The sequence below is a fragment of the Lepus europaeus genome, chromosome 8 (assembly GCF_033115175.1).
Source record: "Lepus europaeus isolate LE1 chromosome 8, mLepTim1.pri, whole genome shotgun sequence".
NCBI classification, from domain to species: Eukaryota; Metazoa; Chordata; class Mammalia; order Lagomorpha; family Leporidae; genus Lepus; species Lepus europaeus.
In genome coordinates this window covers 108,208,022-108,280,110 of record NC_084834.1, presented here as the reverse complement: position 1 = coordinate 108,280,110, position 72,089 = coordinate 108,208,022, and the positions used below count along the sequence as shown (strand labels likewise).

The 72,089-nt window shown below is 37.5% G+C and overlaps 2 protein-coding genes and 1 non-coding gene across 6 annotated transcripts; 1 reads left to right on the top strand and 2 right to left on the bottom strand.

Moving 5' to 3' along the window:
- The first annotated feature begins 7,667 nt into the window (after positions 1-7,667).
- LOC133766123 (small nucleolar RNA SNORA21) lies at positions 7,668-7,811 on the top strand. The gene has a single exon (XR_009866675.1). It is a non-coding gene; the product is annotated as a small nucleolar RNA SNORA21 (small nucleolar RNA).
- Positions 7,812-18,054: 10,243 nt separating this feature from the next.
- LOC133765698 (UDP-glucuronosyltransferase 2B16-like) lies at positions 18,055-32,654 on the bottom strand. 3 transcript variants are annotated; one of them, XM_062199242.1, is made up of 7 exons: positions 32,647-32,654; positions 29,523-30,238; positions 27,750-27,898; positions 24,131-24,262; positions 22,271-22,358; positions 20,888-21,107; positions 18,055-18,334 (listed from the first exon to the last, which is right to left on the bottom strand). In XM_062199242.1, the coding sequence occupies exons 1-7, from the start codon at positions 32,652-32,654 to the stop codon at positions 18,055-18,057; spliced, it is 1,593 nt and encodes a 530-aa protein (XP_062055226.1). The 3 variants fall into 3 exon arrangements, with proteins under 3 accessions (XP_062055226.1, XP_062055225.1, XP_062055224.1); XM_062199241.1 differs by lacking the exon at positions 32,647-32,654 and having other exon boundaries at positions 27,750-27,894; positions 29,519-30,262; XM_062199240.1 differs by lacking the exon at positions 32,647-32,654 and having other exon boundaries at positions 29,523-30,262.
- A 14,081-nt stretch (positions 32,655-46,735) lies between these two features.
- Positions 46,736-58,678, bottom strand: LOC133765697 (UDP-glucuronosyltransferase 2B16-like). 2 transcript variants are annotated; one of them, XM_062199239.1, is made up of 6 exons: positions 57,938-58,678; positions 56,181-56,325; positions 52,131-52,262; positions 50,038-50,125; positions 48,689-48,908; positions 46,736-47,015 (listed from the first exon to the last, which is right to left on the bottom strand). In XM_062199239.1, exons 1-6 carry the CDS (start codon positions 58,663-58,665, stop codon positions 46,736-46,738), a joined length of 1,593 nt encoding a protein of 530 aa, XP_062055223.1. In that variant the 5' UTR covers positions 58,666-58,678. The 2 variants fall into 2 exon arrangements, with proteins under 2 accessions (XP_062055223.1, XP_062055222.1); XM_062199238.1 differs by having other exon boundaries at positions 56,181-56,329; positions 57,942-58,678.
- Positions 58,679-72,089: the final 13,411 nt, after the last annotated feature.

Below are 72,089 nucleotides of genomic sequence, written 5' to 3'. Positions count from 1 at the left end.
TATAAAAATATGGTTGTCCTAGTGTGATGTAGTCAATCATGATTATTATCTTCATTAAGAAGGATGCAAATATCTTTAAGACTGCGAAATATCTTGGAGACTGCCACTCGTATCACAGGATCAGTGGTTGAAGTGGGATAAGAGTTTGGTAAAACCTCACAAGGCCTATGTAGAATGCTGCATGTTGTGAATATAATTGACTTTACTTATTAATTGCTGAAATGTTATCTCTTTATTCATGGTCATTTTAAGTCTTTTGCAACCACAGTTCAATTCTTCTCTAAAACATTTGCAATACTTTTACGAAGAAAACTCCAGCAAATATAATTGAATACAGTTTTCTGAAAGGTTTAAGATCAGCAGGCAGCACTTCTAGAATGCTGATTTTGAAAAGACACAGTGACAGAGAAGGAGAGAGGAGGAGTTGGAGAGAGAAAGAGTCAAAGAGAGAGAGTCAGAGAGAGAGAGGGTGAGAAATCTAATATCTGCTGGCTCATTCCAAAAATAGCTGCAACAGCATGGGGTGAGCTACTTAAATGCCATCAAGACCTCCCATATGGGTGGCAGAAACACATGTACTTGGGTCAGCATTCACTGCCTTCCCAAGCATATTAACAGGAAGCTGGATTGGAAACAGAGTAATCAATACCCAAACTCGCACTCACTTAAAAGACGCTGGCATCTGGACGGCACCATGGCTTAACAGGCTAATCCTCCGCCTTGCGGCGCTGGCACACCGGGTTCTAGTCCCGGTTAGGGCGCCGGATTCTATCCTGGTTGCACCTCTTCCAGGCCAGCTCTCTGCTATGGCCAGGGAGTGCAGTGGAGGATGGCCCAAGTGCTTGGGCCCTGCACCCGCATGGGAGACCAGGAGAAGCACCTGGCTCCTGCCTTCGGATCAGCGAGATGCGCCGGCTGCAGCGGCCATTGGAGGGTGAACCAACGGCAAAAAGGAAGACCTTTCTCTCTGTCTCTCTCTCACTACTCTGCCTGTCAAAAAAAAAAAAAAAAAAGATGCTGGCATCACAAATGGTGCCGTCATCCATTAAATATAATGCTGGTCCCTCAGTTGTGCTATTTTTATTTGTTATTATTATTTGAAATACACACACATGCACGCACGCGCACAGAGAAAGGGAAGGGAGGATGGAGGGGGGGGAGAGAGAGAAGAGAGAGAGAGAGAGATATGGAGAGAGAGAGAGAGAAATGACTAACAGTGATTTAGATTATCAATTTGCAGTTTCACTCCCCAAATGTCAATCAGGGTTGAGGGGCCAGAACCAGATGACAGAAGTCCACTATAGATCTCTCAAGTGTGCGATGAACCCAGTTCTTTGTCCATCACTGCTGTCTCCCTCACTCTGAATTAACAGGAAGATGGAATCAGGAGCTGAACACTATTATCAAACCCAGCTACCCTGATGTGGACATAGCATCTTAATCATGAGAACAATGATGTGTCCCTAGTTTTATACTTATTAGCATCATTATTATGTGCATAATTTCCATTAGTTTTATAATGATCGTAAATAAAAATGTAACTTGTGTTTTAGAATAAAGACAACATTTGGGACTTTAAGATTTTTTAAAATGTTTCTTTAACACAATTATTATTTAAGTCACAGTTTATCTTGAAAGAAACATTTTCTTTTCCACTTTTTTCAATTTGGAAAATAATTATGATTCATTTGTGGAATTAATGCCAAGCATATTGCTCTTGTAATACTGTCCTTTTACATTTATTACTTTTAAAACACATGTGACAGAGATATTTGACACAAAAGGCCACATCTTAAAGACACACTCTTCCCAAATGTAAATACAAATTTGAATTCTGGGATGAACCAAGCAGATGGAGGTCTCTTCTTTCTTCCTCTCTCTATGGTTCTGCCTTCCAAGTAGATAATAATAACTATTTTTTTAAAAAAATAAAACTAGTGTGAAACATTATAATTTTCTTTATTAGCTTACTATATTGAATACTTATAAATACATTGTTCTTGTTTTAAATCCATTATGTGGCTTTATTATACTCTTTCTCTATTATATCATGAAAACATATCAGGATTAGTGCCCCACTGTCAAAAATCCAGTGCTTGGGGATGGCACAATGGCTCACTTGATTAATCCTCCACCTGTGGCGCCAGCATCCAATATGGGCGCCAGGTTCTAGTCCCCGTTGGTCCTCTTCCAGTCCAGCTCTCTGCTGTGGCCTGGGAGGGCAGAGGAGGATGGCCAAGTACTTGGGCCCCTGCACCTGCATGGGAGACCAGGAAGAAGCACCTGGCTCCTGGCTTTGGATCGGCGCAATGCTGGCTGTCGCGGCCATTTGGGGAATGAATCAATGGAAGAAAGACCTTTCTCTCTGTCTCTCTCTCACTGTCTATAACTCTACCTGTCAAATAAATTTTAAAAATCCAGTGCTTGGTTATTTAAATAACAAGGAGAGAGGTAGGTTTCATTGCTAATGCTACAGTGCCATGCTGCAGCATTTTGTGCAGTACAGTATGTAGGTCATGTCCCTCTCTTCACTCTTCTTCCATGTTGTGAGTACATGGTCCTCATAACAGAAGAAACAAAATGTTGCTTCGGTGTCTCAAAGTAAAGTGTTGAACACTCTTAGCAATACCAAGAAGAAAAATCATAAGGAAAGCTTTCTGAGAATCTACCATATGACACAAGTCTATTATATGACTAAAAACTATTCTAATACAAGTCAACACATAATGAATCACAATAATCAAATAAGATTCTAGCCCAGTGAATTTCCACTTAACATTCAATACTGATGAACAGAAAGAACCAAGGACAGACATTCAATGTCAGAGCCAGGATTCAAACCACAGCAATTCACTTTCATTATTTTAATCATTAATTAAAATTATAATGTCAGTATCCATGCCTGGCCAATCCCATTGCTTATTGGCTTTTCGTTTATGACTGAATCTTTTCTTCAACTTACTTCCTTTATCTGTATTTGATTCTAGTTTGCACTTTCCACTTGTGCTCCATTCATTCATGAAAACTTACTTGGCAGATAATTCAAACTCTATAACTTAATATGCTATTTCCCAACTCTTCCTTTGGCATTTAATTTATTCCACTCTCTAGTTAGAAATTTTTCATCTTATTCAACTTATCTTCATGTTGAAATTTTATGCATCTAAAAATGCTGGTCAATAAATTAAGATTTCCACTTAAGAAAACATTTAAATGTTATCTAATGGTTGAAACTGTTTGCTAAGTATTCATGTGATATTGCTAATGTCAGCAAGCGATCTAGGACTTGCTCCCTCATTTCTCTATTCTAAGCCCAACTTGTTCTTTCATTTCTCTATTCTCTTCAAGGTGGGAAACTAAATCTATTATGAAGGAATCTGTAGGACACACAATTTAATCTTTAGATCTTATAAAAGAGATGGCTAACATTTTTCTGTAATAGCATAGCCAAAATAAGAACTTAAATAATAATCTCATAGCTAGATTCACTTTCGCCATCAGCGAAGTATACAGTAAATAGAAAAAACCTCCCTTTCAGACCAAAGGGAAAGAAAGTTTTAAAGTGAGAATATAATTTTCCTCATGGTCATTGTCTACCTTAGAAAAACTACTACAGAACCTGCCTGTGACTATAGACTTGTAGTTCAGGCCACCGAAGATTAGAGATGGGACTTGGGCACTCCCTTGTCTTGCATCCTCTGGTCTGCTTTAACACAAACCAGGAGGAAAAGAAAGCTAGGCATCAGATGCAATGGGTGGAAGGCCTATTAATGGCTGATCTGTACAGTGATCTGCCCTCAAGCAGACCCAACAGGCCAGTCCACTGCAGTGGCTTTCAAAGTGGTAATCCTGGGCTTCAGCAGAAATCAGCTCGTGAAGAGCCCTGGCAGCTCTGCCAAGAGTAGGATCACTGGAAATGGACCTGCCCTGGAGTCGAAGGATGCCCAGGTCAGAGCCACAGATCTTATTGGCTCTAAGCTGAAAAGCCCTTCACTCAGCCCAACTTCCAAAGTGACCACTGCAGCTGAGGGGACAGCCAAGTAGGGTCAGCAACATTGTAGGAAGAACTGTAAATTTCTTGTTAGAGATTCCACCTGCCTTTACCTGGCCAGCTCTCCTCCTAGGCCAGCCAAGTAATGAAAGTCAACAGAGTGCCTTCCCCTAGGAGGTTCACACCTCCCTTAGGATGTACCCCACGTGAAGAGATAGATAGGTCTGGGCCTCTTAACTTACAAGGCCTAAAGCCCAGCAGATTATTATCAAGCCCCTTCCGTCAGGTTCTATTTGCCTCTAAATCAGAAAAGTTAATTGTAGCTTAGACAGCACCTTTCTTAGCTCCTCTAATAATGACTCTGTCCTTTGTTCTAGACCCTGTCTAGCGTACTTGGGCCTCATTCCTTTGTAATCATAACCTCTACTCTACCACCAATGGCTCTACTCCCAACCTGTGTGTACTGATGGTCCTCTTCCCCACTTAATGCTGTATAATTGTTCACACCTGGTAAATGCCACTCTTAGAATCATTGGTTACTATCCTTACTCTGTCTTTTATGACCTTGTCTAAATATGATCAGAGTCGGCAAACTTGGAAGGCTTCCATAGCCTTGGCAACTCATGACGACAGCCTAGGGTGGTTACTGGCACCATAAACTAGAGTGTCAATTTGTTGGGTCAACAATAGGAGTCACTGTGCACTTGCTCCTCATGTGGGATCTCTGTCCTTAATGTGCTGTACATTTTGATTTAATGCTATAACTAGTACTCAAACAGTATGTTTCACTTTGTGTTTCTATGTGGGTGCAAACTGTTGAAATCTTTATACTAAATTGATCTTCTGTATATAAAGAGAATTGAAAATGAATCTTGATGCAAATGGAAGGGGAGAGGGAGTGGGAGAGGGGAGGGTTGTGGGTGGGAAGGAAGTTATGGGAGGGGGAAGCCATTGTAATCCATAAGCTGTACACTGGAAATTTATATTCATTAAATAAAAGTTAAAAATTAATTAATTAATTAATTAAGATTTCCATAATAATTATTGAAGAAAAATGTATTTTTCCACTTCTGTGTAGCATTTGTTTTGATATCTGCATGAACACTTCACCTAAGTAGAACCTGATTCACTATATAAAAGTACGTCCATGATTTTCTTTCAGCTTTTGTGAGAATACCATGTAGCTGTCAACGAATCACTGTGATCAGTCCAGGAATGTCTTGAATCAGGAATTTTGCTGAATCAACAAAGGAGGCAACCTACTAAAGACAAAATCCTATAGCCTCACCTTATAAGAATCTTTGGATGTCATGTGTTGATTTTGGCCTGTGTAACACTCATACTATTATTCTCACAAGATGGTATTGTTTTATGATCAAACATTTCAGATAGGAACAAAGAAAACGATTAAGAGTTCTTTTAGATCAAAGTCCAGGAGGCATGACAGATAAGATCATTCCATTTAATTCAACATTTTGGGGTGGAGTTGAGGCAAATTTATCCCATACAGTTTAAAAGATCCACCCCTTTTGGACTGACCAAGTATTTTATAGGAGGTTAAATATTAAACAAAGTATTATGGAATTCTAAATATACCCCAGTAAATTTACTCCGATGACAGTTTATGATATTTTATAACAGAAAAAAAATGAAAATCATTGAACTGCAGTTTCTTGGTGTAGAAGTATCAGAAGTCTAAGTTTACAAATATTCAAAGTTGAAATGCTTTCAATTAAAATATACATCTTCAAACTACATATTATGGTAGAAATATAGGGAAATGTGTATTGCAGTAGAAATACCCATACATTTCAAAAATGTTGGGTGTGTAGCAAAAAAAAGAGAGACAGGACAAGGGAGCTCTTCATCTAGAGAACACCACCAGAATGCCTAGTGCTGCCCCAGCATGCTTCTTTTATTGACAAAGATTACATCAGACATTTATACAGTGTGTGCACTTGCTCATACTTGGTTTACTAGATAAGCAAGTCTGGGAAAGTAGCTGTGTGTCCTCATGGGAGCTAATGCTCCCTGAGAACTCGAAGCTCTTCTTGATAATAAGTCATTTTCTATCCTTACTCAGTTCCTGTGGCCACACTGTGTTCAAGAGGAGTGTGTCCTCAACTGAGACTGCTTTGGCAGAAACTGTTCCCTACATCCCCCCTTTTCTTGTTTAACAAATGACTATTTCTAATAAGTTGATTCTCGAAAGCAGGAATTACCAGCTTTACAAGTACAAGTACTAATCAAAAATGGAATGCACAGGGCCCGGCCCTGTGGCACAGGTTAATCCTCCGCTGCAGCACTGGTATGCCATATGGGCGCCAGTTCGAGTCCCAGCTGCCCCAATCCAGCTCTCTCCTGTGGCCTTGGAAAGCCATGGAAGATGGCCCAAGTCCTTGGGCCCTGCACCCACATGGGAGACTGGGAAGAAGCACCAGGCTCCTGGCTTCAGAATGGTGCAGCTCCAGCCGTTGTGGCCATCTGGGGAGTGAACCAATGGAGGGAAGACCTTTCTCTCTGTCTCTCCCTCTCACTGTCTATAACTCTACCTCTCAAATAAATAAATAAAATATTTTTTTAAAAAAATGGAATGCACTGAAAGAAGCAGTGTATCAGGATCAATGAGGCCATGACAAGGCCACCAGAAGTAAAATTTTGGCTAACATAAGGCAACGCAGTAACAGTAATGAGTTCTTTGTTAGTTGTGCCATTATGGCCATCAGGAGAGTCTTAGGGGTTTCTTTTTGGTGTTCTTGTTGAAGTAATTAATGAGCTGAGGCAACTCATGACGCAGTGTCTCCCCAAGTAACCTGTGGTCTCTCAGGGTGAGGAAATCTCCGATGTTAAGGTGTCATCTTTCCTTCCTCAACCTGAGGTGGAACTGAGAGATTGGGTCCTAAAGGCCTTGAAGCCAACTCATCAATCTTTGCAGGGCAAACACAACAAGCAGGAATCCCCACAGGTCCTGTGAGAGAGAACAGAAGCATAGCCTCACCCCCACATTAATAGTGGTGCTGGTGCTTTCCCTTGGAAAAGCTGGATCAAGAGGTTCTTTACAAAATAGTAATGGATGTGGTGCATCCAGTGGGGGTGGAATGTTTTCTCACTGGGGCTTCAGCTGCCTCAAAGTTGCCTGAAGGATAAGATAAATGAGTGTAAATAAAAGAATAGACATTGTTTGATTAATTTGTCCCTGGTTGTTTCCCCATTTCTTTAATTGTTTATGTCAATGTGGGGCTCGAACCCATGCTTCTGAGATTAGGATTCTCAGGTTCTACCAACTGAGCTAGCAGGGCAGCCATGTCAAGGGGAGAGTGGTATGTTGAGGGGGTATATACGTGGAGATCCCTTATACAAATGTGTATGAATTGTGGTTTGAAGTTGTAAAAGTTCTCGTCCCCAGATAGGAAAGGGAATAAGGAAGAATACAAGGATGGATATGAACAACAAGACGATGCTCAGTTGGATTGTAACAAGCAAGCCACTATGACTCTGTTGGGTTTGGGCGTTACCACTTATTTCCTACAAGGGGTCAGCAGAAACTGAAGGTCACGAAGCAGGTCATTGTTGCAAAGGAATGACAAAGCCATCAGCCCAGTATCAATTAACTCAGAAAACTCCTGGGAGTCAATATGTATAATCACTTGAGGATGATTATTAGAAATTTGAGTTTCCCCTTTTAAAAGCACTCAGGGGGCCTTTTGCTAATGACCCATTGAGCCGTCCAGAAGGGGCAGAGCCAAAAACATCACTTTTGGGTGAAGTGGCAGCACTTGTGTTGTTGTGTTGTTTTGCTTCAATGGGTGGTGTGACAAGATGTTCCACTGAGGGGCACAAACCACAGGGCAGGGAGCAGAGCTGGAGAGACTTTGGAAGTGTTTGGGAAATGTTAACACTGGTGGAGCTGCCTATCTTGTTAAAAAATGAAGTTTTGCTTGTATCTTAACACAGAAAAAAAAAAAAGAAATTTGAGTAATGGCAGCCACTAGCACAGCTCCAAAGCCTTGGTCTCCCTGCAACACTTCATTACTAGAGGTAGAAATATATGGAAGGACAAGTAGCTGAGCCACAGAAGTTTGAGAGGGAAGTTGTTGGGGTACGTTTGACCACAATTGAACATAAATAACCCCTGTATAATAAGCATCTATTACTCCAGGAATGATAGAAATGTCTTTTTTATAGGCTTAGGACGTTGGGAAAACTAGCCCCATGGACTTTATAGGTAAGGGGCCTGTTAATTGTGTAGGAGCTCTATAAACAGCACCAGGCATTTCAAGAGAAATTGGCTCTGGATATGCAAATCTATTCTGGCACTGTGGGCAGTAGCATACAAGGACTGTTGGAAGGTTGCAGGAGGGGATTGGGTTGTTGGACAGTTAACATCCTCTGTTGTGTTTGGCCTGAGGGTTGGCCAGACTTCAAGTTTCCCGAAGGGACAAAGCAACACTGATCAGCTCAATGATATCTTTTTTGGCACAGTGGACACTTTTTTGAAGGTCAAGCTGATTTGGCAATGACCGGAAGTCTCTTTTAAGATGACCTTGCTTTCCACAGACACAACATTTTTTTTTATTAGGAGCCTTAAGAGCTGCAGTCAGTAATTTAGTTTTGTAAGTTTTGGTCCATAAAATTTGACATAATTCGATCATTTCTGCAATAGTAGTTTCAGGCTTAGTGCAGACCGCTTTTAATATATTTTTGCAGTTGTAGCTAGCATTTTCATAAGCCATTTGTTTTAATGATACTTTTGTTACTTCCTGGTTATCTACTTGACATCCAATAGTTTTTTCTAGCCTGTCTGTGAAAGACAAACATGCAGCCTTCAGTCAACTCCTGATGAGATGCAGAAAAGGAAATAGAAGGATCTTTAACATCAGGAATCTTTCTCCAAGCCTTTAATGCAATGTTTGAAACTTGCACATATGCCTCCCTTTCAAGATAAGCAACTTGCTGACCAAGATCTTAAATAAGCTCCCTTTCCTAACAACTGCTCCAGATTGATAAAGACATTGCTATTTAAATTATCTATGGCTTATACAGAGCCCAGATCTCCATATTCCTGAGCCCAAACAATACACTGGGCTGCAGTAACCAAAATTTTAACTAGAGTTTTCCAATTCCAGGAAAATCCCAGGGTACAATCTCATATTCTTCCCCCAGTTCCCTCCAATATGCTCTCTGTATAGTAACTCTGCATCCCGTACTCTGTTAAGCAATTTCTAACTCTTTATAAACATAGTAGGGAAAATATCCATACTGAAGAGCTGCAATTTGAGGTCAAACAACAGGAACATACAGTTAACATTGGCAATTATCCTTGCTCCTTGGCTTCCTGAAGCGTACCTTGTACCGCTGACACAACTGAAAGGGGGCTCAGACACCACCGTCACAACAGCAGGCACAGAGGTCTCATCATGAGGTGGTGGGGACCAGCCCATTGACTGCTGGCCAGGGAGAGCCGCCAAGAGGCTCTCAACCTTACTAATGGCATCCTGGAAGAGATGCCACACATGTAAAACTGGAATAGGAGCCCCAGGCTTCTGAGGTAACTTTTTGTTTGATTTTTTTTTTTTCCCAATCAGTTACTATTAAAGTGCCTTCATCAGAATACCAAGGGCTGCAATTACCAATTTCCTGCTACAAGTGCCCAATCACCTTTTCTGACAGAGCGTCTTGCTTTTATAAGGAGATAATGCAGTTCAGCCCTATGTCTCTGCTGTCCAGAGACAGGAAATTTCCCAAGCTGGGAAATTACTCACTGGGCTATCCAGGAGATGAAATGAGCCCCCTGTCTATAACCTGTGCAAGGCGTGGTGAGTAGTCCCTCACATGTTGTGCCAAAATCTCTGTTTGGGAACCAGTTGTTGGAGGCGTAGCAACAGAAAGGGGAGATAAGACACAGGAACTCTTCCTCTGAAGAATGCCAACAGAATGCCCAGTGACACTCCAGCTTGCTTTTTCTACTGATAAGGATCATATCAGCCTTTTGTACAGCACATGTGTATGCTGATATAACTCTAAGAGTACTTGTAACACAAAGAGGATTGATGTCAACATAAACTGATGTTTTCTTTTCATTTTTGGTATAAATCTTTAGATACTCTTCTATGAGTTCTAGTCCAAGAAAGAGAGCTGAACACTAGTTATAGTAGCCAGACAGATATTGTTCCATTTACTACAGAAGAAGAGAGAGACTCCAGTATAAATCAAATTTAATATCAACTAATATAATGTGACTGAAGTTCAAAGGGATCACACAAACAAGACTAGTGTCTGCTAATACTAACTGATAGAATCAAAAAGGGAGAGAATTATCCAACATGGGAAGTGGGAGACACAACAGACTCATAGAATGGCAGATGTCCTAAATAGCACTCTGGCCTCAGAATCAGCCCTTAAGGCATTTGGATCTGGCTCAAGAGCCCATGAGAGTATTTAAGGCGTGGAAAGCCAAGACACTCTGAGGAAAAAAAAAAACCTAAATGAAAGATCTCTTTGAGTGAGATTCCAGTGGAAAGAATGGGGGCATCAAAGAAGGAGGTACCTTTCTCCTAAGGGAGGAGAGAACTTCCACTTTGACTCTGACCCTGTTGGAATCAGATTGAAGTTGGCGAACCCTAGGGGCTTCCATAGCCTTGGCAACTCATGACTAGAGCCTAGGGAGATTACTGACACCATAAACAAGAGTGTCAAATTGTTAAATCAACAACAGGAGTCACTGTGTACTTACATCTCATGTGGGATCTCTCCTTAATGGGTTGTCCAATGTGAAGTAATGCTATAACTAGTACTGAAACAGTATTTTTACAACTTGTGTTTCTGTGTGGGTGCAAACTGATGAAATCTTTACTGAGTATATACAGATTCGATCTTCTGTATATATAGAAAATTGAAAATGAAAAAAAAACCCTGGTGTTAAATTGGAAATTGCATAGAAATCAATTCTTAAAAAAATATCATGTAGGATCTCTGTCCTTAATGTGCTGTACATTGTGATTTAATGCTATAACTAGTACTCCAACAGTATTTTTCACTTTGTGTTGCTGTGTGAGGGCAAACTGTTGAAATCTTTACTTAATATATACTAAACTGATCTTCCTTATATAAAGAGAATTGAAAATGAATCTTGATGTAAATGGAAGGGGAGAGGGAGTGGGAAAGGGGAGGTTTGTGGGTGGGAGGGAAGTTATGGGGAGGGGAAGCCATTGTAATCCATAAGCTGTACTGTGGAAATTTATATTCATTAAATAAAAGTAAAAAAAAAACTTTTTGAAATGCATGAATATTTGTACTACAATACATATTTCCCTATATTTCTACTACAATACATACTTTTAAGGTGACTTGCATATTTTATGTGACTACATTTCAACTTTGAACGTTTCTAAACATGCATAGAAAAGATATTCTTAGCATTCAGATAATCCTAAATTAAGTGGCTGCAGCTCAATGATTTTCATTTTTTTCCAGTTATAATATATCATGTGATGTCATTGTAGTGGATTTACTGAGTATTTCTGGAATTCAAGTATACTTTGTTTAATATTTAACCAAACATAAAATGTTAAGAATATTCCAAAAGGGATGGATCATTTAAAATGTAGAGAATAATCTTGCCACAATTTCACCCGAAGGGCTTGAATTAAATGGAATGATCTCATCTATTACGTTTCCTGAACTTTGGTCTCAAAGAAGTCTTAATATTTTTCTTTGTCCCTCTCTGAAATGTTTGACCATAAAATAATATTTTATGAGAATAACATTATGATTGTAACATAGGCCAATAGTGACACAATCACATCTTAGTTGAGGCTGTAGGTTTTTGTCTTTAGCAGGTTGCCTCCTTTGTTAACTCAGCAAAGTTCTTCTACATTCAAGACCTTCCTGGACTGTGACTGGTTGACACCTACATGGTATTCTCCTAAAAGCTGAAATAAATTATAGACATACATTTATATGGTGAGTCATGAAAACTAAATAGGTGAAATGTTCATGCAAATGTCAAAACAAGTGCTGCCCAGGATGGAAAAATATATTTGCCTTCAATAATTTTTATGGAAATCTTAATCTATTGACCAGCATTGTTAGATGCATGGGATTTCAATATATGAGGAGAAAATTGAGTAAGATGAAATTTTCCAACTAGAGATGAAATGAATTAAATGTGGAAAACAGCGCCATATTAGGTTAAAGAGTTTGAATTATCTGAGGAGCAAATGTTCATGAATGAATGGACCTCAAGTGGAAAATTTATAATTGTATCAATGTACAGATATATGAATTGGATTGATGAAAGGATTCAGGCATAATTCCAAAGCCAATCTGCAATGCCATTGAGCAAGAATGGACAATACCTATAGCACTAAATTAATGAATAAAATTATGAAAGTGAATCACTGTGGTTAGAATCCTGGCTCTGACTTTGAATATCTGTCATTGGTTCTTGCTGTTCATCAGCATTGAATGTTAAAGGAAACTTCATAGGAATAGAAACTTAAGTGATTATTGTGAGTCATAATGTATTGACTGGTATTATAATTTAAATAGTTTTTCATCATATGTTCGACTTGTGTCATATGGTTGAGTTTTAGAAATTTTTCTTTTATTTTTCTTCCCCTTGGCATTGCTAATAGCATTCAACATTTTACTTTGAGATACTGAAGTCGCATTTATTTCTTCTGTTAAGAGGAATGTGTACTAACAGACAAGGAAGAAGAGTAAGAGAGGATGTGACCTACACACTCTACTGCAGAAAGTACTGTAGCATGACACTGTAGCATTAGCAATAAAACCAACCACTCTAATTATTTAAATAACCATGCACTGAACTTTTGACAGGTGGGCACTAATCCTGACACATTTTTATACAATAATAGGGAAAGAGTATAATGAAGCTTCATGATGCATTTAAAAACAGGAACACTTTATTTTTTCCATTTCATTTTAAATGAAACTTCTAAATTATTCTCACATGTGAAAATATATACATTCATTTCAAAAAGTGCTTATAAACCTTTTATAAAATTGACCTCAAATGAGGGCAAAGATTAAATACCAACAAATTATAAAATACTTGAATGGGACAAATCTGAATATGGTAAAATAAAGTTAAAAGATCATAATTCACCAAAAAAATGCCTAATAGACAAAATATCAATTTCCAGTCAGTATAGTACATTCATCAGATGACTTAATCCTGTCCAGTGCCATGACTCACTTGGCTAATCTTCCGCCTGTGGTGCTGGCAACCTGGGTTCTAGTCCCGGTTTCAGCACCAGTTTCTAGTCCTGGTTGCTTCTCTTCCAGTCCAGCTCTATGCTGTGGCCAGGAGGGCAGCAGAGGATGGCCCAAGTACTTGAGTCCTTGCACCCGCATGGGAGACTGGGAGGAAGTACCCGGCTCCTGTGTTAGGATTGGCACGGTGCCGGCCTTAGCGGCCATTAGGGGAGTGAATCAATGGAAGGAAGACCTTTCTCTCTGTCTCTCTCTCACTGTCTAACTCTCTCTCTGTCTCTCTTTCTCACGGTAAACTCTGGCAAAAAATAAAAAAAATTTTAAAAGTGACTCAATCTTTTCTCTTTCTTTATAAACACACACATTTCCTCTATAAAAGAAAGAATATTCATAACTATGTGTAAAAGCATGACAGGATCCACTAGTTATTAGTAGATGAGGGAACTTCTCGAATAGATACTTCTAAGAAACAGTTTAAACACCTGGCTAATCCTCCCCCTGCGGTGCCAGCACCCCGGGTTCTAGTCCTGGTTGGGGCGCTGGATTCTGTCCTGGTTGCTCCTCTTCCAGTTCAGCTCTCTACTGTAGCCCGGGAAGGCAGTGGAGGATGGCCCAGGTGCTTGAGCCCTGCACCCACAAGGGAGACCAGGAAGAAGCACCTGGCTCCTGGCTTCAGATCAGCGCAGCGCCCCGGCCACAGTGCGCCTGCAGTAGTGGCCATTTTGGGGGTGAACCAATGGAAAGGAAGACGTTTCTCTCTGTCTCTCTCTCTCTCTCTCACTGTCTTAATCTGCCTTTCAAAACAAACAAAGAAATAAACCAAAAAAAAACAAAAAACAAAAAACATGTCTTTGTGTAGGAATCAAATGAGACACAAACCTTAACACAAGGACTAAGATTTTGTCACTCTAAAATGTGAAGTGACCTGCTTTAAAAATTAAGACAGAAATGTGTGTGGTGCAGCAGTTAAGTCATTGCTAAGACATTTACATACTATACTAGAATGCTTCTTGAGTCTTTGCTCCCTCACTTCTTATCCAGCTTCTTGCTAATGTTCCTCCTGGGAAGTAGCAGGCAAGGACTACAGAACTTACGTCTCTGCCTCCCAAATGGGAGCCTTTATTGAGTTCTGGATACATGGCTTTGGCCTGGACAAACAGTGAGCTTTACAGGTAATTTAGCTAAATGAAATGACAGAAGATGTATCTTCATACGTCTCTCTCTCAATAACTTTGCGATATTGAATAATACCCTATAAACATTTCTCCTTTGTCAACTGAATGAATGATAGGGTTTGGCAGCAGAGGACAATGGAGTGACACTGAAAGATGGTATAGGCAGGAAGTGACAACTTTCCAAGACTCCACTTTGTAAATTCATAGTGATTGCTGAGTTTTAAGGACATGTATGTTAGAGAATATACTGAAGAGCATAAAGAATATAAAGACTACAAGAATCAAATTTCTTTGTATTATAGATTAACATATGTAATATATATTCATGAGTAATATTGATATGACTTTTCCATTAAGAAACATTGCAATCTGCATGGCAATTAATTGGCAATACTCATACTTATTCTTTAGTCTCTGAAACAGATGGTCTAACCTTCACTTATGATTTTCAAGATGACATTTACTATTACCTGACTTTTGTATCTTAACTCCAATGTGATGCTTATTAAATTTATCCGTTTAAGCAGCATATTTCATAATCACATTCATCAGGTGGTATTAAAGATGAAGGAGGTCATATAAAGTCTGTTATTGTACATGGTAACTTAGAGTACCCATATCTATATATGAAAGCTGCAAGAATCAATCATGAAGAAATGAATGCACAAAGAATATTGCCGTATTGGAATTTATTTTATAATGACTTTTATGATTCTCCATCAAGTGTTATTTCAAATGTACATATTTTCCTAAATATGTGTATGAATTTTTAGGTATGTGAAAAGAATTCTAACAATTATACAGATGCAACAATGCTTTTATCTTTCATGAGTAAGCATAGATTTATATATCTTACTATAACAATTGTGAACAACATCAGTTTTGGCAAAGACATTAATGCATTTTCAGTACATGAAGAAAAGAGAAGTAGGTATTTAGTTTTGCTAGCACCTGCAGAGCATGTCTCAGATTAAAGTAATATTGTCTCAGATTAATGGGTATATATAGCATTTTATTTCCTTCCTTTAAAGAATATAGTAAAGTATATAAGCATCACTGATGGATAACTTCTCCATCTCTTGTATTTTACTTTTTTAATGCACACTTTTATTTCTTAAAGCTTATTTATTTTCATTAACTTAAAAGAAATAGAGATATGTGCTGAAATCTTCGATCCACATGTGTCCACAATATCCAGGACTCAGCCAGACTAAATCTACAAGCCCAGAACTCCGTCTGAGTTTCACAATGAGTGGCAGGGGCCCAAGCACTTGAGCTGTCATTTGTTGCCTCTCCAGATGCATGCCATCATGCAGGAAGCTTCATTAGGAGCACGTCAGGAGCGTCTTGAACTCTCAAGTGCTGGCTGAAACCATTGCACGAGAAAATCTGCCCTAACATGTTGCTTTTAAATATTCAAAGTTTAATTAAAATATCCATTGCCTATTTATTTTCTTGGCAGCGTTAAAATTAATTTCACTGGAAATCATTGCTGAGAATAATCTTGTGTAGGAAAGTTCTGTAAAAGTATTTTTTAATATTATAAAATGGTAGATCTTTCTTCAATCTATTTAAATATATTTCTTGTAAGGCAAAGCCATGGCATTAACTGGTTTTCTGTTTTCTATGTTTGGTTTGCAATCTGTAGCTATTGTACAAAATCTATACTTACAAATATGGAACACAAGATTTGGAGATATTTTTGTCATTTAAATTGCTCTCTACAGAATGGGCTTTAAAAATTGGTACACATATTTGACTTTTTATTCGAGCTACTTTTTCCTTTCCTACAAATTAGGAGTGATGAATATAAAAAATATTATAAATTTCTGGCTTCCATATACTCGGTATCCCAGATATCAAAACATTCAAAAAAGTTTTTCATGAGGGGCTGTTGCTGTGGCATAGTAGGTAAAGCTTCCATATGTCTATCGGCCTCCTATGTGGACACTGGTTTAAGTTCCGGCAGCTCCACTTCCATATGATGGCACAGGCAAGCTATAGAAGCTGGCCCAAGTGCATGGGCACCTACACCCACGTGGGATACCTGGAAGAAGCTCCTGGTGCATAGCTTCGGATCAGCTCAGCCCCAGTCATTGCAACAATTTGAAGTGAATCAGCAGATTGAAGACCTCTTTCTCTCTCTCTGTCCCTCTCTGTCTGTACTCTGCCTCTCAAGTAAATAAATAAAATCTTTTAAAACATTTTCCTTGATAAGACAAGGCTAAGAAATGGATGCTATGAAGGCAGTATTGTGGCATAACAGCTTAAGCCTCCACCTAGAATGAGGCATCCAACATGGGTGCCAGTTTGAGTCCTGGCTGATCCACTTCTGATTCTTCTCCCTGGTAATGCACCTGGGAAATAAGTGAAAGATCACTCAAGTCCTTAGGCCCTGAACCACGTGGGAGATCAAGAATAATCTGTCTCTTGACCCCAGTCTGGCCTAGTCCTACCTGTTTTAGCCATCTGGGAAATGAAGCAGTCTATCCCACACTCTCTCAAAATGTGTTCTTCAAAAATGTAAATAAATAAATAAACTGGAGACTTTATTTTAAGAGGTATGAAAACTTTAGCAATAAATTTCAGAATCACTGGGACAAACATGCTGGGTCTGTGTTACCATTCTAAATTAAAGGTAACCAGAATCTACATTTATTTCCTGCCTTGCTATCTAAGGTACAGAGGACCTTTAAATAAAGGGAAAATTGTTACTTAAGAATATGCAAAGCTTCATGTGGAAAATGTCTTTTTCTTTCTGTATTTTACATATTGCAGAAATTTAGTAATTCACCTTTTTGGGCAATCCAAGGTTTTTGAAACTAAACAAAAAGATTACATGAAGATATGTATTGTATTTCATTGGGAAGTGAACAGTAAACATCATATAGATCAAAAATTTGCCAAAACACATGCTTAGGGACTTCACTAAGTTTAGCCTGTCATCCACCTGAGCTGGGTCATGAGTTAGATCCTTAAAAGTAAACCCACAGTACATGCTTACTGTTTGCATAAGAAAACTTAATCCTGCTAAACTGCAAAACTGCTAAACCACTTCTAGTAATTTTCCACTTCATTCTTCTGTAATTTTCTATTCACAGAAATTTGAGTATTCCCTTTTCGTTCACCTTTTTTTTTAGTACCTTAATTTCTCTAATCATTCTTTTGAAAATCAATCATTCTTGTCCTAGTTGAAGTGGAGTACACTTTGTAATGTTGTCACTCTTGCAATTTAAAGAAGTCAGGATAAAATCTGTCTTAACACAACAAGGATCTGGCTACATTTCCTTCAGCAAGTGCACTATATTCTACTTGATTGAATGGTGTTCAGTAGATGATGTTTCTGAAAATGGACACAAAATCTTGAGAACTCTTCTGAAAGCAATAGTCTGATATCCCAGTGAACCTCATTTCTTCAAAGTTATTAAAATAAGTTAATAATTCAGCATGAAAATTGAACTATCCAAGAATACCTAACGATAGAATGGTCCATTTCCTTAATGCTTAGTCAAGAAGCAACATTTTGATAAACCTGGCAGGCACAAATCTCCTAAACTGTGTCGGAATACTGGACTCACATGTATCGCTAATGGTTGAGTTAATGCCATGATATCATAAATCCGGGCTGCTAGTCTTAAGTCTGAAAGAGCTCTAATCTTGCTTTTTCTTCTTTCCTGTCATAAAAAGCTGTTGATAAACAAGCAACCAAAATTTTATAGCAACGTAGGTAGTGATTGTCACACAAGCCAGCAGGAACCCAATCACGTCCAACGAATGGTACTGGTACCAGGTGAGGTCATGGGCTGCCACCCGAAGGTGTTTGGCTCCTTTGTGGCGCATGACAAACTCGATCCAGAAGACTGCTCGGTCCAGGGGCTTCATGGGCTGATCGTGGTGAATTCTTGATAACTTCATGACATTCTCTTTATAGCTAAAGAAAAATCAATTTATAAACTTATAGAATATAAGATATGGAAGTATTTATACATATATATCTAAATATAAACCTACAGAATGCACCATAAAAATGGGTATGTGAAATTTTTATACAGACTGTTAGGTACCCATTCGCGGAGAAAGTAACCACACTATAGTGCAGTTTGAAAGAGAAAACAGCCTAACCACAAAACCGTTTAATGGCCTAACTGCAAAACTGTGATAATGGCCTAACCGCAAACTGCAAATCAACTGTCATAACTGTCATTGCTATGACTACGGGACCCTGGGAGGTCGGTGTGAGGGCAGAGCTAAACTCTAGAAACCGTATATAAGGGGACCCTCAGACACTGTAAAGCAGATGTTGCTCAGCTTCTCTCCCCAGTCCGTAGCGCCTTGTGCCCACAGGGAGAAGCTGCTGGTCCTAGTGCCTTGCGCCCCCAGGAGTAGGCTTGAGCGATCTCTCCAGCTAGTCGCCTAGAGTACCAATAAGTTTAGCTTGACTTTCCTCAGTCTCCTCAACTCTTCCTTGGCGGCAAACTGGCCAGTTCCCGGAGGGGGAGATCCTGACACAGATGGTAAAATGAATGTTGCAAAAAAGAGTAGGAGAAAAAAAATATTTTCTTCAGTAAACATTACAGAGATCTGACTTTTTTGATTGGAAATTGTTGGATGTTCAGTGTTACAAAACGTGTTGAGAGATTGGCAGAGAACAATATTTCTAACTTTCAAACCTAGGAATTGGAATAACTTAATTCTTAAAGACAAAGAAAAGAAAAAATGACAATAACAGCAACAGTAAAATTCATTTGATATGGAATTCTTGGAAGACTCTGTAAACAATGGTTTATAGATTTGTTTTACCAGAATGTGATTAGTATGAAAATTTAGAGATAGCAGGCAAGTCCATTAATAAGCTCAGGTATAACTGGGCAAAATTAATAAGGAGTTGTTATCAACCAGGAATTTGTCTCAGACTAATCAAAAATTAGTGCATTTACATGTAACTTGTGAATGTATGAAACTGAATTGCCTTCCTTTGGAGCCTTACACTGACTCTTATTTTCCCATTTTCTCAGCTTTAATTTCCCAAGCTTTTCATTGTTAAATGGATCTTTCTTAACAGATTCTTTGAATTAAAACATGTTAAAGTTTAGAATATTTGACTTATCATATACTGAAGAACCATAGTGACTCCATTTTAAAACAATAAAAAAGCAGCCTCTGTTTCCCATAGCAGACCCGAGTCCTTGTAAAAGCAGGCATCCAGGCATTCTGGAGGTATCAAAGCTCACCAGGGACAGCTAGCTCGGTAGACCAAGGACAGCACAGTAGATATTGCTAAACAAAGTAACTCCCTGTGCGCAGAGCTTCCATGCAATATGTAACTCATTTTCCTGCTGATGTAGCCCTTTTTTCCTTTAAAAACTCTCCCAAAGACTGGACCTCACTCCTTCCTCCGCTGTGCCTGTTGGTTAGATGGGGTCCCTGTCGCGGCTTGTACTCCCGAATAAACCTTGCTTTTGCAGTTCAGTGTGATCGACTCTCTGGGGGTCTCTGCAGGATCTAACGATCTGGGCACAACATATTTTTTGGTGCCCAAGAATACTAAACCAGCAGTAAATGTTTTCGATTATTACAATTTTTCTTCTTGTGAACATTGTGATTCAGTTTCTGGAGAGTTCAGAAGTAACTAGGGAGTTGTTCCCTGTCATTAAAATTGTCAAGAACTAATGGACAGGGCAAAAGGATGTTGTAAGGAGTGTTGCCCTCCATGTCCAAATCACAACTTAGGGTGTCTTGGTACATCAGCAATTGCAATGAAAACAATTTCACTCATGTTATTTTTTAAAACATAATTGGAAAACTCCTTTCACAAGGAGTATATGTAGAGCTGAGGAAATTTATTGGGAAAACTTATGGTGAATGGGTCACATAATATATGCTGAAAACTAGTACAATGTGTGCCACACATCAAACATGGTCAATTTTTTAGTTAATTTAGAAATTCACTTCAGCCTGTAGCATTACGTCTATTAAGAATGCAAGAGAATATGCAAGTGAAAGATAAATTAGTTTTGGAAAAAAGAAAAAACAAGTGTGCTGATGATTAGCTCTTTAAGTTGAACAACAGCTGAAAAAATGAAGTCCAGCTACTTTAAAAAGCTAAGGGTCATTGTGATACTATCAAGGAAACATTCCCTAGGAAAACTTCGCATTTACGTTTACATCATGTGTAATCAAAGGAGGAAAACACATTCCAAACATTATTCATATCACTTTATAGTGCTAATACTTAATCAAAACTAACTATATAATGAAATAATTGGAGAAGCATTTCTTATGACAAATATTTTGAGTATTGGGCCAGATTATTCTAATGTATTTTTTCAGGTAAATAATTTGTTTATTTTGTAAACAACTCAGACATGATGATTGCTTTCCAATATCAACCAGAGCTATAGTCAAAATGGTGTAATTTTCAGAATCATTTAGTCCTCCTATAAAAACTTATTAAATCAGTTATTTTCAACAAAGTAATACTCACGAAGGATCATTAATGACTGTCTTCAAGGCATCGATCAAATCTGAACTTGACATTGTTTTCCAGTCCAATCTAACAGCTGCTCCCTTGGCCCTCATGTGGGCAAGGTTATCATGTTGCTCCCCAAACAAAGGAAGGCCCACCATAGGGATGCCATGGTGGATGGCCTCATAGATGCCATTGGCTCCACCATGAGTTACAAAAGCTTTGGTTTTTGGATGACCTGGAATTGAGAGGTTTTCAGTAAAGTTATTAATGGTAAGTTTGAGAAATAAAATAAGAAACAGAATGTGGGGCACTAAAAGGGCTGGTGATGTCTAGACCTCAGGTTATGAATAAAGATGAGACAGTGTATGAATGCTTAGAGATCCAGAGGAAGAGGTTTCTCAGTCTACTCGAGAGGTCAGCAAAGGCCACATGGGAAGGTGCTGTGATTTGAACTAAAAGAAAGGAAAGAAAATAGCAAGCCTTAATGAAAGATAAATTCTTATTGAAAAAGATTTCTTACACAAACACACACACACACAACCCTTCAAATCAATGTTAGAAGATTTTCTCTTAAAACAGTAGTCCATTCACTGAGTATGATATATAAGATTTGGTACACAGCTGGTAGTGGCATAATTGAATTGCTAGAATATTAGGATAGCCCACACATAATCTTCAAATGCATTCTCATTTCCTGTGAGAGTTTCTGAGACATTCCCAAAGAAAATGTGGAGTAATTCATAACAACATGTATATTATTTTCTGTGGCATTTCAAACCACTATATTTTGGGAACAAAAATGTATTGACTGAAAGGTGAGAGAGACAAACCCGAAAACAATTATTATTTTTAAAAAGTTGATTGATCTGAAAGACACAGGGCGAGAATGAGTGAGTGTATGAAAGACAAAAAGAGAGAGAGAGATCATGTCTCTACTGATTTACTCCTCAACTGCCTACAACAACTGGGGCTGGGCAGGCAAAGCCAAGCAGAGACTCAATCCCGGGTATCAGTGTGGATTACTGTGAGCCAAGGATTTATGTCATCTCCTGCTACCTGCCGTGGTGCACATGGACAGAAAGCTGGAACCAAAAGTCAAGATTGAACTTGGACCTAGCAGCAGCAAAAAGGATGCAAATGTACCAAGTGACTTTTTAACCTCTGTCACAAATCCTTTTCCAGCGAGAAATTAGTGGAAATTCTAGGGATGTAAAGAATATATGCATATTGAATGTCTACTGATTCAGTTCATTGTACTCCCTAGGACTAGAAAAAAAACATGAAGACACTTGGTTGACTTCTGAGTGTTTCCATTATAAATGGTCATCAGCTTTCTGTTGGACTACTGTCTCCCTGACTTGTTACTCATGTTTACAACATTTGTCTTCCATGTCTTACCAAGAAGGTCATTCTGAGGGATCCACTGATAGAGCCTGGTATTAGGTCCTAAGGCATCAGGTTTCTTGCCATCAAATCTCCAAAGAACCTATTAGGTGAAGAAAATACCTGTTTCATGAGTTCAATTTCAAACAAGAACCACTTGGAATCTAAGGAGGCTTAGCAATAGCCACGTTAAATGCCTTCCATGTGAAAGCTAAGTAAAGGAGACAGAAGAGAGTAAGTAGAGAGAACTACTGAAAGATAAAGATAAGTAAAATACAAACATTTTCTATATATTTGTACATTCACACTGACATGGAACAGAATCATGCTGTTTCACATATACTGCCTTATTCATGAGAGATAAAGAGAGAGAAAAACCAGTGTTTAAGAAACTGTTACAATGTCATAATTCTACTGCAATACTTGGAATTTATTCCCTGTTTTGCACATCTTGATAGACATGAATTACCATGTTGGATTCCTCTTCTAAGTATAATGTCAGCCATTTCAATTGCAATCATAAAATAAAAGTCTACAGCTATCCAATGTTCATTAGAAATTCCTTTTTAATCTGACATGTATTAATTCACAAAAAGTAAATGCATGCAGTAAGTTGTTTGTGAGAAATAAATTAATTCTGCTTCGGACTACATTTTGCTTATTTTACATTACAACTTCCTAAGCACTATTTCTTGGAAAATGTTTAAGTGGTTTAAGTAAACCACTTAAAACCATTTTTTTATTGTTTTCATTCACTTTAGTTCACTAATTGCTGATGGTGTTAGATCATTTCCATGTGCAGCACCAAAACAAAGTGTTGACTTTGGAATTTCCAAGCAATCTCAAAAAGTGAAGCACAAGGCACAAGTATTTAATTTCAGTTTGCTTTGTGAATGTTAAACGTAATTTCAGGTTCTCAAAAGAAATTACATAGTTGCTTACAAGAACCCTACATTACCTACAACACTAAAAGCAGTTCATAACTACTGAAAGATCCAAGTGGTCTTACATATATTAGAAAAATAATATGTCCTAAATTTCTAACGGAGTGCATCTGAGCATCCCCATTCCAGGCCTGCTCCTGCTTCCCTTGTCCTGATGTTCCCTTCTCCTTCCTCAGTCTGGAGGACCTGTGAATCTAATGGGTTAGGAGCACTGTCCTGTGGGGCCACACATTGTGATGCACTGGGTCCACCTTCAGGAAAGATCTATCTGCACTTTCTCCCTTACATCTTCCTGGTTCAGGCACAACTAGGGCTCTGATGAAAGGGCAGGTTGTTTTGTCCCCTTTTTCTACATATACTGGACTGTATTGAATCCTTAGTTTGTGGCTCCCAAGTCCTGATTTTTCCATATCTAGGTAGATTCTGGAACATCACCATGAGAGGACCTAGTGCAAAACTAGGGGAAGTAAAGAGTCAGGGATTACATGGGAACTTGAAAATCAAGTTGCACATCAGACATTTTTAACAAAATATATTTATTGCTAGTGTATCAACTCAGTTAGCAATTGGAATTCATTTCTTTCTGGTAACATTTTTAGTGCAGAAGGGGGCATCAGCAATCGTGCAGAATAAAGAACCAAATGATACTGCAGTTTGATGGCAATGTCATGATGATAACAAATCTTCACGCTGCACCTCTTAAAAATGCTTTTTTTCTGTTCAAATATTAAATCCAAGCATAATTTTGTTAAACCATTCTCTGAGCTACTGTTGCACATCTCACAGAGAGTTATTTGTAAACTGATATCTGCCTAAATCTCAACTTCATAACAGTTTAGCTCTCATACAGGAAGCTTCTCACTCCAGTCCCATTACAGTGCTTATGAAACACATTCACTGGTTGTGCCCTATTAGGACACTTTTTTCTCACCTTTTGTGGCAGCTGGGCCAGGGCTGATGCAATCACATTGGCCCTTTCCTCTGTCATGTTGCTGACCATGGACCCCAGGGAAAACACCACCACTCCCTCTTCCCCAGAGCTCTGCACAAAGGCTTCCATCTCCTGTGAAGAAAGGAGTTGTTCCATCACAAAAGGGCAGCAGCACAACAAACACCAGAGAAAGGATTGGTGCAATCAACTAAGGAGAGAAAGGGGAACCTTATCAGAAATCATTGTAGTGGTCATTGTGATAAAATAGTTGGCAAATGTTCCATCTTAGCCATTTCTAATTATTCAGATGTTCATGTTGTCTACAGTCACATTCTTGTGCTTTCCTTGTCCTAGATTTCTTTATGTTGTGAAATTGAAAGCAGGGGACCCATGTACATTATAAGAAACAAATATAGGGAATGAGAATATAGTTTACACTCTTCTCTGTCCACTGAATAAAATCTGATCATTTACCTTTGTTCCTGTTTCCAGCTAAATTTCCTATTATTGTTAATTTAATATTATTAAGGGTTTTTGTTAAAACAATTGTATTGATATGAATTTACAAATAAAATTATGTAATCATTCCCTACTATGGAGTTTATGTTACTGTCAATCATTATTTTTACAAATCACTGTTATAATCATTGACTTTGCACATCCTAGTTACTTCTCTTAGTATAGTTTCATGCTACTATCTTACAAATCCAAAGGTTATTAACATTTTGACTACCTCCTTTCAGTTATTTAAATTTCTTTCTCTTTGTAAATAGGACAATTATTATTATGGCAATTTGATAGCCAAAGGAAAAGCAAGTTGCTTTGAATATGAAAACTACGTTTGAGGTAAAAGAAGGGACACTTCAAAACTTTGAGTTGTATTCATGTCTTGTTGGTGCAATGGAATAACAGCAGGTATTATCACTGGCTATCATGACAGAATTAATTGTCCTGCTTTCTGTGTTTTGTTCCACATTCCTCCTCCTTAGGCCTCTGTCCCTTTCCTTTTTTGCAAATCAGGAAATCATTAAGGGAAGAGATACATTTTATAAACTCTCACTAATAATGTCTCAGCATTTGACCTGTGAATTGTACATACACAGATAAAACATTTTGCATTCAAAATTGTATTTGTATTGTATTGTATTGTATTTTTACGACTTACTATCAATGTTGTGGTGTTATAATAGGAAGACTGATAGTATCTCTTAGGAGTGGACATAATACATCCATAAAGAATGCTTACTTTCTATAAATGTTTTTGGAATGTGGTATGAGTTTAACATAGATTAAATACTTCTTAATGAAGAATGCCATCCTATATGCTGACATAAGTTTGTATCAAATATAAACCAAAAGTCATTTGCAGATACAAGTATCAGGTCATTCGAAATGTAGTGGATGTGTCCCCAGCTCTCATTCTGTCTGGCAGCTGTGAACCAAGACCCAGGTTGCCCACTAGAGTTTGACAGAGATAGCCTTTTGTCTTGGCAGACAGTAGAAAACACCTCAGATAAGGCAAGCCGCTCCTTTTAATGTGCGATATAAAAGCCTCTGTTGCTCAATGAGAAGTGATCTAAGGCAGTGGTGAAAGTAAGAAGCTTTGGATTTGGCTGTCAACATTTTTGAGGCCACATCTTTATGCTGCTGAGGACTGGTTTTCCTGTGCAGCTAGAATCCTGGAGAAGAGTCCCAACGCCTACAGTAAAACTTTAGTCTCCCTCTTGTTCATCTGATGGCCAAAAGTATACATTTACATGCAATTAGTCTAGCTTATCTCTCTTCTCTGTGACTTTCCTGGATGCTGCAATTTCACTCAATTTAAATCATTGCCTACTAAATTAGGTTATGGTACAATGTGTCTAGTATGGTTTGGTAATTAATTGTAGTAATAGCAAAAGCAACAATAATGACAATAATCAATATTAATTCTGGATTACTGACATAAGTAACAGAAGTTTTTCTTATTTATATTTTGCTAGATAAATGTTGCAGTCAGGAAAAACATACCTATTTCATCAAACATTTATTAATTTTTTAAGTTGAAAATTTGAAAAATACATTCTTCTACCTTTTTTTTTTTTAGAAAAAATAGGTAGGGCCTGACTGTTTTCTCTATCACCTACTACAGAATGGAACAACAGCATTTTCCAAACATATATATACCAATAATTTGGTTCCTGTTTATCAACATTTCCCCATGTCTCCCACCCCTTGGTCTCTCTATCCTCTGAAAAATTGTGATCTCTTACCAGCATCTTGGAGATGAACTTGTTAGATCATGCTTATGAGTTCTGTCATGCAGAATTTGTCTCTCTGTGACTGGACTATTTCATTTTGCATAATGACCTCCATCCATGTAGTGGAATACCACAAGTTTTTATCATTTTTCATAGTTTTGTAATATACTACAGAGTATATGTGCTGTGTTTTCCTTATTCACTCATTAGTGGATTGAAAAATATTTCTGTTTCCACTTTTAGCTATCAGTAATCATGCTACAATTAACATGACAATGCAGTTTGATTTTTTGAAAGACTTATTGGATTTCCTTAAGTTATCAGAGATACCTTAACTGTTTTTGATGTATTAACAATTTTTCCAAGCATCAAACATGGGACACTGTTATTATTATAAATCACTAATAATCATATTTATAAATATTGTGGTCTAATTCTCCAATCTGTACCCTGCCTGAACTCTTACAATCATCTCCTTAAATCTCATCCCCGCCACAGTCATCACACACTTCTTCAATCAAATCCCATGACTACATCTTGACGTCTGCATCTTGAATATTAATTAATTAATATTGTGATGAAAGGAAATCTGCTGCCATCTGTAGGTCAAATTTTTTTTTCTGGTTCCCTATCAAAAACATTATGATATATTTTACACTCCTTCATACTATGTGGTACCACATTACCTCTTTTGTCAAATCTATCTCTTTATTCATCTTATTCTTCTAAACGATTTTTTTTGCTACTTTACCTGTTTATCTTATTTTTCCCTCATCTTTAGCTTGTCCATGTACATCATTCAAATACAGTTAATTATCAGGGACTGTGGGAAAGTTTCTATGACCTCACCTGGATATTATTTCACAGTGTGGTTTTTTCCATTATCAAGACATTGCCACCATTTTTACTGTCTCTTTTTCCAAAGAGAATGCAAAATGTTGAGAAGAGCACAAACGGTCTGCATGTTTTTCTATATATGTCCAGCACTTGCCTGTCTTGTACCATAAACACTTTTTACATATACCCTGAATAATATCAAATATTCTTTGTGTTGATAAGAAATGTCTTAATAAAAATGATTCTCCTGTAAAAGTCTCCTGGAGATTTTAGTATTCTATAATGATAATGACATTTGTATACATGTGATGTAATTGAAATGTATCAGAGGATTTCAAAAATTCATGGAAATGTGCCTTACATTCTAATTCAGCTATTCCAAGTTTTTTGTCCAGTCGTTTCATTTGAGTTCTGGCTGGCAGAGAATTTAATCCCACTTCCAACATTTCTTCCTGTCAATCAGATGCTCTAAATGAAAACTGAAGAATAATTTACACTGTAAAATCTAAGTAAAAAAAAGAAAGCAGTAGGAACATATTTACCTTGGGCAGAGGTTGGGCAGGTTTGCAGTGGAGCCCTCCAACAAATTCAACATTTGGCAGGAGTGGGCGAGGAAACTCCAAATCCCAATAGCTTCGAATGAGCCATATTTCAGCTCTCCCCACTAGCTCAGAGAATGTAACAGGTCTTCCTGAATGGAGGAAAAATCAGGAAAAGGCAGGGTAAGGAGAGAATTGTTATATGAAGTATATCATGTAACTAAATGGAGTGAAGCAGTCAATGATGTATAATGCATCTGTACATAGATAAAGCAATTATTTAAGTATATATAATATATGCCATGCATTTTTACAAATTTGATACCTGCAAAAGGTCTCTAATGTCGACTGCATAGCCACAATTCTTGTCATCAAATTAGGCCACTATAGATAAAACACCCATTGTTTACTTTTTAATGTTAGGAGAGTAGCATATTCAATTGAGAACAACTGTTTTAGTTGTTGAGTCAAGATATTCTGCAGTAATCATGAACAGGGTTTTTCCCAGAAGAGGTACTCAGTCCTGTTTCCAGAGTCTGCCAAGCTGATTCTTGATCCTTGATCCCTTAGTGAACTGGGAAATGGGTTTTTGTTGTTGTATTGTTGCTATTTGGAGTGAACATATCTTTTACCTACTTCTGTCTTTGGTTTACTTTAATGCCTTAATAGTATCGATTTACAATGAAATATATATAGATATATTACCAAATATCACAAGGAAATGTGTTTACATTGTGGAAAACAGACTTTGTTCACTCTTATTTTGAATCTTTTATAAACATGAAAAACTAGTTAAAAACAGATTAATAACATATATGTCTAATTTCCACAAAATCTTAGGTCATACATAGATGCATTTCAAGGACTTAAGGAAGTAATGTGGCAACATTACAAACCTCGATTTACATGTTTTCTGTCTTTTAAAAATCTATCACCAAAAGTGAATGGCCATTTTAGGTAATATGGAAACTGTATTGTAATTTGAAGAGAACCAACAGACCTACCCAGAAAAAAAATAATTTCCTCAAAGTCACATAGACAGCTATCATAGAAACGTGTGTAATAACAAAATCTGCCTGTCTTCATTCATCAACAAAATGTGTCCACCGATTTTTACAACGGAGAAAACTCTGAGAAAATGGACATAGTAGTATTTAGAGAAATCCTCAGTGCTTCATTGGTAGCTATTCATCCTCCTGTAATGTTACGTGCTCAATAGGCTAATCCTCTGCCTGCGGCGCCGGCACACTGGGTTCTAGTACCAGTCTGGGCACCGGATTCTGTCTTGGTTGCTCCTCTTCAGGTCCAGCTCTCTGCTGTGGCCCGGGAGTGCAGTGGAGGATGGCCCAAGTCCTTGGCCCTGCACTCTCATGGGAGACCAGGAGAAGCACCTGGCTCCTGGCTTCGGATCAGCGTGGTATGCCGGGCACATCATGCTGGCCACAGCAGCCATTGGAGGATGAACCAATGGTAAATGAAGACCTCTCTCTCTTTCTCTCTCTCTGTCTCACTGTCCACTCTGCCTGTAAAAATAAAATAAAATAAAATAAAATAAAATAAAATAAAATAATAAAAAAGAAAAAAATCAGTAACCTCTATCTAAACCTATAATGCAAACCTTATTAACATTTGTGAAAATTATAACAAAATTTTCTATTATCATTTCATTTCTTCACCTAGAAAAAGGAAATTCCTTAGATTTTTCCATTCATGAAAGATCACCTACAAAGTAAAAGGAAACTCAAGATCTCATCAGCAACTAAAAACATGACTTACCTAGAACTTCACTGCAAAACTGATCCCACCTCTTCACATTAAACATTTGGAACCAAAAGTCAAAATAAAGCATCCATAGCATGTTTTGTACCCTCTCCATGAATGTCATTTGTCCACTTAAATCTGACATAATAACAGGCACATAGGAAGGAGGAAACAGAAGTCCTCCACTATACTTCTCATAGGTGTAGCCAAGAGTGAAGCGGAGACTGTACACAAGGGGTGTGTTCAGTAGCTCAGCCAGCAGCTCACCACAGGGAGCAAATGGGTCTGCAAGAACAACATCAAACCTTGATTCCTGAAGCTTCGTCATGATTTTCTTGTTCAAAACCAAGTCTCTGCAGATATTTTCATAAGCATCAGAATATTCAAAGAATAATGTTTGCAGTAGTGGGAAATATTCCCAATATGCATCTCTTGACACATCATTTATAAGTGTATTAATCCCATTTAAGAGAATACCTTGGACTTCATCTTTAGTGTAAGATGTGTGGAAAGTTTCATAGTGAATTCCCGGTTCATCGTTGCTATCAATTAAAATAGAAGCAGAAGATCTCAGAACAGTTACTGCATGGCCTCGCTGCACAAGTGCATCCAGGATTGTCTTCATATTCATCCAGTGGCTGAATTCCATGGACCACACCAGCACCTTCCCACAACTCCCAGAGCTGAAGCAGCAACTGAGCTGTAGCAGCAGCAGAAGTGAGACACATCTCCTGGGCATCCTGGTGAAATGCAGCGTTTCCTCGCCACTTGCTCTTCCTTTCTTTTGCTCCTTATGATTTTATCCAAGAAGAAATTTAACACATAGTTAAAATATAACTTGCATTGGTTAAAATAAATACATGATATGAGCTTGTTAACCAGGATGCTAGGCAGAAAAGCAAAATTAGATATTGTTGTGTTCAAGTGAGTGCTTTATGGTCTCATTTATGACTACGTGATTCATCCTGCCCTAAGGTAAAGCTCTGGGTGTGTAAGACATCTGCACTATGTAAGGAATTTTAGAAGAGCAATTTCACATCTCCTTGTGATATTTGGTATTATTTCTATATAAATTTCATTGTAAATTGTTATTATTAAGGTAATAAAGTAAACCAATAACAGAAGTAGGTAAAAATATGTTCACTCAAAATAGCAATTTCAAGTGAAGGGACTTGCATCTGCAATCTCCCTGTCAGTGAAGCAGAGATAAAATAATCATGCAGCTGATCCTCATTTCTTGGATAACACGATTCAAGGACGTTCTTCGTAAAAAATTCTTTAAATATAATTCAAATATATGCAAGTATCAATTAAAAATGTAAAACTCATTATTTCATAGAAAATTCACACAAATGCTCCATTGTTGAACAGCTTCTCACCAACAAGCAGCCTTCTTCTTCCTTACAATTTAATATTCCTTCTGTCCAAGGCAGTCACTAACTTATGTTTCTATTGACCTGCATATTTGGTCTTTTCATGTAAATACATCATACAGCACATGGAGGCAACAGCATGGGCAACTTCTCTCTGAAAGACATCCAACTTGAAGAGTAAATTGCTAACCTACAGTCTTAGTTTCTCCCATCTGGTAATCCTCAGTCTCTGAGTGAAGGCAATGGACATCAGTTGGCAAAGACTGTGGGGAGTTAGAATTCCAGTGTGCTATGCTTGATTAGAATCCCTCCTTGTGATGAGAATATTGCTGGATGAAAGAAGACTCTATTTTCCCACACTTTTCTAGAATTAACTTTTGAAAGTCAGAGTAGGGCTATTGTGAAAGAAAGGAGAATTCAAACCCTCTATTGGGTAAGAGGGGCTGTGGCTGATAGCACAGAATTCAACTGGGAGCTATGGGGAGAAGTTGCCTGCTGGTCCAGGCTGCATCTATCTGCAGCAGACTTCTGTGACTCTGGGCTAGGAATCTAGGATAGGAAGCAAGTTAAGATATTACATGACGCAGGTGCTCTCTGCTTTTTGTTTTTGTTTTTGTTTCTTTGCTTTATTATCAAGTCTTGAATCTCTCCTCCTTCTCTCTCTCCCTCTCTCTCTCTCTCTCTCTCTCTCACATAAGTATGTCTTAAACAAAATTCAATCATTGTGTTTTTAAATAATTTCTATTAGTTATTCTTGCATTGGTTCAGGGACACGCTTTGCTGCCATATGAGTACTGACTTTTTCTTGTAAACTTTCTCTCCATGTACATAAAATTGTATAAGTTTTGGTTTTTGGAAGTATTGAAATTTTTAATAATCTCTTAAATTAATTCATTTATAGATATTTAAAAAGATAAATAAATATATTAACAACAAAACCTAGGTATTTCTATCAGATCATATGCCAGATATCAGGGATTTCCAATTATTCAGATTGATACTGACTGATTGCTAACATAATATAGCATCTTAGAGCCTGCTTCAATATATGATCAATTCATTTTTATTTTGAGTACTACGTATAATCTTAAATCATCATTGTTTATTAATTTCATACATTCTAGAATACTGATAGATATTAAGACAAAGTACATGCAATTATCTTTGGATATTATGATGCATATGTCTACTTTCCCACATTATAATTTTGAAAATAGATGTAAAATTCCTTAAAGAACAGGAATAACTACGTACTACTTAGGTATCTATTTCTTGCTTTCAACTACATTTTGTTATGCAAATAAATGTTTGTATTTAACATAAGCCTTCTATACCATATTAAGTACCATAATCACAGAAAATTAGGAATATGTAGATACAAAACAATAGACTATTTGCTCTGCTTGTTCACCAAGGAAGTTACTGTTACTTATGAAGGCCTAAATCAATATGATATGTATATGTTGTTTTGTTTAACTTGTAAATCTGATGTTGAACTTTTAAATTTACCAGTAATGTATTTGGTAATTATTTTATATTTTTAACATATATGTATAGATGCATTGAATTTAATATATAATAATGTCTAAATGAGAAGGGGAAATTCAGTAAATAGAGATGACTTTTCAATATAAAAATACTTTTTATTTTAAAGGTTACCTTAATATTTTAAATAAAATGTTATAAGGTATATACAGATGATTTAAAATATCATGATATGATATAGGTATACATGTGAAAAGATTAAATTCAACTTATTAAATTACCACATCATTCACATACTTATTTTTGGTGTTAAGAACATTTAAAATGTACTCTTTATAAGTGTGAAAAGACATTATTTTTAATTATAGTCACCATTTGTGCGAATTGATCCCTAAAATGTATTTTCCTATCCATCTAAAACTTTTAACCTTTGACTAATGTGTCTCCATTCTACTCTTTGAATCTATTAAGTTGGAAAGGTTTAGCTAAGAAGTATGAGCGAGATCATTTGGTCTTGGTCTTTCTGTGCCTGAGTTATTATTTCATTAGGGCAATAACCTTCAGTTCTTCCATATTGTCACAACTGACAGATTTTCTTTCTGGTTTTTCTGAAATTTTTATTATTTTATTATTTCTAGAATATTAATTTGTTTATTTGAAGGAAAGAGTTATTGAAAATGGATTTCAGAAAAATCTGTGTGGGAATCAAAGAGGCAGGAGGAAGAAGAATGGAAGTGGTCGGGGGGTAGGTAAGGTTGGGAAGTACCACCATATTCCTAAAACTGTGTATATAAAATCCATGGGACTTACATACCTTAAATAAAAAAAATATAAAAACATAAAGAAAGGTAGAGTAGCTGACAGAGAGAGAGAGAGAGAGAGAGAGAAAGTCTTCCATTCACTGATTCATATGGGATGTCAGCTTTGAGTAGCACCAGCCCCTTAAATCTTTGTTTTTAATATGATAAAACTCAAATGTTTCAGGAAGCACCCAGCTCAGGATAGCATCACAAGAAGTGAAAAGAATTGGTGAGGGAAGACAGTGAGCAGTTAGCTTTGTCGAACACTCTCCAAGAAAGAAATGGGCAAGGCACGTCAGGCAGGGAATCCAAGTGTTCTTCATTCTGTTTTTAAGACGGAAATATATTCTACTGCGTGTTTCAATCTATTCTGATTCTTGTAAGCTCTATGATCTCCTTGTAAGTGATTAATCCAATTCCAAAATGCATATTTTCTGACATAGAAGTTTTTATTAATTTGCAACAATTTACCTGATCTTACTGATCTCATGTCTCTGCAGTCACTCTGAGTTCCTGTCTTCCTGACTTGGGAATTTATTTATTTATTTATTCATTTATTTATTTATTTTGACAGGCAGAGTTATATAGTGAGAGAGAGAGACAGAGAGAAAGGTCCTCCTTCCGTTGGTTCACCCCCCAAAAGACCGCTAAGCCCGGCATGCTGTGCCCATTTGAAGCCAGGAGCCAGGTGCTTCCTCCTGGTCTCCCATGTGGGTGCAGAGCCCAAGGACATGGGCCATCATCCACTGCCTTGCCTGGCCACAGCAGAGAGCTGGACTGGAAGAGGAGCAACCGGGACAGAACCGGTGCCCCAACCAGGACTAGAAACAGGGGCGCCGGCTCCGCAGGAGGAGGATGAGCTTAGTGAGCCACGGTACAGGTTGGAAATTTATTTTATTAAAAATAACAAATCCTTCCTTTGTATCTTCTCCACCCTTGTCATTAGAAAAATACAGAAAATTAGTCAAACATGTAAACAAATGTTACAAGTTGATTATAAACACAAAATGATGGTCAATCCGATTAATAATTTAGTAATTGTCAACAAAATGAACAATTCAATTTCACATACAAATACTCCACATAGAGTTGAAAGTATTGTTGAAAATGTATTTAATACACAGAGCTTGCAAAACCTCACAGTTTAAAAAACAGAACTGAAGAAGAGTAAAAGGATATATTTAAAGCATATAAGCAAACTTTTGTTTACCATGTTTGTATTATTTATCTTCAATACACTTGTCATTCTACCTGTAATTAATTAGAAAACAATTTGTTATTTAGTTAGTTACATACATGGATTCAGCTGCATGTGTTATATCCAAATTTAATCTACATTCATTTGATTTTTGTATTCAACTTCTGTTATTCCTATATTCCTACCTTTTATCAGGCAATCTGTTCAGTGAAATATTTACTGTATACCTTCTAAATCTTTGCAAATATACAGACCTATAGTTCCAGGAAGGCTGGATCCTTCATATTTTGTTTGAAGAACGTTCTTTCTGAAGTTCATTAAAGTGATCTCTCTCAAAAAAAATACAAAAAAAGAGTTAAATAATCAGTAAGATAAAAGCATCAAGACATTTCGAAGGGGTTTTGCATTTAGTTAACAGAAATTTCTAAGCTGAAGCCTAAAAGCCAAGTAAGAATCGAAGTCGTGAAAGCCATGAAAGAAAAACAAATCCAGCCAAGAGTACTATACCCAGCAAAGGTAACCTTCATAAATGAAGAAGAAATAGATCTCATAGGATGAGCAAAAACTGAAGAAACAAATCATGTAATACCTGACCCTACAGGACATACCTGAGAGTCTTACCTTAGTAGTGAGAGTAGTATAAGTACCATCACACACCATGGAAAAAGTACACATCTTAGCAGTTGAGAAGACATACACGTACATACAAACATACACTCACACACATGCATGCACAAAAACAGAGAGGAAAAATATGTAGGGATCAGTATTTCTTTCCTTTACTTTTTTTCTGGATTGGCTTTTAAATATATTCAACTGGTGCCTGCACTGTGGCACAGGGGGTTAAGACCCTGGCCTGAAGCGCCAGCATCCAATATGGGCAACAGTTCTTGTCCCGGCTGCTCCTCTTCCAATCCAGCTCTCTGCTGTGGCCTGGGAAAGCAGTGGAGGATGTCCCAAGTGCTTGGCCCCTGCATGCACCTGGGAGACCCGGAAGAGGCTCCTGGCTCCTGGCTTCAGATCCGCGCAGCTCCTGCCATTGCGGCCATTTGGGGAGTGAACCATCAGACAGAGGACCACTCTCTTTCTGCCTCTCCTCTTTCTATGTAACTGTGACTTTCAAGTAAATAAATAAATCTTTAAAGAAAAAAAGAAAAGAAATATATTCAATTAAAAGTTTTTTCACCTACATTGTTTAGTGCTACTATTTTGTAATTATTTTCATTCTACTCACTAGGTTTTGTTATTAGGGATAGGTTTGTCCCTTAAAATAAGCTGGAAAGTTTAAACGTGCTGTATTTGCTGTCCTGTGTAATAGCGCTACTATAACTGAACACACAAGTGAAACTACTTATGCCTTTAGTTATCTCTGGGAGAAGATTTTTAAAATTACATTAACTTCTTTTTTTTCTTTCTTTTCTCATCTCTCCTCCTTCTTCTCCTCCTCCTACTCCACCTCCTTTTCCCCTCCTCCTCCTCCTCCTCTTCCTTCTTCTTCTCCTTCTTTTCTTCTTCTTCTTTTTCTTCTTTTTTTGGGAAAAGAAAGATATATTTAAGCCTGAAAACTCCACCTGCAGCCCAGGATGGGGACTCCAAGAGAGGCTGACCCAACAAATCAGTTGAAGAGGAGTCTTTTAAGCACAATTAGAAAAGGAAAAGAGACAAAATAGCAGCTAGAAATCAGAGGGTGGGGACAAAACCCATAAAAGTCCTAAATTGTATTTCTGTCTAGCTTGATGATGATAAAACAAAACAGCTATCAGAAGGGTGTGATTGCTAACTTCTTCCTATTCTAAATAAATTGAAATGACAACAAATTCTTATATTCTTATGTGACTATTAGAATAACCCTGTCTAGTGCACTTGGGCCTCATTCCTTTGTAATCATAACCTCTACTCTACCACCAATGGCTCTACTCCCAACATGTGTGTACTGATGGTCCTCTTCCCCACTTAATGCTGTATAATTGTTCAAACCTGGTAAATGCCACTCTTAGGATCATTGGTTACTATCCTCACTCTGTCTTTTATGACCTTGTCTAAATATGATCAGAGTCGGTGAACTTGGAAGGCTTCCATAGCCTTGGCAACTCATGACGACAGCCTAGGATGGTTACTGGCGCCATAAACTAGAGTGTCAATTTGTTGGGTCAACAACAGGAGCCACTGTGCACTTGCTCCTCATGTGGGATCTCTGTCCTTAATGTGCTGTACATTTTGATTTAATGCTATAACTAGTACTCAAACAGTATGTTTCACTTTGTGTTTCTATGTGGGTGCAAACTGTTGAAATCTTTATACTAAATTGATCTTGTGTATATAAAGAGAATTGAAAATGAATCTTGATGCAAATGGAAGGGGAGAGGGAGCGGGAGGGGGGAGGGTTGCGGGTGGGAGGGAAGTTATTGGGGGGGGGGAAGCCATTGTAATCCATAAGCTGTACACTGGAAATTTATATTCATTAAATAAAAGTTAAAAAAAAAGAATATTACATATTAAAAATTAAGTACTGGCCGGCACCGTGGCTTAACAGGCTAATCCTCTGCCTTGCGGCGCCAGCACACCAGGTTCTAGTCCCGTTCGGGGCACCAGATTCTGTTCCGGTTGCACCTCTTCCAGGCCAGCTCTCTGCTGTGGCCCGGGAAGGCAGTGTAGGATGGCCCAGGTCCTTGGGCCCTGCACCCGCATGGGAGACCAGGAGAAGCACCTGGCTCCTGGCTTCGGATCAGCGAGATGCGCTGGCCGCAGCAGCCATTGAAGGGTGCACCAACGGCAAAAAGGAAGACCTTTCTCTCTCTCTCTCACTATCCACTCTACCTGTCAAAAAAAAATTAAGTACTAATTATTTTGTCAGTTTTGTTGAATTCTGGCTTGCTCAAATTATTGGCATAAAATTCTTAGCATCCTTTAAAAAATAAAAATGGAGCTATCCCATGATTCAGCACTCCCAGTAATGGATATATACACAAAGTAGATGAAATAAATCTTTCAAAAAAATTGCATTCCATGTTCAATATGGCACTATACATACTAGACAAGATATGGTGTCAAGGGAGGCATTCATCAAAAAATGAATGAATAAAGAAAATGTGCAAATATGTAATAGAATACTATTCAGGTATAATATATTGAAAACTTGTCATGAGTTGTTGAGGCTATGGAAGCCTTTAGGGTTTGCCAACTTCGATCTGATTCCAACAGGGTCAGAGTCAAAGTGGAAGTTCTCTCCTCCCTTCAGAGAGAGGTACCTCCTTCTTTGATGGCCCCATTCTTTCCACTAGGATCTCACTCGCAGAGATCTTTCATTTAGGTCTTCTTTTTCTTTTTTTTTCCAGAGTGTCTTGGCTTTCCATGCCTTAAATACTCTCATGGGCTCTTGAACCAGATCCAAATGCCTTAAGGGCTGATTCTGAGGCCAGAGTACTATTTAGGACATCTGCCATTCTATGAGTCTGCTGTGTCTCCCACTTCCCATGTTGGATCGTTCTCTCCCTTTTTGGGTCTATCAGTTAGTGTTAGCAGACACTAGTCTTGTTTGTGTGATCCCTTTGACTCTTAGACCTATCAGTGTGATCAATTGTGAACTGAAGATGATCACTTGGACTAGTGAGATGGTCATTGGTAACTCATGACTAGAGCTTAGGGAGATTACTACGCCATAAACAAGAGTGTCAAATCAACAACAGGAGTCACTGTGTACTTACATCTCATGTGGGATCTCTCCTTAATGGGTTGTCCAATGTGAAGTAATGCTATAAACTAGTACTGAAACAGTATTTTTACACCTTGTGTTTCTGTGTGGGTGCAAACTGATGAAATCTTTACTTAATATATACTGAATCGGTCTTCTGCATATAAAGATAATTGAAAATGAAAAAAAAAAAACCCTTGGTGTTAAATTGGAAATTGCATAGAAAATTAATCAATTCTTTAAAAAAAATATCATGTAGGATCTCTGTCCTTAATGTGCTGTACATTGTGATTTAATGCTATAACTAGTACTCCAACAGTATTTTTCACTTTGTGTTGCTATGTGAGGGCAAACTGTTGAAATGTTTACTTAATATATACTAAACTGATCTTCTGTATATAAAGAGAATTGAAAATGAATCTTGATGTGAATGGAAGGGGAGAGGGAGCGGGAAAGGGGAGGGTTGCGTGTGGGAGGGAAGTTTGGCGGGGGGTGGGGGGAAGCCATTGTAATCCATAAGCTGTACTTTGGAAATTTATATTCATTAAATAAAAGTTTTAAAAAAAATATATTAAAAACTTTTCATTATTAACAAAATGAATGAACCCAGAGCACAAGGTATAAGTAAAACCCGCCAGGTACAGAAAACAAGTGCCACATTATCTCAAAGACCAAAGGCTATTATCATTTGCATTTAAGGAAGTAAGGCACAAAAAGAGAAAACCTACATGATCTCTATTGAAGTTCAAAGGCTATGGTTAGCTATATTTACATGCAATATTTGGAGACCTTTCTCACCATTTAAAATAATTTCCCCAGTATACGCTTTTAAAATTGTAGACAAGATAGAGCCTTGATTCCATCTATAATTTACTTTTATATGATGTAAGGGAAGAATCAATTTAATATCATTTTTTATTTTTCATATTCTCAATATCCAAGGTATTCAAACATTTGGAAGTATCATCTGGACTCTCTGTGGCAAAAAGTAGATATTTTATTGTAACAGTTGGGAAATTTTTGATTATAACCTAGAAGGACTGGTATAAACATGCTGAGCCCAATTGCACTAAACAAAAAGGAACTTTTTTCTCTTTTCATTTTGTGTCTTAGTATTACAAAACGTTGTTCACTTAAGTAATATCAATGACTCAAGCATACTCAAGACATCTCCAAAAATGCTATTTGTTTTTCTAATAAAATATTTCAAGAGATTGCATAGTTTTAAGTGGAATAGTTTTTGAGCCTATTCACAATATCTAAACAAAGAAAATTTACAATGAGCAATTTTTCATATATTATCAAGAATGTGAAATGTAAGCTCCCACATAGCACAAAGAACAAAACACCATGCAAAAAGACTTGGCCAAAGTAACCGAGCTTCTACATCCAGAGATTCATTTAAGCTGTGTTCTCAAAGTTGACTCTAGCAACCTAGCTTAGTGTTAGGAAAACGTGATCCAAAGCAAAATGACTTTGTCCAACTTACCCTGCTCTATCTTTTGCTGCAATTTTCCACTTACTCATTCTGGAACTGTCCATTTCCACCTAGAACACTAGTTCTTTTTCACTAAATACTTGAAAACATACCCATATTCTCTTTTGTTCAACATTTCTCCCCCTGTTCAAAACTACAGTCACCTTTGTATTAGTTGATATTGAGTTTGATTTATAGTGGAGTCTCTCTCTTACTATAGCAAATGAACAAAATTGTCTGGCTATGTGTAACTAGTGTCCAGCTATGTTTCTCCTGGACGAGAATTCATAGAAAGATACTTCTAAAGGTCTGTACAAAAAATGAAAAGGAAACATAAGTCTATGATGATATTAAAACTTTTTGAAATGCATGACATTAGTACTACAAGAAATATTTCCCTATATTTCTACTATAATACATAGTTTTAAGGTGACTTGTATATTTTATGTGACTACATTTCAACTTTGAATGTTTCTAAACATGTATAGAAAAGATATTCTTGCCAGCTCCCTAAACATGTATAGAAAAGATATTCTTGCCGGCGCCACGGCTCACAAGGCTAATCCTCCACATGTGGCGCTAGCACCCTGGGTTCTCGTCCTGGGTGGGGCGCCAGATTCTATCCCTTTTGCTCCTCTTCAAGTTCAGCTCTCTGCTATGGCCTGGGAAGGCAGTGGAGGATGGCCCAAGTGCTTAGCCCTGTACTGGCATGGGAGAACAGGTGGAAACACCTGGCTCTTGATCCGGATCAGTGCAGAGCGCCTGCCATAGTGGCCATTTGGGCAGTGAACCAAAGGAAGGAAAAGCTTTCTCTGTCTCTCTGTCTCTCTCTCTATGTCTCTCTCTCTCTCCCCCTCTCTCTGTCTCTTTCTCTCTTTCTCTCTCTCTCTCTCTCACTGTCTAACTCAGCCTGCTTAAAAAAAAAAAAAGATATTCTTAGCATTCTGATGTTCCCAAATTAAGCAGCTGCTGTTCAATGATTTTCAATTTTTTTCTGTTATAATATATCATGTGATGTCATTATAGCAGATTTACTGAGTATTTCTGGAATTCAGTTCACTTTGTTTAATATTTAACCAAACATAAAATGTTAAATGTCAAGAATATTCCAAAATGGATAGATATTTTCAAACCTAGAGAATAATCTTGCCACAACTTCACCCGAAGGGCTTGAATTAAATGGAATGATCTCATCTATTACGTTTCCTGAACTTTGGTCTCAAAGAAATCTTAATCTTTTTATTTGTTCCTGTCTGAAATGTTTGACTATAAAATAATAATATTTTATGAAAATAACATTATGATTGTAACATAGGCCAATAGTGACACAATCACATCTTAGGTTGAGGCTGCAGGCTTTTGTCTTTAGCAGGTTGCCTCCTTTGTTAACTCAGCAAACGTCTTCTATATTCAAGACCTTCCTAGACTGTGACTGGTTGACAACTACATGGTATTCTCCTAAAAGCTGAAATAAATTATAGACACACATTTATATAGTGAGTCATGAAAACTAAATAGGTGAAATGTTCATGCAAATGTCAAAACAAGTGCTGCCCAGGATGGAAAAATATATTTGCCTTCAATAATTTTTATGGAAATCTTAATCTATTGACCAGCATTGTTAGATGCATGGGATTTCAACATATGAGGAGAAAATTGAGTAAGATGAAATTTTCCAACTAGAGATGAAATGAATTAAATGTGGAAAACAGCGCCATATTAGGTTAAAGAGTTTGAATTATCTGAGGAGCAAATGTTCATGAATGAATGGACCTCAAGTGGAAAATTTATAATTGTATCAATGTACAGATATATGAATTGGATTGATGAAAGGATTCAGGCATAATTCCAAAGCCAATCTGCAATGCCATTGAGCAAGAATGGACAATACCTATAGCACTAAATTAATGAATAAAATTAAGAAAGTGAATCACTGTGGTTAGAATCCTGGCTCTGACTTTGAATATCTGTCATTGGTTCTTGCTGTTCATCAGCGTTGAAGGTTAAATGAAACTTCACAGGAATAGAAACTTAAGTGGTTATTGTGAGTCATAATGTATTGACTGGTATTATAATTTAAATAGTTTTTCATCATATGTTAGACTTATGTCATATGGTTGAGTTTTAGAAATTTTTCTTTTATTTTTCTTCCCCTTGGCATTGCTAATAGTATTCAACATTTTACTTTGAGATACTGAAGTCGCATTTATTTCTTCTGTTAAGAGGAATGTGTACTAACAGACAAGGAAGAAGAGTAAGAGAGGATGTGACCTACACACTCTACTGCAGAAAGTACTGTAGCATGACACTGTAGCATTAGCAATAAAACCAACCACTCTAATTATTTAAATAACCATGCACTGAACTTTTGACAGGTGGGCACTAATCCTGACACATTTTTATACAATAATAGGGAAAGAGTATAATGAAGCTACATGATGCATTTAAAAACAGGAACACTTTATTTTTTTCATTTCATTTTGAATGAAACTTCTAAATTATTCTCACATGTGAAAATATATACATTCATTTCAAAAAGTGCTTATAAACCTATTATAAAATTGACCTCAAATGAGGGCAAAGATAAAATACCAACAAATTATAAAATGCTTGAATGGGACAAATCTGAATATGGTAAAATAAAGTTAAAAGATCATAATTCACAAAAAATGCCTAATAGACAAAATATCAATTTCCATTCAGTATAGTACATTCATCAAATGAGTTAATCCTGTCTGGGGCCATGGCTCACTTGGCTAATCCACCGCCTGCGGCGCTGGCATCCCAGGTTCTAGTCTCCGTTGCGGCGCTGATATTATTCCTGGTTGCTCCTCTTCCAGTCCAGCTCTCTGCTGTGGCCCAGGAGGGCAGCAGAGGATGGCCCAAGTACTTGAGTCCCTGCACCCGCATGGGAGACTGGAAGGAATACCCGGATCCTGGTTTCAGATGGGCGCAGCGCTGGTGTTGGCGACCATTAGGGGAGTGAAACAATGTAAGGCACACATTTCTCTCTCTCTCTCTCTCTCTCTCTCTCACTGTCTAACTCTGCTGGCAAAAAAATTTAAAAAAATTTAAAAAATAAAAAAAAATGACTCAACCTTTTCTCTTCATTTCCCCTATAAAAGAAATAGAATGTGTAAAAGCACGACAATATCCACCAGTTATTAGTAGATGAGGGAACTCCTTGAATAGATCCTTGTAAGAAACCATTTTAAAACATGTCTTTGGGTAGGAATCAAATGAGACACAAACCTTAACACAAGGACTAAGATTTTGTCACTCTAAAATGTGAAGTGACCTGCTTTAAAAATTAAGACAGAAATGTGTGTGGTGCAGCAGTTAAGTCATTGCTAAGACATTTACATACTATACTAGAATGCTTCTTGAGTCTTTGCTCCCTCACTTCTTATCCAGCTTCTTGCTAATGTTCCTCCTGGGAAGTAGCAGGCAAGGACTACAGAACTTACGTCTCTGCCTCCCAAATGGGAGCCTTTATTGAGTTCTGGATACATGGCTTTGGCCTGGACAAACAGTGAGCTTTACAGGTAATTTAGCTAAATGAAATGACAGATGTATCTTCATACGTCTCTCTCTCAATAACTTTGCGATATTGAATAATACCCTATAAACATTTCTCCTTTGTCAACTGAATGAATGATAGGGTTCGGCAGCAGAGGACAATGGAGTGACACTGAAAGATGGTATAGGCAGGAAGTGACAACTTTCCAAGACTCCACTTTGTAAATTCATAGTGATTGCTGAGTTTTAAGGACATGTATGTTAGAGAATATACTGAAGAGCATAAAGAATATAAAGACTACAAGAATCAAATTTCTTTGTATTATAGATTAACATATGTAATATATATTCATGAGTAATATTGATATGACTTTTCCATTAAGAAACATTGCAATCTGCATGACAATTAATTGACAATACTCATACTTATTCTTTAGTCTCTGAAACAGATGGTCTAACCTTCACTTATGATTTTCAAGATGACATTTACTATTACCTGACTTTTGTATCTTAACTCCAATGTGATGCTTATTAAATTTATCCGTTTAAGCAGCATATTTCATAATACATTCATCAGGTGGTATTAAAGATGAAGGAGGTCATATAAAGTCTGTTATTGTACATGGTAACTTAGAGTACCCATATCTATATATGAAAGCTGCAAGAATCAATCATGAAGAAATGAATGCACAAAGAATATTGCCGTATTGGAATTTATTTTATAATGACTTCTATGATTCTCCATCAAGTGTTATTTCAAATGTACATATTTTCCTAAATATGTGTATGAATTTTTAGGTATGTGAAAAGAAGTCTAACAATTATACAGATGCAACAATGCTTTTATCTTTCATGAGTAAGCATAGATTTATATATCTTACTATAACAATTGTGAACAACATCAGTTTTGGCAAAGACATTAATGCATTTTCAGTACATGAAGAAAAGAGAAGTAGGTATTTTGATTTGCAAGCACACGCAGATCATGTCTCAGATTAAAGTAATATTGTCTCAGATTAATGGGTATATATAGCATTTTATTTCCTTCCTTTAAAGAATATAGTAAAGTATATAAGCATCACTGATGGATAACTTCTCCATCTCTTGTATTTTACTTTTTTAATGCACACTTTTATTTCTTAAAGCTTATTTATTTTCATTAACTTAAAAGAAATAGAGATATGTGCTGAAATCTTCGATCCACATGTGTCCACAATATCCAGGACTCAGCCAGGCTAAAGCTAGAAGCCCAGAACTCTGAGTTTCACAATGAGTGGCAGGGGCCCAAGCTCGTGAGCTGTCATTTGTTGCCTCTCCAGATGCATGCCATCATGCAGGAAGCTTCATTAGGAGCACGTCAGGAGCGTCTTGAACTCTCAAGTGCTGGCTGAAACCATTGCATGGGAAAATCTGCCCTAACATGTTGCTTTTAAATATTCAAAGTTTAATTAAAATATCCATTGCCTATTTATTTTCTTAGCAGAATTATAATTAATTTTATTGGAAATCATTGCTAAGAATAATCTTGTATAGAAAAGTTCTGTAAAACTTTTTTTTAATATTTAAAAAATGATAGATCTTTCTTCAATCTATTTAAATATATTTCTTGTAAGGCAAAGCCATGGCCCTAACTGGTTTTCTGTTTTCTATGTTTGGTTAGAAATCTGTAGCTATTGTCTAAAAGCTATACTTACAAATATGGAAGACAAGATTTGGAGATTTTTGGTCATTTAAACTGCTCTCTACAGAATGGGCTTTAAAAATTGCTACACATATTTGACTTTTTATTCCACCTACCATTTACTTTCCTACATATTAGGAGTGACGAATATAAAAAATAACGTAAATTTCTGGTTTTCATGAGGTAGTAGGTTAAGCTTGTATTTGTGGTGCCGGCATCCTATGTGGACACTGGTTCAAGTTCCGGCAGCTCCACTTCCAATCTACTTCTGTATGATGGTAAGCGATAGAAGCTGGCCAATTACTTGGGCACCTACACTCACGTGAGATACCTGGAAGAAGCTCCTGGTGCATGGCTTCGGATCGCTTCAGCCCCAATCATTGGAGCAATCTGAGAAGTGAACCAGCAGATTGAAGATCTCTCTCTCTCGCTCGCTCTCATTCTCTCTCTCTCTCTGTCCCTCTCTGCCTGTACTCTGCCTCTCAAGTAAATAAATAAAATCTTTTAAAACATTTTACTTGAAAAGACAAGGGTAAGAAATGGAAGCTCTGAAGGCAGTATTGTGGCATAACAGCTTAAGCCTCCACCTAGAATGCTGGCATCCAAAACAGGTGCCAGTGTGAGTCCTGGCTGATCCACTCTGATTCTTCTCCCTGGTAATGCACCTGGGAAGTAAGTGAAAGATCACTCAAGTCCTTGGGCCCCTGAACCACGTGGGAGATCCAGAAGAATCTCCTGTCTCTTGGCCCCAGTCTGGCCTAGTCCTACCTGTTTTAGCCATCTGGGAAACGAAGCAGTTTATCCCAAATTCTCTGAAAATGTGCCTTTCAAATAAATGAAAATGAATACTTTAAAAAAGGAAGACTGGAGACCTTGTTTTAGGAGGTACAGAAACTTTAGCAGTAAATTCCAGAATCACTGGACCAAACTTGCTAGGCCTGTGTTGCCATTGTACACTACAGGTAATCAGAATCTATATTTATTTCCTGCCTTACTATCTAAGGTAGAGAGGACCTTTAAATAAAGGGAGAATTGTTACTCAAGAATATGCAAAGCCTCATGTGGAAAATGTCTTTCTTCTTCCCAATCAATTATTTTACAATATTGCAGAAATTTACTGAGTCACAATTTTGGGCAAACCAAAGTTTTTGACTAAACAACAAGATTACATAAAGATATGCTTTGTATTTCATGATAAAAAGAAAGGTAAACTTCATTTAGATCAAAAATTTGACAACTTGTGCTTAGGGACTTCACCAAGTCTAGCCTGTCATCCACCTGCACTGGGTCATGAGTTAGATCCTCAAAGGTAAACCCACAGTACATGCTTACTGTTTGCATAAGAAAACTCAATACCGCTAACCTGCAAACTACATTGTCTAGCCCACCTTATCAAACCGCTTCTACTAATTTTACACTTCTTTCTTCTGAGTTTTCTATTCATAGAAATTTGAGTATTCCCATTTGTTTCACCTTTTTTTTTTTTACTACAAGATTTTCTCTTTTCATTCTTTTGAAAACCAATCATTCTTATACTAGTTGAAGTAGAGTACACTTTGTCATGCTGTCACTCTTCCATTTTAAAGAAGTCAGGATAAAATCTGTATTAACAGCTATAACAAGGATCAGGCTATATTTCCTTCAGCAAGTACACTATAGGCTACTTGATGGAATTGTGTCAGTAGATGACGATTCTGAAAATGGACACAAAATCTTGAGAACTCTTCTGAAAGCAATAGTCCAATGTCCCAGTGAGTCTCATTTCTTCAAATATATTAAAATAAGCTAATAATCCAGCATGAAAATTGACCTATCCATGAATACCTAACGATAGAATGGTGCATTTCCTTATTGCTTAGTCAAGAAGCAACATTCTGATAAATCTGGCAGGCACAAATCTCCTAAACTGTGTAGGAATACTGGACTCACGTGCATCCTTTATGGTTGAGTTAGTGGCACGATGTCACATATTGGCTACTTACTAGTCCTAAGTCTGAAAGAGCTCTACTCTCGCTTTTTCTTCTTTCCTGTCATAAAAAGCTTTTGATAAACAAGCAACCAAAATTTTATGACAACGTAAGTAGTGATTGTCACACAAGCCAGCAGGAACCCAATCACGTCCAAGCAGTGGTACTGGTACCAGGTGAGGTCATGGGCTGCAACCCGAAGGTGTTTGGCTCCTTTGTGGCGCATGACAAACTCGATCCAGAAGACTGCTCGGTCCAGGGGCTTCATGGGCTGATCATGGTGAATTCTTGATAACTTCATGACATTCTCTTTATAGCTAAAGAAAAATCAATTTATAAACTTAAAGAATATAAGATATAAAAGTATATATACTTATATATCTAAATATAAACCTACAGAATGCACCATAAAAATGGGTATGTGAAATTTTTATACAGACGGTAAAATGAATGTTGCAAAAAAGAGTAGGAGGAAAAAATCTTTTCTTCAGTAAACATTACAGAGATCTGAGTTTCCTCATTGGAAACTGTTGGATGTACAGTGTCACAAAATGTGCTGAGAGGTTGGCAGAGAACAGTATTTCTAACTTTCAAACCTAGGAGTTGGAATCACTTAATTCTTAAAGGTAAAGAAAACAAAAAATGACAATAACAGCAACAATAATATTCATTTGATACCGAATTCTTGGAAGAATCTGTAAACTATGGGTTACAGATTTGATTTACTCTAGATAGTGAATAGTATGAAAATTTAGAGATAGCAGGCAAGTAATTAATAAGCTCAGGTGCATCTGGGAAAAATTAATAAAGAGTTGTTATCAATCAGGAATTTGTCTCAGACTAATCCAAAATTAGTGCATTAACATTAATTTGTGATTGTATGAAATTGAATTGCCTTCCTTTGGAGCCTTATACTGACTCTTATTTTCCCTTTATCTCCTCTTGAATTTTCTAAGCTTTTCATTGTTAAATGGATCTTTCTTACCTGATTCTTCGAATTAAAAATTGTTAAAATTTAGAATATTTGACTTATTCTTATCATATACTAAACCAGCAGTAAATGTTTTCGATTATTACAATTTGTCTTGTTGTTAAGGTTGTGATTCAGTTTCTGGAGAGTTCTGAAGTAACTAGGAAGTTGTTCCTGTCGTTACAATGATCAAGAACTAATGGAAAAGGCAAAAGGATGTCTGTGGGGAGTGTGGCCCTCCATGTCCAAATCACAACTTACGGTGTCTTGGTTCATCAGCAATGAACTGCATTGAAAACAACTTCCACTCATGTTATTTTTAAAATACAAAAGGAAAACTCCTTTCACAAGGAATATATATAGAGCTGTGGAAATTTATTGGGAAAATTTATGATGAATGGGTCACATAATATATGTGGAAAAGTAGTATAATGTGTGCCAAACATCATACGTGGTCAAGTTTTTAGTTAATTTAGAAATTCACTTCAGCTGCAGTACTACATCTATGAAGAATGTATGAGAATATGTAAGAGAAAGATAAATTTCTTTTGGGAAAAAGACAAAACAGGTGTACTGATGCTTAGCTCTTCAGGTTGAACAACAGCTGTAAAAAATGAAGTCTAGCTATTTTTAAAAGCTAAGGGTCATTGTGATACTATCAAGGAAACATTCCCTAGAAAAACTTTGCATTCACGTTTACATCATTGTGTAATCAAAGGAGGAAAATACATTCCAAACATTATTGATATCATGATACAGTGCTAATATTAATCAACACTATCTATATAATGAAATGATTTGAGAAGCATTTCTTATTACACTTATTTTGAGTATTGGACCAGATTATTCTAATGTATCTTTTCAGGTAAATTACTTGTTTATTTTGTAATTCAACAAATCAGATGACTGCTTTCCAATATTAAAAAGAGCTATAGTCAAAATAGTGGTCATTTTCAGAATCATTCAGTCCTCAAGTGAAAACTTATCAAATCAGTTTTTTTTCTAAAGAGCAATACTCACGAGGAATCATTAATGACTGTCTTCATGGCATCGATCAAATCTGCACTTGACATTGTTTTCCAGTCCAATCTAACAGCTGCTCCCTTGGCCCTCATGTGGGCAAGGTTATCATGTTGCTCCCCAAACAAAGGGAGGCCCACCATAGGAATGCCATGGTGGATGGCCTCATAGATGCCATTGGCTCCACCATGAGTTACAAAAGCTTTGGTTTTTGGATGACCTGGAATTGAGAGGTTTTCAGTAAAGTTATTAATGGTAAGTTTGAGAAATAAAATAAGAAACAGAATGTGGGGCACTAAAAGGGCTGGTGATGTCTAGACCACAGGTTATGAATAAAGATGAGACAGTGTTTTAATGCTTAGAGATCAAGAGGAAGAGGTTCCCCAATCTACTGAAGAGGTCACTAAAGGCCACATGGGAAGGTACTATGATTTGAACTAAAACCTGGGAAAGAAAATAGCAAGCAGGAATGAAAGATACATTGTTAATGAAAAAGTTTTCTTATGCCAAAAAACCCCCCTTCAAGTCAATGCTAGAATGTTTTCTCTTAAAGCAGTAGTCCATTCACTGAGAATGATATATAAGATTTACAACACAGCAGGTAATCCTACAATTGAATTGCTGGAATCTCAGGAGAGCACACATGTAATCCTCAAATGCATTCTCATTTCCTGAGAGATTTGCTGAGATTTTCCCACAGAAAATGTGGAACAATTCATAACAACATGTATATTATTTTTCAGTGGCATTTCAAACCACTGTCTTCTGGGAAACAACAGATGTAGTGACAAAAATGGGAGACAACCTCAAAAACAATTATTATTTTTAAAATGTTGATTTATCTGAAAGACATAAGGAGAGAATGAGTGAGTATATGGGAGACAAAAAGAGAACTAGAGATCATCCCTATACTGTTTTACTCCTCAACTGCCTACAAGAACAGGGTCTGGGCAAGGCAAAGCCAAGCAGACTCAATCCCAGGTATGATTGTGGATTACTGTCAGCCAAGGATTTACGCCATCTCCTGCTACCTGCCGTGGTGCACATGGACAGAAAGCTGGATCCTAGCAGTAGCAATAAGGATGCAAATGTCCCAAATGACTTTTTAACCTCTGTAACAAATTCTCTTCCAGCAAGAAATTAGTAAGAAATTCTAGGGATGTGAGGAATTTCTGCATATTGAATGTCCACTGATTTGGTTCATTGTACTCCCTAGAACTAGAAAAGAAGCATGAAGACATTTGGTTGACTGCTGAGTGTTTCCATAATAAAGGATCATCAGCTTTCTGTTGAACCACTGTCTTTCAACTTGTTACTCATGTTTATGGAATTTGTCCTCCATGTCTTACCAAGAAGGTCATTCTGAGGGATCCACTGATAGAGCCTGGTATTAGGTCCTAAGGTATCAGGTTTCTTGCCATCAAATCTCCAAAGAACCTATTGGGTGAAGAAAATACCTATTTTTTGAGTTGAATTTCAAAGAAGAACAACTTGGATTCAAGGAGGCTTAGAGATAACCGAGTTAAATGCCTAACATGTGAAAGCTAAGTAAGGGAGTCAGAAGAGAGTAAGTAGAGAGAACTACTAAAAGATGAAGATGAGTAGAATACAAACATTTCCTACATATTTGTACATTCACACTGACATGAAACATAATCATTCTGTTTCACATACACTGCCTTATTCATGTGAGATAATGAGAGACAAAAGCCAGTGTTTAAGAAACTGTTACAATGTCATAATTCTACTGCAATAATTGGAATTTATTCCCTGTATTGTACATGTTGATATACATGAATTGCCAGGTTGGATTCCTCTTCTAAGTGTAATGTCAGCCATTTCAATTGCAATCATAAAATAAAAGTCTACATCTATCCAGTGTTCATTAGAAATTCCTTTTTAATCTGACATGTATTAATTCCCAAAAAGTTAATGCATGCAGTAAGTTGTTTGTGAGAAATAAATTAATTCTGCTTTGGACTACCTTTTGTTTTTTTATTTTATGTTACAACTTCTTAAGCACTATTTCTTGGAAACTGTTTAAGGCAAACCACTTAAAACCATTTGTTTGATTATTTTCATTTACAGTAGTTCACTAATTGCTGCTGTTGTTAGATCATTTCCATGCCCAGCACCAAAACAAAGTGCTGACTTTGGAATCTCCACGCAATCTCAAAAAGTGAAGCACAATCCACAAGTATTTAATTTCAGTTTGCTTTGTGAATGTCAAACATAATTTCAGGTGTGAATCTAATGCGGTAGAAGCACTGTCCTGTCCAGCCACACATTGTGATGCACTGGGTCCACCTTCAGGAAAGATCTATCTGCACTTTCTCCCTTACATCTTCCTGGTTCAGACACAACCAGGGCTCCAATTAAAGGGCAGGTTGTTTTCTTCCCTTTTTCTACATATACTGGACTGTATTGAATCTTTAGTTTAAGTCCTGGTTTTTCCATATCTAGGTAGATTCTGAAACATCACCATGAGAGGACCTAGTACAAAACTAGGGGAAGTAAAGAGTGGTGGATTACATGGAAACTCGAAACTGCAAGTAGCACATCAGATTTTTTTAACAAAGTATATTTATTGCTCATGTATTAGCTCAGTTATCAATTGTACTTCATTTCCTTTCTAGTAATGAAGTACTTGTACTTGTGAAAATTTACCTGCTGAAAAACAAGTAAGTTTCAAGAAAGGTCAGTTAGAAAGTTTCAAGAAAGGTCAGTTTCTTGGAAATTGCAACTTAGCAAATAACAGGGAATACCAGTTTGGAAACCCCCCTTGTGCAATGGTTAAGATAAGTAAAACTGATGTGTACTGAGATAAGCAGGACTGCTGTATACTAAGATAAGTGAAATTACTGTAAACAAAAACCCCATTCCCCTTTGTATTCACTTGCTAAAGATAATTTTTTGGTTTTTGCCTTTAAATACTGCCTGTAACCCTCGTCCAGTACCTCACTCTCTCAGGAGGGAGAGGTCCGTTTTGCGCAAAATGTAAATAAACCGCCTCTTGTGCTTGCATAGCCGGTGTCCGGAGTCTGAATTTCTGGGTCCCCAGGGTGCTGCCCAGGACCCGGCCAGCTTTGGGTCCTTCAGTAACATCTTTAGTGCAGATTTAGATTCAGCAATCGTGCAGAATAAAGAACCAAATGATACTGCAGTTTGATGGCAATGCCATGATGATAACAAAGCTGCACACTGCACCTCTTAAAAATGCTTTTTTCTGTTCAAATACTAAATCCAAGCATAATTTTGTTAAAGCATTCTCTGAGCTACTGTTGCACATCTCACAGAGAGTTATTTGTATACTGATATCTGACAAATATCCCAACATTCATAACAGTTTAGCTCTCATACAGGAAGCTTCTCTCTCCAATCCCATTACAGTGTTTAAGAAGCGCATTCAGGAGTTGTGCCCTATTAGTACACTTTTTCTTACCTTTTGTGGCAGCTGGGCCAGGGCTAATGCAATCACATTGGCCCTTTCCTCTGTCATGTTGCTGACCATGGACCCCAGGGAAAACACCACCACTCCCTCTTCCCCAGAGCTCTGCACAAAGGCTTCCATCTCCTGTGAAGAAAGGAGTTGTTCCATCACAAAAGGGCAGCAGCACAACAAACACCAGAGAAAGGATTGGTGCAATCAACTAAGGAGAGAAAGGGGAACCTTATCAGAAATCATTGTAGTGGTCATTGTGATAAAATAGTTGACAAAATGTTCCATCTTAGCCATTGCTAATTATTCAGATGTTCATGTTGTCTACAGTCACATTCTTGTGCTTTCCTTGTCCTAGATTTCTTTATGTTGTGAAATTGAAAGCAGGGGACCCATGTACATTATAAGAAACAAATGTAGAGAATGATAATATAGTTTACATTCTTTTCTCATAGAGAATAAAATCTGATTTCACTTAAATTCTTGGCTTCTGTTTCTAGCTAAATTTCCTCTTATGGTTCATTAAATATTTTTCAGGGTTTTTGTTAAAGCAATTATATTAATGTGATTTTATAAATGAACTTATGTAACCATTCTTACTATGAAGTTTATGTTATTGTCAATCATTATTTTTACAAATCACTGCTGCAATCATTGACTTTGCACATCCTAGTTACTTCTCTCAGTATAGTTTCATTCTACTATCTTATAAATATAAATGTTATTAACATTTAACTAACTTTGAGTCTGACTAATTTCTTATTTCTTGTTCTAAATGTACAATTATTACCTGGAATTTGATAGGCAGAGGAAAAGCAAGTTGCGTGGAATATGAACACTATGTTTGAGGTAAAAGAAGAGAAGCTTCAAAACTTGGAGTTGTATTCATGTCTTGTTGGTGCAATGGAATAACAGCAGGTATTATCACTAGCTATCATGACAGAATTAATTGTCCTGCTTTTTGTGTTTTGCTCCACATTCCTCCTCCTTAGTTAGGCCTCTGTCCCTTTCCTTTTTTGCAAATCAGGAAATCATTAAGGGAAGAGATACATTTTATAAACTCTCACTAATAATGTCTCAGCATTTGACCTGTGAATTGTACCATATACAGATAAAACATTTGCATTCAAAATTGGTATTGTATCTTAACCACTTACCATTAAATATGTGATGCTATAATAGGAAGAATGATAGTATCTCTTAGGAGTGGACATAGTATATCCATAAAGATTACTTACTTTCTATGAATTTTTTTAGAATGTGGTATGAGTTTAACATAGATTAAATTCTCATGTTTCTATATGAAGAATGCCATCCTATATGCTGGCATAAGTTTATATCAAATATAAACCAGAAGTTATTTGCAGATACAAGTATCAGGTCATTCAAAATGCAGAGGGTGTTTCCCCAGCTCTCATTCTGTGTGGCAGCTGTGAACCAACGCCCAGGCTGCCCAGAATGTTTTACAGAGATAACCTCTTGTTCTTGGTAGACAGTAGAACAAACCTCAGATAATGCAAGCCACTCCTTTAACAATATATGAATTCTTCTGGTTCTCAATGAGGAATGATGTCAGGCAGTGGTGAAAATAAGAAGCATTGGATTTGGATGCTAACATTTTTGAGGCCATCCCTCTTGCTCATCTGATGGCCAAAAGTATATATTCACAGGAAAAATAGTCTAGCTTATCTCTCTTCTCTGTGACTTTTCTGGACGCTGCAATTTAATTCTGTTTAAAATCATTGCCTATTGAGTTAGATATGTAAAAAGTGCCTGGTGTATTTTGACAATTAATTCTACTAATAATAACAGCAAAAGCAGCAATAACGAAAATAATCAATGTTAATTCTGGATTGCTGACATAAGTAACAAAAGTTTTTCTTTTTTACAGTGGACATATAAATTGTATACATAAACTTAGGGCTCATTGTATTATTTTGCTAGATAAATACATTATATTATGTTAGTCAGGGAAACCATACCTATTTCATCAAACATTTATTACTTTTTTAAGTTGAAAAATTGAAAAATACATTCTTCTACATTTTTTTAGAAAAATATGTAATGCCTTCCTGTTATGGCTACTCACCATACTACAGAATGGAACAACAGCATTTTCCACGCCTATATACCTATAATTTGGTTCTTGTTAACCAACGTTACCCCATGTCTCCACATCTTGGACTCTCTAGCCTCTAACAACTACCAGTCCCTTACCAGCATCTTGGAGATGAACTTGTTAGATCATACATAGGGGTTATGTCATGCAGAACTTGTCTCTCTGTGATTGGTCTATTTCATTTTGCATAAGACCTCCAGTCGCATCATGTAGTGTAATATTCAACTGATTATCTGTCTTATTGGATTTCCTTAGGTTTTCAGAGATACCTTTGTTAGGTAGGAATCAGTTATGAGCTTATGTGTGTGTAAGAGGCCTAAAGAGAAGACATCTATATCCAGTGTATACTGCATCTCAAGGTCATCCCAATGGTGTTTCAGAGGCAGCCCAGAGTTCACATCCTGCCCTGCCCCCTTCTACCTGATAACCTGCCAGGTAGAGGTTCCCACCCCATCTGCCTGACAATATTCCACAATCTCCCAGGTGCAGCCCAGTATCTGCATCTCAAACACCCTGCCCCCTTCCTCCTGTCTGATAACATTTATATCCATAAAGTCCTTTTTGTCAGACCTTCAAAAGAAAAGTTTTTCTATTTACAACAAAAAAGCCCTTTGTTCCAAGAGGAGCAGAGGTGGGGAAGCAAGACCCATCTCCTTAAAAACCCCTACCTCAACTGGACTGCACTCTCAGCTCTCTGCATCTTTGCTGAGCTGCCCGCCTGGCCTGGTCAGGTGTAATCTCTCAACTCAACATGTAACCTCCCTCCTTTCTCCTCCCTAGCCTCTCAGGCTCTGTCAGGACAGGTGCCCATCCATCCTTACAGATGTTCCTTGTATAATAAACCTTGATATTTTACCTCCCACTACTCTCTGTCTCACGCCTGAATTCTTTCTTGCGCAAAGACAAGAACCCTGCAATTTCTCTGGTAAAACCTTAACTGTTTTTGATGTACTAACAGTTTTTCCAAGCATCAAACATGGGGCACTGTTATTATTATAAATCACTAATAATCATATTTATGAATAGTGTGGTCTAGTTCTCCATCCTGTAGCCTGCCTGAACTCTTAGAATCATCTCCTTAATTCTCATCCCTTCCACAGTCATCACATACTTCTTCAATCAAATCCCGTGACTATATCTTGACGTCTGCATCTTGAATATTAACTAATTAAGATTTTGATGAAAGGGAATCTGATGCTCTCTGTAGGTCAAATTCTTTTCTCTGGTTCCCTACCAAAATATTATGATGTATTTTAAGCTCCCTCATACTACGTGGTACCACATTACCTGTTTTGTCAAATCAATCTCTTTATTCAACTTCTTTTCTAAACCATTTTTGTTTTTGCTACTGTTTGTCTTTCTATCTGATTCTCCCCTCATCTTTAGCTTGTCCATGTACACATTCAAATACAGTTTATTATCAGTGACTGTGGGACAGTTTCTATGACCTCTCCTGGATTTTTTTTAAAAGTGTGGTTTTCCCTTTATCAAGACATTGCCATCATTTTTATTGTCTGTTTTTCCAAAGAGAATGCAAAGTGTTGAGAAGAACACAAACGGTCTGCATGTTTTTCCATATATTTCCAGCCCTTGCCTGCCTTGTATCTTAAACACTTTTTACATATATCCTGAATTAATATCAAATATCCTGTATGTTGATAAGAAATGTCCTAATAGAAATGACTCTATTGTAAAAGTTTCCTACATGTGATGTAATTGAAATGTATGAGAGGATTTCCAAAATCATGGAAATGTCCCTTACATTCTAATTCAGCTATTCCAAGTTTTTTCCAGTCCTTTTGTTAGAGTTTCTGGCTGGCAGAGAGTATAATCCCACTTCCAATATATTTTCCTTTCAATCAGACGCTCTACATGAAAACTGAAGAGTAATTTACAATGTAAGTGAAATAGGAAAGCAGCAGGAACATATTTACCTTGGGCAGAGGTTGGGCAGGTTTGCAGTGGAGCCCTCCAACAAATTCAACATTTGGCAGGAGTGGGCGAGGAAACTCCAAATCCCAATAGCTTTGAATGAGCCATATTTCAGCTCTCCCCACTAGCTCAGAGAATGTAACAGGTCTTCCTGAATAGAGGGAAAATCAGGAAAAGGCAGGGTAAGGAGAGAATTGTTATATGAAGTATATCATGTAACTAAATGGAGTGAAGCAGTCAATGATGTATAATGCATCTGTACAGAGATAAAGCAATTATCTAAGTATATATACTATGTACCATGCATTTTTACAAATTTGATACCTGCAAAAAGGTCTCTAATGTCAACTGCATAGCCACAATTCTTGTCATTAAATTAGGCCACTATAGAGTTAAACACCCATTGTTTACTTGTTAATGTTAGGAGAGTAGCATATTCAATAGAGAACAACTGTTTTATTTGTTGAGTCAAGATATTCTGCAGTAATCATGAACAGGATTTTTCCCAGAAGAGGTACTCAGTCCTGTTTCCAGAGTCTGCCAAGCTGATTCTTGATCCTTGATCTCTAGGTGAACTGGGAAATGGGTTTTTGTTGTTGTTGTTGTTGTGTTGTTGCTATTTGGAGTGAACATATCTTTTACCTACTTCTGTTTTTGGTTCACTTTATTGCCTATTAGTATCGATTTAATGAAATTTATATAGAAATATTACCAAATATGGCCGGCACCGTGGCTCAACAGGCTAATCCTCCGCCTTGCGGCGCCGGCACACCGGGTTCTAGTCCCGGTCGGGGCACCGATCCTGTCCCGGTTGCCCCTCTTCCAGGCCAGCTCTCTGCTGTGGCCAGGGAGTGCAGTGGAGGATGGCCCAAGTCCTTGGGCCCTGCACCCCATGGGAGACCAGGATAAGCACCTGGCTCCTGCCATCGGATCAGTGCGGTGTGCCGGCCACAGCGCGCCTACCGCGGCGGCCATTGGAGGGTGAACCAACGGCAAAAGGAAGACCTTTCTCTCTGTCTCTCTCTCTCACTGTCCACTCTGCCTGTCAAAAAAAAAATTACCAAATATCACAAGTAAATGTGTTTACAGTTTGGAAAACAGACTTTGTTCACTCTTATTTTGAATCTCTTTTATAAACATGGAAAAACTAGTTAAAGCAGATTAATAACATATATGTCTAATTTCCACAAAATCTTAGGCCATACACAGATACATTTAAAGACTTAAGGAAGCAATGTGGCAACATTACAAACCTCGATTTACATGTTTTCTGTCTTTTAAAAATCTATCACCAAAAGTGAATGGCCATTTTAGGTAATATGGAAACTGTATTGTAAGTTTAAGAGAAGCAACAGACCTACCCAGAAAAAAATTAATTTCCTCAAAGTCACATAGATAGTTATCATAGAAATGTGTGTAATAAAATCTACATGTCTTCATTCATCAACAAAATTGTCCACCGATTTTTACAACTGACAAACTCTGAGAAAATGGACATAGTAGTGTTTAGAGAAATCCTCAGTGCTTCCTTGGTAGTTGTGCATCCTCCTGTAATGTTCCATGCAAGAAATGAATCAACAGCATCTATCTAAACCTCTAATGTAACCCTTATGAAACATTTGTGATACTATAAAATTTTTTCTAATATCATTTCATTTCTTCACCTATAAAAAATAAATTCTTTAGATTTTCCATTCATGAAAGTTCACCTAAAAAGTAACAGGAAACTCCAGATCTCATCAGCAACCTAAAACATGACTTACCTAGAACTTCACTGCAAAACTGATCCCACCTCTTCACATTAAACATTTGGAACCAAAAGTCAAAATAAAGCATCCATAGCATGTTTTGTACCCTCTCCATGAATGTCATTTGTCCACTTAAATCTGACATAATAACAGGCACATAGGAAGGAGGAAACAGAAGTCCTCCACTATACTTCTCATAGGTGTAGCCAGGAGTGAAGCGGAGACTGTACACAAGGGGTGTGTTCAGTAGCTCAGCCAGCAGCTCACCACAGGGAGCAAATGGGTCTGCAAGAACAACATCAAACCTTGATTCCTGTAGCTTTGTCATGATTTTCTTGTTCAACACCAAGTCTTTGCAGATATTTTCATGAACATCAGAATATTCAAAGAATAATTTTTGCAGTAGTGGGAAATATTCCCAATATGCATCTCTTGACACATCATTTATAAGTGTACTAATCCTATGCAAGAGAAAAGCTTGGATTTCATCTTTAGTGTAAGATGTGTGGAAAGTTTCAAAGTGAATTCCCGATTCATTGTTGCTATCAATTAAAATAGAAGCAGAAGATCTCAGAACAGTTACTGCATGGCCTCGCTGCACAAGTGCATCCAGGATTGTCTTCATATTCATCCAGTGGCTGTAGTCCATGGACCACACCAGCACCTTCCCACAACTCCCAGAGCTGAAGCAGCAACTCAGCTGTAGCAGCAGCAGAAGTGAGACACATCTCCTGGACATCCTGGTGAAATGCAATGTTTCCTTGCCACTTGCTCTTCCTTTCTTTTGCTCCTTATGATGTTATCCAAGAAGAAATTTAACACATATTTAAAATAAAACTTGCACTGGTTAAAATAAATAGATGATATGAGCAACCAGAGCTTGTTAACCAGGATGGCAGGCAGAAAAGCAAAATTAGATAGTGTTGTGTTCAAGTGAGAGCTTTATATACTCTCTTATGGTTAAGTGATTCATCCTGCCCTAAGGCATAGCCCTTGGTATGCAAGATAACTGCGCTATGTAAGGGATTTTAGAAGAGTTCCCAAAGCAATTTCAAGTGAAGGGACTTGTGTCTGGAATCTCCCTGTCAGTGAAGCAGAGATAAAATAATCATGCAGCTGATCCTCATTTCTTGGATAACACGATTCAAGGATGTTCTTCGTAAAAATTTCTTTAAATAGAATTCAAATATATGCAAGTATCAATTAAAAATGTGAAATTCATTATTTCATAGAAAATTCACACGAATGCTCCATTGTTGAACAGCTTCTCACCAACAAGCAGCCTTCTACTTCGTTACAATTTAGTATTCCTTCTGTCCAAGGCAGTCACTAACTTATGTTTCTATTGACTTGCATAATTGGTCTTTTCGTGTAAATACATCATACAGCACATGGAGGCAACAGCATGGGCAACTTCTCTGTGAAAGACATCCAACTTGAAGAGTAAATTGCTAACCTACAGTCCTCAGTCTCTGAGTGAAGGCAATGGACATCAGTAGGCAAGGACTGTGGGGAGTTAGAATTCCAGTGTGCTATGCTTGATTAGAATCCCTCCTTGTGATGAGAATATTGCTGGATGAAAGCAAGAAGACTTTACTTTCTCACACTTCTCTAGAATTAACTTTTGAAGCTTAGAGTAGGGCTATTGTGAAAAAAGGAGAATTCAAACCCTCTATTGGGTAACAGGGGCTATGGCTGCCATCACAGCATTCAACTGGGAGCTATGGGGAGAGGTAGCCTGCTGGTCCAGGCTGCATCTACCTGCAGCAGACTTCTGTGACTATGGGCTAGGAATCTGGGAGAGGAAGCAAGTAAGATGTTAAATGATGCAGGCCACTCACTATTTTTTGTTTGTTTGTTTGTTTGTTTTGTTTTGTTTTGCTTTGCTTTGTTTTGCTTTACTTTATTATCAAATCTTGAATCATTCCTCTTTCCCTTTTTCTCAGAAGTATGTCTTTAAGAAAATTCAATCATTGTGTTTTTAAATCATTTCCAGCACTTTTTCTTGCTTCAGTTCACGGACATCATTTGCTGCCTTTTGAGTACTGGTTTTTCTTGTAAACTATATTTCCATGCACATAAAATTTGTGCAAATTTTGGTTTTTAATATGATTGAAATTTTAATAACCTATTGAATTCATGTATTCATAGATATTTCAAAATGTGAATACATATATTAATAACCAGATCCAAGTATTTCTACTAGATCACATGCCAGCTATCAGGTCATTTCAAGTATTCTGATTCATACTGACTGATTGCTAGTATAATATATCATCTTTGAGCTTGCACTCAATTTTGATCAGTTCACTTTTATTTGGGTATTATGTTTAGTCTTAAATTATCTTTGTTGATTTGCCATTAGTGTATTTGGTTATGTTTTATATTTTGATCATATATGTATAGATGTATTGAGTTAAATATGTCAGTCTAAATGTGAAGGGGAAATGCAGTAAATAGAGATGACCTTTGCAATATAAATATACTTCTCATTTTAAAGCTAAATTTGTATTTTAAATAAAATATTACAAAGATATATACAGATGACTTAAAATATCATGGTATGATAAAGGTATACATGTGAAAAGATGAAATTTACATTGTTAAATTATCACATATATAACCTCACATACTATTTTTGGTGGTGAGAACATTTAAAATTTACTCCTTGCAAATGTGTAAATACATTATTATTAATTATAGTCACCATTTTATGTAAATTGATCTTTTTTTGACAGGCAGTGTTAGACAGTGAGAGAGAGAGAGAGAGAGACAGAGAGAAAGGTCTTCCTTTTTCCGTTGGTTCACCCCCCAAGTGGCCCCTATTGTCCGGCACTTTGCAGCAGGCATGATGGGCCAATCCAAAGCCAGGAGCCAGGTGCTTCCTCCTGGTCTCCCATGCGAGTGCAGGGCCCAAGGACCTGGACCATCCTCCACTGCACTCCTGGGCCACAGCACAGAGCTGGACTGGAAGAGGGGCAACTGGGACAGAATCCAGCGCCCCGACCGGGACTAGAACCCAGGGTGCCGGCACCGTAGGCAGAGGATTAGCCTAGTGAGTCGCAGCGCCGGCTGCAAATTGATCCTTAAAATGTATTTTCCTCTCCATATAAAACGTTTACCCTTTGAATAATGTGTCTTCATTCTAGTCTTTGAATCTACAAACTGGAAAGGTTTAGCTGAGAACCATGAATGAGATCAAGTGGTCTTGGTCTTCCTGTGCCTGAGTTATTTCATTAGGATAATATCCTCCAGCTTTTCCATATTGTCATAAGTAAATTTATTATCAAGCCCCTTCCATCAGGTTCTATTTGCCTCTCAATCAGAAAACTTAATTGTAGCTTAGACAGCACCTTTCTTAGCTCCTCTAATAATGACTCTGTCCTTTGTTCTAGACCCTGTCTAGTGCACTTGGGCCTCATTCCTTTGTAATCATAACCTCTACTCTACCACCAATGGCTCTACTCCCAACCTGTGTGTACTGATGGTCCTCTTCCCCACTTAATGCTGTATAATTGTTCAAACCTGGTAAATGCCACTCTTAGGATCATTGGTTACTATCCTCACTCTGTCTTTTATGACCTTGTCTAAATATGATCAGAGTCGGTAAACTTGGAAGGCTTCCATGGCCTTGGCAACTCATGACGACAGCCTAGGGTGGTTACTGGCGCCATACACTAGAGTGTCAATTTGTTGGGTCAACAACAGGAGCCACTGTGCACTTGCTCCTCATGTGGGATCACTGTCCTTAATGTGCTGTACATTTTGATTTAATGCTATAACTAGTACTCAAACAGTATGTTTCACTTTGTGTTTCTATGTGGGTGCAAACTGTTGAAATCTTTATACTAAATTGATCTTCTGTATATAAAGAGAATTGAAAATGAATCTTGATGTGAATGGAAGGGGAGAGGGAGCGGGAGAGGGGAGGGTTGTGGGTGGGAGGGAAGTTATGGGAGGGGGAAGCCATTGTAATCCATAAGCTGTACACTGGAAATTTATATTCATTAAATAAAAGTTAAAAATAAAATAAAATAAAATAAAATAAAATAAAGAAAAAAATTATTTATTTGAGGAATAATTAATTGTTTATTTGAGGAACAGAGTTATTGAAAATGGATTACCCAAAGGAAATTAAATTGGCAAACAAAAAAGCTGTCTGCACCCTAATGTTTATTGCAGCTCAATTCACAATAGCTAAGACATGGAATCAACCTAAATGCCCATCAACAGTACACTGGATAAAGAAATTATGGGACATATACTCTATAGAATACTATACAGCAATAAAAACAATGAAATCCGGTCATTTGCAACAAAGTGGTGGAATCTGGAAAACATCATGCTGAGTGAAATAAGCCAGTCCCAAAGGGACAAATATCATATGTACTCACTGATTGGTGACAACTAACTGAGCACCAAAAAGGAAACCTGTTGAAGTGAAATGGACACTATGATAAACAGTGACTTGATCAGCCCTTGTCCTGATGTTGAGGAACAACTTATTACTTTATTCCTTTTAGTATTTTTTCATTCTACTTAATACCATTGGTTGAACTCTTTAATTAACACACAATTATGCTTAGGTGTTCAAATTTAACTGAAAAGTGATCCCTGTTAAACATAAGAGTGGGAAATAGAGAGAGAGAGGAGATGTACAGTTTGGCACATGCTCAATTGGACTTACACCTATTGGTAGAGTTAGAAAATTGCCAAGGGATTCAATTTAATCCCATCAAGGTGGCCTGTACCAATGCCATCTCACTACTCAAAGTGATCAGTTTCAGTTCATAATTGATCATAATGATATGATTAAATGTCAAAGGGATCCCATAAACAAGACTAGTGTCTGTTAACACTAGCTGATCGAATTAAAAAGCACAGAGCAATCCACCATGGGAAGCAGGATACACAGCAGACTCATAGTGTGGCAGATGTCCTAAACAGCACTCTAGCCTCAGAATCAGCCCTCAAGGCATTCGGATCTGGCTAAAAAGATCATGAGAGTATTTCAGGCATGAAGAGCCAAGCCATTGTGGCAAAAAATAAATTACCTAGATGAAAGATCTCTATGAGTGAGATTCCAGCGGAAAGAATGAGCCATCAAAGAAGGATGTACCATCCTCAGAAGGGAGGAGAGAATTTCCACTTTGACTATGGCCTTGTGTAAATAAGATTGGAGTTTATGAATTCAAGAGGCTTCCATAGCTTGGCAGTTAATGAAAAGAGACTTGGCTGATTACTGATGTCATAAATAAGAATGTCAATTGTTAATTCAGAGGCCCAGGCCTCTATCTCTTCACATGGGGTATATCCTAAGGGAGGTGTGAACCTCCTAGGGGAAGGCACTCTGTTGACTTTCATTACTTGGCTGGCCTGGGAGGAGAGCTGGCCAGGTAAAGACAGGGGGCATCTCTAACAAGAAATTTACAGTTCTGCCTGCAATGTTGCTGACCCTACTTGACCATCCCCTCAGCTGCAGTGGTCACTTTGGAAGTTGGGCTGAGTGAAGGGCTTTTCAGCTTAGAGCCAATAAGATCTGTGGCTCTGACCTGGGCATCCTTTGACTCCAGGGCAGGTCCATTTCCAGTGATCCTACTCTTGGCAGAGCTGCCAGGGCTCTTCACAAGCTGACTTCTGTTGAAGCCCAGGCTTACCATATTGAAAGCCACTGCAGTGGACTGGCCTGTTGGGTCTCCTTGAGGGCAGATCACTGTACAGATCAGCCATTAATAGGTCTGCCACCCATTGCTTCTGATGCCTAGCTTTCTTTTCCTCCTGGTTTGTGTTAAAGCAGACCAGAGGATGCAAGTCAAGGGAGTGCCCAAGTCCCATCTCTAATCTTCGGTGGCCTGAACTACAAGTCTATAGTCACAGGCATGTTCTGTAGTAGTTTTTCTAAGGTAGACAATGCCCATGAGGAAAATTATATTCTCACTTTAAAACTTTCTTTCCCTTTTGTCTGAAAGGGAGGTTTTTTCTACTTACTGTATACTTCGCTGATGGCGAAGTGAATCTAGCTATGAGATTATTATTTAAGTTCTTATTTTGGCTATGCTATTACAGAAAAATGTTAGCCATCTCTTTTATGAGGTCTAAAGATTAAATTGTGCGTCCTACAGATGCCTTTATAATAGAATTAGTTTCCTACCTTGAAGAGAATAGAGAAATGAAAGAACAAGTTGGGCTTAGAATAGAGAAATGAGGGAGCAAGTCCTAGATCGCTTGCTGACAATAGCAATATCACATGAATACTTAGCAAACCGTTTCAACCATTAGATAACAACTTAAGAAAACATTTACCAGAAGGTCCAATGCCTTCTATAAATACCTAAAGCCCACCAGATTATTATCAAGCCCCTTCTATCAGGTTCTATTTGCCTCTCAATCAGAAAACTTAATTGTAGCTTAGACAGCACCTTTCTTAGCTCCTCTAATAATGACTCTGTCCTTTGTCCTAGACCCTGTCTAGTGCACTTGGGCCTCATTCCTTTGTAATCATAACCTCTACTCTACCACCAATGGCTCTACTCCCAACCTGTGTGTACTGATGGTCCTCTTCCCCACTTAATGCTCTATAATTGTGCAGACCTGGTAAATGCCACTCTTAGGATCATTGGTTACTATCCTCACTCTGTCTTTTATGACCTTGTCTAAATATGATCAGAGTCAGCAAACTTGGAAGGCTTCCATAGCCTTGGCAACTCATGACGAGAGCCTAGGGTGGTTACTGGCGCCATAAACGAGAGTGTCAATTTGTTGGGTCAACAACAGGAGCCACTGTGCACTTGCTCCTCATGTGGGATCACTGTCCTTAATGTGCTGTACATTTTGATTTAATGCTATAACTAGTACTCAAACAGTATGTTTCACTTTGTGTTTCTATGTGGGTGCAAACTGTTGAAATCTTTATACTAAATTGATCTTCTGTATATAAAGAGAATTGAAAATGAATCTTGATGCGAATGGAAGGGGAGAGGGAGTGGGAGAGGGGAGGGTTGCGGGTGGGAGGGAAGTTATGGGAGGGGGAAGCCATTGTAATCCATAAGCTGTACACTGGAAATTTATATTCATTAAATAAAAGTTAAAAAAAAAGAATGTCAATTGTTAAATCAACAACAGGAGTCACTGTAACTTGCTCCCCATGTAGGATCTCTGTCCTTAATGTGTTGTACTGTGCAAACTAATGGTAAAACCACTACTCAAACAGTACTTTACACTTTTTGTGTCTCTGTGGGTGCAGTCTGTTGAAATCTTTACTTAGTATATACTAAGTTGATCTTCTGTATATAAAGATAATTGAAAGTGAATCTTGATGAAGAATGGGATGGGAGAAAGAGCAGGAGATGGGATGGTTGCAGGTGGGAGGGAGTTTATGGGGGGAAAGGCTGCTCTAATCCAAAAGTTGTATATGGAAATTTATACTTATTTAATAAAAGTTTTTTAAAAAAGAAAAAGAAAGGATATATTTAAGCATTTAAGCAAATTTTATTTACTATGTTTGTATTATTTATCTTTAATACACTTGTCATTCCACATGTAATTGATTTAGAAAACATATTTTTATTTAGTTCTTGTCCTTCCCCATTGGATTCCCCTTCCCTTCATTGGATTACAAAAGTCATATTGTCAGTTGTGTTGGGTGTGTTGGGTCCTTCATTAGGAACACTGCAGCTAGGATTTGCACTGGGACTCCAGTATGTGATGCAGGCATCTCAAGTGGTGGCTTATACCACTGCACTACAAAATCTGCCCTAAGATTTTGATTTTCTTTGGTTTGATTAAATATTCAAAGCATAATTAAAATATTCATTGCCTATTTATTTTCTTGGCAGTGTTACAATTAATTTTATTGCCGAGAATAATCTTGTGTAGAAAAGTTCTGTAACAGTATTTTTTTAATTTAAAAAATGGTAGATCTTTCTTCAATCTATATAAATATAACTCTTGGAAGGCAAAGCCTCTGCATTAACTGGTTTTCTGTTTTCTCTGCTTGGTTTGTAGTCTGTGAATATTGTCCAAAAGCTGTACTTGCCTATAGAGAAAGACAAGATTGGGAGATATTTTTGCCATTTAAACTGCTTTCTCCAGGATGGACTTTAAAAATTGCTACACATATATGACTTTTTATTCCAGCTACATATTAGGAGTGACCACTATAAAAAATAATGTAAATTTCTGGTTTCCATACCCTCAGTATCCCAGATATCAAAGCACTTTAAAAAGTTTGACATGAGAGGCGGCTGCCTTGGCATAGTAGATTAAGCCTCCACCTGCAGTACCAGCATCCTATGTGGACACTGCTTCAAGTTTGGCTGCTCCACTTCCAATCCACTTCTGTATAAGGGTGTAAGAAGGCAGTGGAAGCTGGCCCAAGTGCATGGGCAACATACACCCACTTGGGAGACCTGGAAGAAGCTCCTGGCTCATTGCTTTGGATCAGCCCAGCCCCAGATATTGCAGTAATTTGAAAATTGAACCAGCGGATTGAAGACCTCTTTCTCTCTCTCTGCCCCTTTCTGTCAGTAGTCTGTCTCTCAAGTAAATAAATAAAATCTTTTAAAAAATTTTGACTTGAAAAGACAAGGGTAAGAAATGGAAGCTCTGAAGGCAGTATTGTGGCATAACAGCTTAAGTCTCTATCTAGGATGTTGGCATCCAAAACGGGTGTCAGTTTGAGTCCTGGCTGATCGACTTCTGATTCTTCTCCTTGGTAATGCACGTGGGAAATAAGTGAAAGATCATCAAGTCCTTGGGCCCCTGAACCACGTGAGAGATTCAGAAGAATCTCCTGTCTCTTGGCCCCAGTCTGGCCTAGTCCTACCTGTTTTAGCCGTCTGGGAAATGAAGCAGTCTATCCCACACTATCTGAAAATGTGTTTTTCAAATAAATGAAAATAAATATTTAAAAAAAGGGAGAAACTGGAGACCTTATTTAAGAGGTACAGAAACTTTAGCAGTAAATTCCAGAATCACTGGACCAAACTTGCTGGGTCTATGTTACCATTGTGAACTAAATGTCAGCAGAATCTACATTTATACCCTACTTTACTATCTAAGGTACAGAGGACCTTTAAATAAAGGGAGAATTGTTACTCAAGAATATGCAAAGCCTCATGTGGAAAATGTCTTTCTTCTTCCCAATCAATTATTTTACAATATTGCAGAAATTTAGTAAGTCACAATTTGGGGCAATCCAAAGTTTTTGAAACTAAACAAAAAGATTAAATGAAGATATGTTTTATACTTCATGATAAAAAGAAAGGTAAACTTCATATAGATAAAAAATTTGCCAAAACATGTGCTTAGAGACTTCACCAAGTTTAGCCTGTCATCCACATGAACTGGGTCATGAGTTAGATCCTTAAAGGTAAACCCACATGCCTGCGCCGTGGCTCAACAGGGTAATCCTCTGCCTTGCAGCACCGGCACACCGGGTTCTAGTCCCGGTTGGGGCGCCAGATTCTGTCCTGTTTACCCCTCTTCCAGGTCAGCTCTCTGCTTTGGCCCGGGAGTGCAGTAGAGGATGGCCCAAGTACTTGGGCCCTGCATCCCATGGGAGACCAGGAGAAAAACCTGGCTCCTGCCATCAGATCAGCTCAGTGCGGCGGCCGTAGCAGGCCGGCGGTGGTGGCCATTGGAGGATGAACCAACGGCAAAGGAAGACCTTTCTCTCTGTCTCTCTCTCACTGTCCACTCTGCCTGTCAAAAAAAAAAAAAAAAAGGTAAACCTACAGTACATGCTTACTCTTTGCATAAGAAAATGCAATCCTGCTAAATTTCAAACTACATTGTCTAGCCCACCTTACCAAATCACTTCTAGTAATTTTCCACTTCATTCTTCTGTAATTTTCTATTCATAGAAATTTGAGTATTCCTTTTGGTTCATCTTGTTTTTTTTTTTTTTTTTGCTTGTTTGTTTGTTTTTTACTACCTTATTTTCTCTTTTCATTCTTTTGAAAATCAATCATTCTTGTACTAATTGAAGTTGAGTACACTTTATCATGCTGTCACTCTTCCAATTTAAAGAAGTCAGGATAAAATCTATTGTAACACCTGTAACAAGGACCTGGCTATATTTCCTTCAGCAAGTACACGATATTCTACTTGATTGAATGGTGTTCAGTAGTAGATGTTTCTGAAAATGGAAACAAAATCTTGAGAACTCTTCTGAAAGCAATAGTCCAATGTCCCAGTGAGTCTCATTTCTTCAAATATGCTAATATAGGCTAATAATCCAGCATTAAAATTGAACTATCCATGAATACCTAATGATAGAATGGTGCGTTTCCTTAATGCTTAGTCAAGAAGCAACATTCTGATAAATCTGGCAGGCACAAATCTCCTAAACTGTGTAGGAATACTGGACTCACGTGCATCGTTTATGGTTGAGTTAGTGGCACGATGTCACATATTGGCTACTTACTAGTCCTAAGTCTGAAAGAGCTCTACTCTCGCTTTTTCTTCTTTCCTGTCATAAAAAGCTTTTGATAAACAAGCAACCAAAATTTTATGACAACGTAAGTAGTGATTGTCACACAAGCCAGCAGGAACCCAATCACGTCCAAGCAGTGGTACTGGCACCAGGTGAGGTCATGGGCTGCAACCCGAAGGTGTTGGCTCCTTTGTGGCGCATGACAAACTCAATCCAGAAGACTGCTCAGTTCAGGGGCTTCATGGGCTGATCGTGGTGAATTCCTGATAACTTCATATCATTATCTTTATAGCTGAAGAAAAATCAATTTATAAACTTATAGAATATAAGATATGTAAGTATGTATACATATACATCTAAATATAATCCTACAGAATGCACCATAAAAATGGGTATGTGAAATTTTTATACAGACGGCAAAATGAGTGTTGCAAAAAAGAGTAGGAGAAAAAAATCTTTTCTTCAGTAAACATTACAGAGATCTGAGTTTCCTCATTGGAAACTGTTGGATGTACAGTGTCACAAAATGTGCTGAGAGGTTGGCAGAGAACAGTATTTCTAACTTTCAAACCTAGAAATTGGAATGACTTAATTCTTAAAGGCAAAGAAATCAAAAAATGACAATAACAGCAATAAATTTTTTTGATTTTGAATGCTTGAAAGAATCTGTAAACAATAGTTTAAAGTTTTGTTTAACTAGAATGTGATCAGTACGAAAATTTAGAGATAGCAGGCAAATCCATTAATAAGCTCAGGTATATCTGGGTAAAATAAATAAGGAGTTGTTTTCAATCAGGAATTTGTGTTGAACTTAATCAAAAATTAGTGCATGAACATTTAAGCTGTGTATGTATAAAAATGAATTGCCTTCTTGTAAAGCCTTAGACTGACTCTTATTTTCCCTTTTTCTCAGCTTTAATTTCCCAATCTTTTCATTGTTAAATGGATCTTTCTTAACTGATTCTTTGAATTAAAAATATGTTAAAATTTAGAATATTCACTTGGGGGCGTCATAGTGCCTTCCTTGTTCTTGGTACCTCCGCTTCTATGTTTCTTGCCATCGCACTAGTCCAAGTGATCAATTTCAGCTCACAATTGATAGCTCTGATAGGTCTAAGAGTCAAAGAGATCACACAAACAAGACAAGTATCTGCTAATACTAACTGATAGAATCAAAAAGGGAGAGAAAGATCCAACATGGGAAGTGGGATACACAGCAGACTCATAGGATGGCAGATGTCCTAAACAACACTCTGGCCTCAGAATCAGCCCTCAAGGCATTCAGATCTGGCTGAAGAGCCCATGAGAGTATAGCAGGCATGGAAAGCCAAGATATCATGGAAAAAAAAAAAAAGACCTAAATGAATGATCTCTGTGAGTGAGATCCCAGTGGAAAGAACGGGGCCATCAAAGAAGGAGGTACCCTTCTCCGAAGGGAGGAGAGAACCTCCACTTTGACTATGACCCTATCGGAATAAGATCAAAGTCAGCGAACTCTAAAGGCTTCCATAGCCCTGGCAACTCATGACTAGAGCCTAGGGAGATTACTGACGCCATGAACAGGAGTGTCAAATTGTTAAATCAGCAACAGGAGTCACTGTGTACTTACACCCCATGTGGGATCTGTCCCTAATGTGTCATCTAAAGCCAAGTGATGCTATGACTGGTACTGAAACAGTATTTTTATACCTTGCGTTTCTGTGTGGGCACAGACTGATGAGGTCTTTGCTAATTATATACTGAAGTGATCTTCTGTATATAAAGATAATTGGAAATGAAAAAAAAAAAACCTGGTGTTAAAATGGAAATGGCATAGAAAATTAATTAATTTGAAAAAAAATTATGTAGGATCTCTGTCTTTAATGTGCTGTACATTGCTATTTAATGCTATAATTAGTAATCCAATGGTAGTTTTTTCACTTGATGTTGCTATATGGGCAAAATGTTGAAATCTTTACCTAATATATACTAAACTGATCTTCTGTATACAAAGAGAATTGAAAATGAATCTTTACATGAATGGAAGGGGAAAGGGAGCGGGAAAGGGGAGGGTTGCGGGCGGGAGGGAAGCTATAGGAGGGGGGAAGCCATTGTAACCCATAAGCTATACTTTGGAAATTTATATTCATTAAATAAAAGTTTAATAAAAAAAATTTAGAATATTTCACTACTCTTATTATATACTAAACCAGCAGTAAATGTTTTCGATTATTACAGTTGTTCTTCTTGTTAAGGTTGTGATTTCAGTTTCTGGAGAATCCTGAAGTAACTCAAGGCAGTTGTTCCAGTCATTAAAATTGTCAAGAACTAACAGACAGGGCAAAAGGATGTACGTGGGGAGTGTGGCCCTCCATGTCCAAATCACAACTTACGGTGTCTTGGTACATCAGCAATTGCAATGAAGACAATTCCAGTCACGTTATTTTTAAAATACAGATGGAAAACTCCTTTCACAAGGAGTATATATAGAGCTGTGGAAATTTATAGAGAAAACTTACGATGAAAATGTCATATAATATGCTGAAAGGTACTTCAGTATATGCCACACATCATACATGATCAATTTCTTAGTTAATTTAGAAATTCACTTCAGCTGCAGTACTACATCTATGAAGAATGTAAGAGAATATGTAAGAGAAAGATAAATTTCTTTTGGAAAAAAGACAAAACAAGTATACTCATGTTTAGCTCTTACTGATGCTTAGCTGTTATTCAACAGCTGTAAAAAATGAAGTCTAGCTGCTTTTAAAAGCTAAGGGTCATTGTGATACTATCAAGGAAACATTCCCTAGAAAAACTTTGCATTTACGTTTACATCATTGTGTAATCAAAGGAGGAAAATACATTCCAAACATTATTGATATCATGATACAGTGCTAATACTTAATCAAAACTAACTATATAATGAAATAATTGGAGAACCATTTCTTATTATAAATATTTTGAGTATTGGACCAGATTATTCTAATGTATCTTTTCAGGTAAATTACTTGTTTATTTTGTAATTCAACAAATCAGATGATTGCTTTCCAATATTAACCAGAGCTATAGTCAAAAAGTGGGCATTTTCAGAATCAATTAGCCCTAAAGTGAAAACTTATCAAATCAGTTTTTTTTCTAAAGAGCAATACTCACGAGGAATCATTAATGACTGTCTTCACGGCATCAATCAAATCTGCACTTGACATTGTTTTCCAGTCCAGTCTAACAGCTGCTCCCTTGGCCCTCATGTGGGCAAGGTTATCATGTTGCTCCCCAAACAAAGGGAGGCCCACCATAGGGATGCCATGGTGGATGGCCTCATAGATGCCATTGGTTCCACCATGAGTTACAAAAGCTTTGGTTTTTGGATGACCTAGAATTGAGAGGTTTTCAATAAAATTATTAATGAAAAGTTTGAGAAACAAAATAAGAAACAGAATGTGGGTCACTAAAAGGGCTGGTGATGTCTAGACCACAGGTTATGAATGAAGATGAGACAATGTATGTATGCTTAGAGATCAAGAGGAAGAGGTCCCCCAATCTACTGGAGAGGTCAGTAAAGGCCACATGGGAAGATGCTGTGATTTGAAACTTAAACCAGGGCAAGAAAATAGCAAGAATTATAGAAAGATAAATTCTTATTGAAAAAGATTTCTTATGCCAAAAAAACACCCCTTCAAATCAATGTTAGAAGATTTTCTCTTAAAACAGTAGTCCATTCACTGAGTATGATGTATAAGATTTGG

Coding starts and splice junctions, on each gene's coding strand:
- LOC133765698 (XM_062199242.1), bottom strand. Junction 27,899..29,522: donor GTTTTGCAGTGAAGTTCTAG/GTAAGTCATGTT, acceptor TCCTCCATTCAG/GAAGACCTGTTACATTCTCT. Junction 24,263..27,749: donor CTGCCCAACCTCTGCCCAAG/GTAAATATGTTC, acceptor CTTTCTTCACAG/GAGATGGAAGCCTTTGTGCA.
- LOC133765697 (XM_062199239.1), bottom strand. CDS start 58,665: ATGTCCAGGAGATGTGTCTCACTTCTGCTGCTGCTACAGCTGAGTTGC. Junction 50,126..52,130: donor TGGCCCAGCTGCCACAAAAG/GTAAGAAAAAGT, acceptor TTCACCCAATAG/GTTCTTTGGAGATTTGATGG. Junction 48,909..50,037: donor CCCTCAGAATGACCTTCTTG/GTAAGACATGGA, acceptor TCTCAATTCCAG/GTCATCCAAAAACCAAAGCT.